Source organism: Diabrotica virgifera, chromosome 4, assembly GCF_917563875.1.
Source record: "Diabrotica virgifera virgifera chromosome 4, PGI_DIABVI_V3a".
NCBI lineage: Eukaryota > Metazoa > Arthropoda > Insecta > Coleoptera > Chrysomelidae > Diabrotica > Diabrotica virgifera.
In genome coordinates this window covers 44,555,181-44,627,269 of record NC_065446.1, presented here as the reverse complement: position 1 = coordinate 44,627,269, position 72,089 = coordinate 44,555,181, and positions in this window count along the sequence as shown.

Below are 72,089 nucleotides of genomic sequence, written 5' to 3'. Positions count from 1 at the left end.
GATAGAAGACTCCTCAGATAATTTTAAGATATTTTAACCCAATTCACCTAGTCCGAAAATTCTTCCTAAGGGAGCTAGAGCTCTTTGAAGATGGCGTCTTTCAATTAGTTTTTCTTAAATAACTCCAAAACGCTTCTATTGAGAAAAACGAAAATTGATACACATATTTATCTTCCAGAGATAAATCGATTCCATGCATTGTGAATTTCTAGTACCGGTCATAGACGTCCGTTTTGAGTAGGGCAACAGCTATTTTATCGCATAACTTATTTATCTTTAATTTTTAAGCATTTTTGACTATGGATTATTAAATTGTGAGGTGTTCTATATAACTAAAAGGTACTCTTGTTTTATGTCGATAGGATACATCGTTTTCTAGAAAAATCGATTTGAAAATTTTTCTTTTTTGAATTTCCAAAAAAAATTTCAGAAAAAAACTATTTAAAAATTTGAAAACTGATACGTTTATTTTTATTTCAGAGATGAATCGACTTCATTAATTGCGAATTTGTCTTACGGGTCATATGCGTCCCTTTTGGGTATGTCAACGGTTACTTTATCGCATAACAATTTTGTTTTTAATTTTTAAGCATTTTTGACTCTAGATGTTATTTACTATTTCAAAGAAGATGTAATCTGCTCCATAAAAGAACCTCATGAAAAAATAAATATACCAAAATACATATGAGTATTAGTGGTGTCCATTACTATCGCACACATCATGTCCATTTCTCATACATATGTGTCCATTACTAATACATTTCTACAATATTTTGCAAAAAGTTAATAAATATTTTAGGTTTTGTATTTATTGATTTTGTACATATTAATAGGAATCTGCATAAAAGTTGCTATTCAAAACTTGGTTCACGCATGCATTTATGATACACGAAATATTTTTATGGACGTTCCAATTTGAAATTTCCTTAAGAGTTTCCATTACTGGATCAGTCACCCTACATAAATATAATATACATAATATACATATCATTGGGTGGACAGCTCCAATAAAAAAAAAAAGAGTAAGCTGCCATTCAACATTACCTACATTAACATTAATAATAGTTATTTTTCTACAACCACTATTCAAAGTGCACTTTTCTGCACGGTTTTATGTTAGCAAACTTGATATTTTCTCACAGTATAAGATATTTGACATTAGTGTGCAGAAAAGTGACGTTTCTGTGCCGCAAAGTGACGTTTCTGTGCCGCAAAGTTCTTTTCTGCACAGTTGACTACTTTATTCTGAGTAACGTTATATTCTGTTTACATCCGTGGACTACCGCATTCTGAGTAACGTTATATTCTGTTTACATCCGTGGTTAAACTTTAGACAAATATATAACCTATAAGACAATTATTATATTTAACTATAGCATAGAAACTAAATTATGGATGTTACAACTGTTTTATTTTACAATTTTATTCTTATTAAACATTTTATAATTATCAAATAACCAATAAGGATTTAGCAACCTGTGCAAGAGACGTCGAATGAAGTAGGTTTTGTGTAAATCCGTGACTGCATAAATATAATGTCAATAATGTGTAATAATTGTTTAAATTTAAACAAATTAAGGCAGTGCATTAATTTTTTAACTGATTTATGTGCAATTTATTTAGGTATAAGGAATTTAAATTGATTAGTAGGTATTAATTAAATACAGTTTAAAATTTATCACATAGGTACCTATTATAATTAATCGTCGTTTGGAAATTGTGATTTTTATTTTTAGGAAAAACTGTGCTTGTAGAAAAAGTATAGTGTGAAACACGTGCAGAAAGGTAATTTCTCACTCGTTTGAATTGCGGCACTCGCTTGTGCTCGTACCGCAACTTTTCTTCAAACTCGTGAGAAATTAGTACCTTTCTGCACTTGTTGCACAATATACTATTTCCTAACAAGTGCAGAAAGTCACACTTTTCCGCTCGCGACTGCAGCTTGCCGAACGACGCGAAGCGGGAGTTCGGAAAGCAGTCGAGTGCGGAAAAGAGACTTTCTGCAAGAGTTAGGAACAATTTTTTTTCTACAAATCAGCACTCTCGAATCATAATTTACAATGTATAAACTTTGGAAATCATGATTTGGGATTTACAATGTATATACATTGTAAATTATGATTCGGGAGTGCTCCTAGTAGCATTTAACGTGTCTTGATTTGTTTATTTCTACTGAGCTTTGTTTTTAAATTTAGTATCGGTACAATAAAACTCTTTGTACTATGAAACAGATATACAATTAATTTTGAGAAAAAAATTAACAAAATAGAAAATTGGCGTAAAAAAAGCTTCGATTGTGTGATTTCCTGGATTGAACTTTTAAACAGTCTCTATTTAAACTTCAGCAAAAATCTGCCAACATATGGGTGTCCCATCTTCCTTCGTAGCGGCCCTCCATGGTTTTTATGTCTTGGTGAAATCTCTCACCTTGTTCCTCACTTGTGTCACTTATGTTTTCAGCGAAACGGTCCAGGTTGCTGTGAAGATAGTGAACTTTCATGCTCATATTACATTCAAATGATTGGAAGCTATTCAGCAAATGGTTTACCAGCTCAGCATAAATTTTACTTTTGTGATTTCCCAGAAAATTTTTCATAATGTCCACAAATGAAAGCCAAGCTTTTTCCTCTACCTCATTCATTGACCCCACAAAAGCCGTGTCCTTTGTAAGAAGTCTGATTTGTGGTATATCAATGATTCCAGCTTTAAGTTTTTCCGTGCTTATCCGGGGCAGCTTCTTTCCTATATAGGCCAAGCATTAGAATCAAGTGCCTTTACGAATTGATTCATTAGACCTAGCTTAACATGAAGGAGTTTTAAAAGTTTAAAAATACTTTCCAAGCTGTTTGATTTCCTTATAAAATAGTAACCGACATTAAAGTATTATTTCTTGCATAAATAAGGCATAATACAGTGAGGATAACAAATATACTGAGGAAGAAGTTTAATTAACAATGTATATTCCTTTGAATGGCATATTTTTCATTATCTCAAATATTAAAACTACTAATTTCGGAATGTGCCATATCCATAAACTAGAGCTGATACAAAAAAAAACGGAATCCATATTTCCATTTATCGTCCTCAATATAGTAAAAATCAGCCTAAATATTCACGGCACCAAAACAAATTTTTTTTCTGTAGGCCTGTTTTTTTATTATCTTGTTCTTTAAAACTAAAGTCAAGTTCACAATAATAATCTTATAATAATGACACCGTCAGTCAATGGAGGTATTATAAATACTTACCAGAGCAGTATTAATTATGATCGTGAATAACCCGTCTTACCTGAAACACAAAAATCAAAGATTAATAAAAATGATAGTTAAGTTTTTTAAATATAAAATAACCTTACATAAATAATAAGAGTAGACAATATAAATATTGAGATTTGTCCGTATGTAACGATAATATACTCGTATCGTCTAGAGTACGTCATTTTATTCAAAAAAACATAATATTCTTATACCCCAGGCTGTGGGTGAAAAAACGTGATATGATTCAGGAATTTTTGAAACTTATCAGGTGTTGCAAAGGACGATGCCAGGAATAACTTCTACTAAAATGTGACCAAAAATATTGTGAGCTTTTTTTTTATTGCGATTTTCATTTGTTAAATTTGCAATTTTTAAAGATTTTTAATTTTGCAGCATAGGATATTGATTTTAGAGAAAAACTTTTTTATAGAAAGTTATAATAAATTAAAAAGCCTACAATTTGAGCTATGGTACGTTTAATTTCGTTTATTGGTTATTGCAAAACAGCCTGCGAAATGTCCAAAATGGCCGTTTTTTTCAATTGCGAAATTTATTGTACAAATATTTTTTTTATTTTTTAAAGCTTTAAAATTAAGATCTTTCAATTACAAATATAAAAAAAATTGCAAGGCCGGATTAACGAATTTGTTGCTTAGATATTATAAATTGTTTATCCCAAAAGGTCAAATGTCGAAGGCTATAACTTTTTGAAAAAAAATCGTAGAGAGTTGGTGAAGCATCCAATCTCCTTCTAAAGAGTTATATTTTCATATTCTGATGTAAATAAATGCGTAAAACATTTTTAAACCTCTAATTTTTGGGTTTGAAAATAAGGGGGCACATTTCATTAAAAATATTTAGAGCTGAAGCGGCCCTGTACATCCTTTGAGTTTTTAACTTACAGATTATTGTTGCTGAAGATAAAACAAAGATTTATAAAAATATAAAAAATTTCTACGACCAACTGAAGCCGAGCTAAATGTTGGGTTTGAAAATAAGGGGGCATATTTCGTTATAAACATTTAGAGCTGAAGCGCCCCTGTATATCCTATGAGTTTCTAACTTACAGATTATTGTTGCTGAAGATGAAACGAAGACTTATAAAAAAATAAAAAAATTTTACAACCAACTGAAGCCGAGATAATTGTTTCTTTTTCTTAAATCGTAGTGCCTTTATTTATAACAATTAAGAAATTATTTTACAGTCATTGACTAAAGAAAAACTTATATTATCTTAAAATAAAAATTATTATAAAATATAGCTACATTTAATTATTAAAAATTATTTTTAAAGTCGGTGCTATTGCGAGCGGCCGAATTTTGCAAATCGCCCGGCTCGCTTCAAATCCGCGCGCTCGGAAAATTTTTACGTAACTTGTATTAAATTTTGACCGAAAACAATTTAATAATATTATAATATACAGTCTGTTTACCACTGTATTTGTTTTTCTTGATAAACTTTTATATATGAAATTTCATTTCTGAAGAAATAATATTACAAAAATGATACATATATATGAAATATATAACTATATTTTTAATTTTTTCATTGTTATATAAATATAATAATAATAATGTTACTTCTTATTATAAAATATAAAACTTTTTCTTCTTGTAGTGACTATCCGTTTTGGATGTTGGCGACCATCATGGCAATCTGTACTTGCACACTATATCGGTATTGCTGCTCTAAAAAGATTTGTAGTTGTTGTGTTGAACGACGCACGTACGTAAATTTTCTAGCAAGGTAATCCTTCGCCTTCCTGTTTCTCAGTTTCCAAATGGGGTTTGCCAAATTGCCATGATGGTTGCCAACATCCAAAACGGATAGTCACTACAAGAAGAAAAAGTTTTATATTGTATAATAAGAAGTAACATTATTATTATTATATTTATATAACAATGAAAAAATTAAAAATATAGTTATATATTTCATATATTATATGTATCATTTTTGTAATATTATTTCTTCAGAAATGAGATTTCACATATAAAAGTTTATCAAGAAAAACAAATACAGTGGTAAATAGACTGTATATTATAATGGTAATATTATTAAATTGTTGTTGGTCAAAATTTAATACAAGTTACGTAAAAAATTTCCGAGCGCGCGGATTTGAAGCGAGCCGGGCGATTTGCAAAATTCGGCCGCTCGCAAAAGCACCGATTTTAAAAATAATTTTTAATAATTAAATGTAACTATATTTTATAATAATTTTTATTTTAAGATAATATAAGTCTTTCTTTAGTCAATGACTGTAAAATAATTTCTTAATTTTTATAAATAAACGCACTACGATTTAAGAAATAAGAAACAATTATCTATGCTTCAGTTGGTTGTAGAAAATTTTTATTTTTTTATAAATCTTCGTTTCGTCTTTAGCAACAATAATCTTTAAGTTAGAAACTCAGGATGTACAGGGCCGCTTCAGCTCTAAATGTTTATAACGAAATTGCCCCCTTATTTTCAAACCCAAAAATGAGGGGTTTAAAAATGTTTTACGCATTTATTTACATCAGAATATGAATATATAACTCCTTAGAAGGAGATTGGATGTTTCACCAACTCTCTACGATTTTTTTTCAAAAAGTTATAGCCTTTGACATTTGACCTCTTGGGATAAACAATTTATAATATCTAAGCAACAAATTCGTTAATCCGGCCTTACAATTTTTTTTATATTTGGAATTGAAAGACCTTCATTTTAAAGCTTTAAAAAAATAAAGAAAATTATTTGTACAATAAATAACGCAATTGTAAAACACGACCATTTTGGACTTTTCGCAGGTTGTTTTGGAATAACCAATAAACGAAATTAAACTTACTATAGCTCAAATTGTAGATTTTTTAATTTACTACAACTTTCTATTAAAAAGTTTTTCTCTAGAATCAATATCCTAAGCTGCAAAATTAAAAATCTTTAAAAATTGCTAATTTAACAAATGAAAGTCGCAATAAAAAAAAGCTCACAATATTTTTGGTCACATTTTAGTATAAGTTATTCCTGGAATCATCCTTTACAACACCTGATAGGTTTCAAAAATTCCTGAATTATATCCTGAAATCGACCTATTTTTAACCCACAGCCTGGAGTATTATACCATCTCTATTAAAGACCAAACGTGTTCCGAAGCCCCTAAACTTGGTGAATTCAGGCCATCATCGGTACATAATTCGCAAATATTTTACGGGTATCCCTACTTTTTCTGTCTTTACACGGCAAGTTACATGTAGTAAAATTCACACTGGTATGAATATGTAAACATTACTATAGTCCTTTTCATGAGCATTTTTCAGTGCGTAACAAATGATAGGAAAAAGGGTAAGTCCGTGATAATACACATTTATGACATTTATTCTAACATGACATTTTAGTTAAATCTGACAGTTGTCACATTTTATTTTCAATTTGGAATAAAAACAATTCAAATGTGTTTCTTGCATTTATAAAATGGTATTTTCTTTGATTTGTATAGTCTTATAAATTATACAGATTATATTTGTAATATTATTATCTAATTAATTTTTTTTTATTATGGCGTAATCTATCGACAACTAGAATAACTAGAATAAATCTTGTAAATGTCTGTAATCACGGACGTGCCTTTTTTCTGTCACATACAATTTAATGCGTTAGAAAGAAATCGAAAAACTGTGACGCACTGAAAGATGATCATGAGAAAAAGAATAGAATGTCATTCTACTTGAAAAGGTCATCATTAATTTAAAGAGATGGCTTTTGAATGTTCTTGGATAACTGTTATTTGTATAATTGCAAATTATTAACACAGTTTTAATAAATGTGATAATTTTTTCACTAACTATGTATTCAGTGATTGTAATAATTTATATGTACAACAAAAACTAATACTCAATCGAGAAAAGAGGAAATAAGTGTTTGAGTGATTTTTTCATAATATATTGTTACTATGGACCGCTTACAATTTTGAACATCTTTAACAACAAAAAACATGGATCACAGAATATATTATCCTGATGTATTCTCCGCTTGAATCTTCCAAAAATAATACACAATAAATAACTTTTTATTAAGTTCACGTCTTAAATCAATTATTTATCAAATACACTATATATCAATATTATTTAATCAAACACTCAAAATATTCCCGACGCCATGTCAAATATTTAAAATTGTCACTGATTGTCATTGTCTGACTGACAGTATGCTGGCAATATTCTATTCGACTAAGTGCGTTGTATGACAAAGATTTTTTTTGTTTTATGGCATAGACTTGGGTGATAATTAGCCAGGCACAACTTTTTGTTTTCTATTCATACATAAAGAAGGCAATGAGGTCCTTAGAGTTCCATAGCAAACTCTTCCACAACTCTCTACTCAGTTCAAAAGCTGCAGCTGGCCGCTATGGACTGTCCAAGTTGCTCACTACATTTTTCCATTATACATCTTCTTCTTCTTCTTATTTTATATGTACACAATATATCAAATTATCAGGATTAAAAGTTTAGAGGTTAATTTTAGTTTCACAGATAAATTTCATTAAACAATCATATATATTTTTGCTATTCAGAGACAATAGATGGGATACATTGAAAGGTGGAAAAACATTACATTTTATTAAATCTTAGATTAAACTATAGGTGTATGGAATGTATTTTGTGCACTCAAAGAAAGTATGATTCAAATCACCCACCTTCTGACATTCAGTACAAAGATTTGAATCAAAAACTTTAATTCTTGATAGATGTAGAGGGAAACAAGCATATCCAAACTTCATTCTAATGACAAAGATAGATTGGAGTGACAAAGATAGATATGACAAAGATAGATTTGGAAATATTACCACGGACATTGTGTTCATTTTTTTCGAATCCTGAAAAAAACCAATAAATATTTTTAAAAAATTTAAACGCAGAATGAAAGACTATATTATTACCGAGGGCCGAAAGTCTCTTAGAATAAATAAAAAGTTTATTTTGAATAAGATATTTTATTTTAACTGTAACTTATTAAAATAAACATTGTAGAAGTTCTCAGGGACTTTCGGCCCTCGCCAATAACGAGTTTAACGCCAATAACGAGTTCTGCGTTTAAATTTTTCAAAAATACTTATTAGTTTTCTCAGGATTCGAAAAAATGAATCCCCATTTGAATAGCATTGCAGCCGAAAGTACGTACCCATCCTCTTAAACGAAATCGATAAATTCCTATCCTACCCAACTAGTGGAGTCATTGAAGATTTTCACCTCCGATTTCGTTGAACCTTCATCGATTTTCATGAAAATTAGTGAGGAGTTAGAAGATACTTCAAGCAACAAAGGTGACATGATGCCAACTCGCGCTTTTACCCTGGGGGTAGATGCCACCCATTCTCATGGGCGAAATTTTTTTTATTAAAAATAATACCAGAAATCGATAGAGGGGCAACTTCTAAGCAAAATTTGTTATATAAAGTTATTAAGATAAATCAATACTTTTTGAGTTTTTAAATATCAAAGATTTTATCTTTTCTTAAAAAAATGCATGTTTTAAAGCTGTTTATCACTTATTACTCAAAAACTATAAACTTTTGTAAAAAAGTGTAAAAAAAATTAAAGATAATAAAAAATTTAATGCACTCCTCACTTAAGGAACTCAACTAATGTTATTTCAAAGTGAGTTATGGGTAATTGAATGTAGATTTTTTTCGACGAGTACTCAAATCTAAGTTTTCAAGCTTACATAACAGGAAAACGATGCATTTTATAGAATATACTTGTTAATAACTTGTACTTCAGAATACCTATCAAATGAGCTCCAGTATAATAGCATCAAAATTAAGCAAGTTATGATGAAAATAAGAGAACCCTTTCGATTTTTTTAGGAAAAAGTGAAAAATAAAACATACGACATTTCCACAAAAATTAAAATTTGTAGTAATCCTCGCAAGAATTTCTTTAGGTTAACATAGTTAATGATATTAACAATTTTGACCAGTTTAGAATGCATATTCTTGAAAAAAAGGTGTAATTTAAAGAAATCAGAGTTCTTAAAATTATCGTACTTCTCATTTTCTTTTTATAACTCCAAAAATACTGAAGATACGTAAAAAATTACATACTTATAACTAAATTTTAGTTTTTTCTGCTCCAAATACTTTATCCGTTTTACTATTTCCGTAGAGTAAAAAATAACCGAGATAGAAACGTTTTATATATTTTTAAAAAAGTAAGAAGTTTAAAAGACTAAATTCGACGTTTTTTAATATCTCTTGGAATCAACTATTAATTAGTTTTTATTTGAACCTGATATCTTGAAAACTAACGGAGTTATTTACAGAAAAACAATAACATTTTTTGAAAAAATTTTTAAAAGATAAATTTTGACAAATTTTTGCTGCATAAATTTTTATGCTATCAACTTGTTCGAGAACTTATTTGATAGATATTTCTAAGAACTTTCACAAATATTTAATAAGTTTATGTTTAGAATGCTTTATTTTCCCGGTATTTAAGCTTGAATACTTAGATTTGGGTACTCGACGAAAGAAATATAAATTCAATTATATATAGCTCACTTTTAGTTAACATTGAAAGGTTTTTTTAGTAAGGAGTTTATTTGATTTTTTATTGGCCTCAATTTTGATAATAATAACCTTTTTGTAAAAACTTATTATTTATGAAAAATCGGTTAAAAACATGCATTTTTCTCACGAAAAATTAAAATTTTTGATCTTTAATAACTCAAAAAGTTTTGCTTTATTTTAATACCTTTATATAACAAATTTTGCTTATAATTTGTCCCTCTATCGAATTGTGGGGTTATTTCTAACAAAATAATTTTCACTCCCGAGGAGGGGATCCACCCGCAGGGTTAAAGCGCAGGTTAACACCATATCCCCTTTGTTCCTTGAGATATCCTCTAACCACTCACCAATTTTCATGCAAATCGATGGCGGGTTAACGAAATCGGAGGTAATAGCTCATATCCACCTTCAGTGACTGCACTGAACGATTTTATTTTCAAAACTGTCCATACTTGCCGGAATATGATCTGGATTAAATGCTACCAATCTCTTTTATTTTTTTTTCTTTATGGTGATTGAGCAACTTACTCTCTATTACTCTAATAAACCGTATTTTTCCGATTATAGCGCTATATATCAACAATTCCAAAAAATGTTTCGAATAAATGTAACTTAGTTTTTTATAAGGAATCCAAATCTGCAATAAAAAACGGGCGTTTTTTATTGCACCCCACCCCACCTACAGGGTGTGGAGTGTGGAGTAGGGGGTCGTGTTTGCTGTTATTTAATAGGTTTTTGAAAAATATTAACATGTGTTTTTTAGTTTTTCATTTGGAAGTGTATTTCTCGGGATATTAGAACGTTTCTATAACTTACCTATGATATCACGATAAATTATTTTTTCCGATTATAGCGCCATCTGTCCACAATTTGAAAAATGTCTCGAATAAAAGTTGCTTACTTTTACGTACCAAATCTGCAATAAAAACTGGGGTTTCTATTTAGGATTTTAAAGTTACCCCTTACCCCACCTCCAGGGGGTAAAGTATGGGTAGAGTGGGGGTCGTGTTTGATGTCATTCGATAGATTTTTGAAAATTATTGAACAAGTATTTTACAGTTTTTCGATCCGATGTTCATTTCGCGAAATATTCTACCATTCCGAGTCTTTTGGGACATCCTCTATATATGTATATAATGTAATATATGCATATTTATAAAGGCACCTATATTTTGACCGGCGTGAAGAAAACCTCAGAGGCGTCTAATTTGACGGCGGTTCTGTCAGCTCATGTTATCATTTTTCATCAGCGTTTTATCTAACCGGAAAGTATGATAACATCGCTGGTGTCGCTTGGGGAGAAATTAGAGAAAAAGGGCTGAGAAATTAGAAATTGTGTGAAAATATTTATCAGCTTTTATGTATTATTGCAATAAAAACCAGATAAATAAAGGATTGTACTAATGGTTCTTCTTCTTCTTCTTCAAGTGCCGTCTCCTAATCAGAGGTTGGATATCATCATCACTATCTTTACTCTATCCACTGCTGCTCTAGAGAGTTGCTGCTCAAGAGTTCTATATTCTAACTGCATCTAAACCAGTCCCTTAAATGATTTAACCATGACACTCTCCTTCTTCCTATACTCCTCCCGCCTCTTATCTTTCCCTGTATTATCAGTCTTAGCATTTCATATCGCGGTCCCCTCATTACGTGTCCCAGATATTGTAACTTTCTTATTTTTATGGTGTTTATTATTTCGTATTCTTTACCCATTTCTCGCAATACTTCCGTGTTCGTTTTCCTCTGTGTCCATGCTATTCTAAGCATCCTTCCGTAACACCACATTTCAAATGACTGTAGCTTATTTATGTGTTCTTGCTTTAATGTCCAGCTTTCAAGTCCATATTGTAGTATCGAGAACACGTAGCATCTCAAAGCTCTTACTCTCAGTTCTAAGCTAAGGTCTTTGTTGCAGAGAACTGTTTTCATTTTTACAAACGCATTTCTGGCTATTTCTATCCTGGTTCTTATTTTTGTCGTTTGATCATTTATCTCTGAAATCCGGGTTCCTAGGTATTTGTATTTATCAACCCTTTCTATCGGTACATTTCCCAAATGTATGCTTGTTTGTATGTTTGTTTTCTTAGTTATTATCATGTATTTGGTCTTTTTTATATTCATTTTTAGTCCATATTCTTCACAAAAATTATTTGTTTTGTTTAGTAGTAGTTGGAGCTGTTCAGCAGAGCTTGCCATAGTCACTGCATATCTAATGTTGTTAATAGATCTTCCGTTAATTATTATTCCTTCATTTTGAGATAGCAATGCTTCTTCAAAAATAGCTTCACTATATGCATTAAAGAGTAATGGAGACAATACATCCCTGCTGAACTCCTCTCCTGATTTCAATATCTGGGCTGGGTTCGTTATCTATTACAATTTGTGCTCTTTGATTCCAGTAAAGGTTTGTTATTATTCGTAAGTCCCTTTTGTCTATGTTTTTTGCCTTTAGAATTTGGACTAATTGTTCATGTCTTACTTTGTCAAAAGCTTTCTCAAAATCAACGTAGTAAATTAAAAGCAAATAACGCCTCTTTGGTTCCTAGTCCGTTTCTGAACCCAAACTGACTATCATCTATTCCCCCTTCTAGTTTTTTGTTTATACGACCATGTATTATTTTCAAGAATAATTTGAGAATGTGACTTATTAATGATATTGTTCTGTATTCACTGCAATTTTTAGAGTTTGTATTTTTAGGGATAGCACAAAAGATTGAGAGTAACCATTGTTTTGGTATGTTTCCTGTTTTGTACACTGTGTACTAATGGTAGTGTCTCATAATTTGGTCTAAAATAATCTCCCAAATCAACTGACTTAAAATGGCATATTATTTTAACCCTATTTATAATGAGACTGTTTTATAATATTTACTTTAGAAATGTTGAATGGGTTGCATATGTAAGTTCATTTTAAGTGAAGTAAAGAGACACAGACTTACTCACAATCATTTAATAATACTTCGACGACCGGTTTCGATCTCTACAATATCCAGATCATCTTCAGGTCGGCGTTACAAGTAGTTAAATGATGCCATTGCATAGGATGCTTTATAAGTTCATCGATCACATGTTTAAACGTCCAGATTATTCTAATAGGCTACCTATTACCTCACCTAGCTATCCTATTAGCATAATCTGGACGTTTAAACATGTCATCGATGAACTTACAAAGCATCCCTTGTAACAGCATCATTTAACTACTTGTAACGCCGACCTGAAGATGATCTGAATATTGTAGAGATCGAAACCGGTCGTCGAAGTTTTATTAAATGATTGTGAGTAAGTCTGTGTTTCTTTACTTCATTTACTTTTGAGTTTCACTAGAATATTTCTGTCACACGATTTACTATATTTTTCCTCCTGTCACTTCATTCTTTCCTCTTTACTGCATACAACTATATATTTCCACTATTTATCGAAACTAGCTCTGAAAAATGTGAAAAATCTTCTATAATATTCATAGATATCAAGGATGCCTATGGGACTGTCTGGATAGAAATCATTATTTACAAGTTGATGGAAATCATACCCTGCATCAAAACTTCTAACTCACAGACTGTTTTAGGGATATATGAATAATGCATTTATTCTAAAATCCAGCCTCGGAACACTGACGGAAAAAAACGAAGACGACGTAGCAAACGAACAAGGACCCTGAATATAAACACATGGAATATCCAAGGGTGGAGAACTAAGTCAGACGAAGTCATGGCAGAAGTAAAGAAAATAAAATCAGATATCACAGTTCTCACCGAAACAAAGAAAATAGGCCAAGGAAGTGAAGATATAGGAGGTTTTATCCATATTTATAGTGGAGTAGAAAAAGACAAGAGAGCACAAGCAGGGGTATCAATATTGATAAAAAAAGACTTAAAAGGAAACGTAAAAAGCTGGGAACAGATCAATGAGAGAATTATTAGAGTATCTATTACGTGGAAAGGGCACGATCTCGAAATCATTGGAATATATGCTCCGTCAGAAAATGCATCAAAAACAGCTAAACAAATATTCTACGAGACCTTATCAGAACTCATAGAAAATATAAATAGCCGCAAAGAAATTGTGCTGTTGGGAGATTTTAATGCTTGGACAGGAAAAAAAAATAAATGACAAAGTTTTGGGAAAATACGGTGATGCTAAAACCAATAAAAATAGGGAACATTTAATCGAATTCTGCGAACAGCTCTCTCTGAAAATTCTAAACGGATTCTACCAACATAAAAACATACATAAGTATACCTGGGTCCAACCAACGAGAAATACCAAGTCAATTATAGATTATGTTATCACCAAAGAAGAAACACACATACAAGTTGAAGACGTAAGAGTATTAAGAGGACCGGAGTGTGGAACTGACCACTATATGGTAAGATCAAAATGTTTTCTACAGTACCGACCGCGACTACTACATCAAAATGACAACCAACCAGCTCAATCAAAATCACTCGAGACGGATCTACCTATATACAATATTGATGCACTGCAAAACGACTCAACATCATTTTTATTTAAGGTGCGGCTTAGCCAAAAATTGTCGAACCTGATCTACTCCTCAGCCCAGAATACCTCTAACGAGATATTAAATAAAATCAATGAAGCAGCTTATGAGGCGCTCGGCACAATCCAAAGGAACAAAAAGAATATTCCATTGTGGTGGACAGATGACATTGCTAATGCAGTACATAACAAGAAACAAGCGTATCAAAAATGGCTGCAAACAAATGACCCATATGATAGACGAACGTATGCAAGATCAAATAGAGAAGTAAAAAATCTAGTAACGAAAGCAAAAAATATTTCCTGGGAAAGTAAATGCGAAGAGCTCAACAAATATATAGGGTCAACAAGATCAAGAGAAGCATGGAAAAATATAAAAAATCTGAGAACAAACAGAAAAGAGACTAGTAGAATAGATTTAATAGAAGAAAGATCTTCGATTTGACATTACTCGCAACTTTTGACTGAAACAAGACCGCAATTCACGAACATCAGTACAACAACATATGAAGTAGAATACGATGAAGACGATGAAATAACACTACAGGAAGTCGAGATTGCAATACGAACTCTAAAAAATCGAAAGTCGTGCGGACCACAAGGAATACCGAACGAATTACTAAAACACAGCCCACAAGTATTACGAGAATTACTTGCGTATGTTTTCACCTGATTTTATAAAGGTCATGATTTACCACCTGAGTGGACAAAAGCACATATTACCAACATATACAAAAAAGGAGATAGAAAAAATTGTTCAAACTACAGGGGACTTAGTGTCATAAACTCACTCTCAAGACTCTTTGGAAAAATAATAAAAAATAAAATTGAAAAAGAGATGACAGATGTAGAAGAACAAAATGGCTTTCGTGCAGGCAGATCTTGTATGGACAGCATATTTTCTCGAAAGCAGGTTACTGAGAAAAGATTAGCCCACAACCTTTCCACCCATATAGTTTTTATGGATCTGACAAAGGCATACGATAGTGTACCACTTTCAATGCTCTGGATAGCAATGGAAAAACAAGGAATAAGCAAAAAAATATACAAGCAGTACAACAGCCTTACAAAAATATAACGGAAAACATTAAAACTGGAAACAAATTAACGAGAGAAATTCCTATTAGTAAGGGCCTAAAGCAAGGCTGCTGCATAGCACCTACACTCTTTAAAATATATTAAAATGAGGCACTCTCACTGTGGAGAAGAAAATGCTGCAATATGGGCATCCCAATCCATGACGATAGATTGTACACAATACACTTCGTTGACGACCAAGTCATTCTAGCTGAAGACGAGAGTGATATAGACTATAAGCTCAGAAAACTGGAAGAGGAGTACACTAAGTGGAGCCTTACAATTAATATAAAAAAACCGAGTACTTAGTTGTAGGAGAAACACCAGAACGCCTACAAATTGAAATGGGAACTATAAACCCAACAGAAGTCTTCAAATACTTAGGAGTCCAAATAACTTCAAAAGCAGGGAGTGACGATGAAATACATTCCAGGATTGGCCAAGCAAGATCAGCCACCAGACAGCTACATGGACTCTTGTGAATTAATAAAATAACAAAAGAAAATAAAAGAAGATTGTATAAAACAATAATAGAAAGTATTGGGTTGTACGGCGCTGAACTCTGGGAAATCAACCAAAGAAACAAGTCAAAAATTAAGGCCATGGAAATGAACTATTGGAGATGATGTTGCCGACTCACTAGACTTGATAGGGTGAGAAACGAAGATATTAGGAGACAAATGGAAATTGATCTAGATATAATAGGCACAATCGAAGCCAAAAGACTTAACTGGTATGGATACCTTCAGAAAATGCCCGAAAATAGATGGCCGAAAAAAATAGAAAAATGGACTCCACCCACTATAAGAAAAGGTAGACCAAAACGATCCTGGAGAGATGTCGAGGATGCAATGACCGCCAGAGACCTAAAAACTGAAGATTGCTTCGACAGAAAACGCTGGAAATTAGAATGCGAGAAGCGGCGACAGCTGTAGAAGACTCGCTTATTATATTATATATATGAATGATGCACGGAGTAACAGTAGAAAACTTAACAACGGCTTACCTCACGACTCAGTGATAGCTCCAATATTGTTTGACTTTTATGCATCCGATATACCTGAAACAAAATCGAGAAAATTCGCTTTTGCTGACGACCTGGTCATTGGCTTCCAAGATAATAGTAAAGAAGCAGGAGAACGAGTTCTAAACGAAGATCTAACTATTTATAACGGGCAATCCGAGTATATTTACCGACCATCCCAATATTTTTTTCAATCTATTTCGAATAGAAAAAAATCTGAAAGTAAATTGTAAATAAGTCATTCACTAATCTGATTTACACAAACATAATAACAGAGATAGATTTGCTGGTTAACTTACACCAACTATCTCATCACCCTCAAGAACTCCTAAGTCCCATAGATTTGTTTACCTTTGCTGCATCGTCCGTCTATTCCACCATATCCCGTTAACATAACTTTAAAAGAAACATCATGATAATGAAAACTGAGTTGATAGCACCTTGTATCCGAATGTAAGTACGACACGTTATGATTGCATGATTATATATAGCATACTTCTGCGCATGTTGTTGCGTTTGAGGGAAGTTTTGTACCACCACCCCCATGAATGCTTGCATGTGCATTGGTATGCTATTTCGCTACTTTTATGTATGTTATTCAACATTGGCTTGATCATATGGATCTTTAGCATCTTTTACAACCAGACAATATGCTAATTCTGGTTTTTATTTGTAGCATTTTGTAACTTGTTACCTTTGACCTGAAGATGCTCTACAAATTTTAAAGAGCGAAACCGGTCGTCGGAAGTTATAATAAAGATTGAGAGTAAGTCTGACTTTTACTTCATTTAAAATGAACTCTCACATGCAACCCATTCAAGATTTAGAAAAAAATCTAGTGTACATTCGATGGACACTAGATCATTTGGGAGATAATGCGACAAAGGCGACCATTGAACATTTGAAGGCGAACTTTGAAAAATTCCTGATGTACAAGAATAAAAAACCGCTAAACGCCGTAAAAATGAGTGGCGCATACAATATTCTAGCTACAAAAGATCTGATATGAATATTACGTGGCGCGAAAATGTATTTTCATTTTGATGCAAAACAAAATTCTAGTTTTATTTTAAAAGATTTTTCCATAATATTTGTTAAATTTGAAATAAACGCGCCACAAAAGAATTTCAAAATTCAAACTGTATCAAAGTTACTCTTTTATGGCGCGTTTACTTCAAATTTAGCAAATATAATGGAAAAATCTTTAAAAAAAAACTAGAATTTTGTTTTGCATCAAAATGAAAATACATTTTCGCGCCACGTAATATTCATAGAAATTCATAAAAATCATAACTTGCTTAAAAATAGTTGTACGACCTTAGACAATAATATTTTACATAATTAGGATGTAAGGGATAGTGATGCGCAATACATAGCCTCTCCTATTCAAATGTCAACCTCACCTGCCCGTGAGATGAACTCGATCATGATCATCCGGTACATCCTGCTAGATAACAAACGAGGCGCTGACGTCCGAGTGATTGCCGGTATAAGCAATCCCCCACTTACTGACCAACAGCTTCGGGTGGAAGAGTCGGTAAGTGGAAGGGCACCTTCTTGTCCTAGAAATGAGAAATCATTTCTAAAGGCGGACGAACCAGGCATGGTCAACGGCGTGGAGATGCATAAGGCAACGGGAAACCAATGCATTAAAGGCTCATAGAGCATCCCTAGTTAATCATCATGACTAACAACATAACCAAACACTCTACTGATCATGGAACTCGGAAAACAAGATCCGGCAGAGGAGGAAACTCACAAGACTGCAAGGCCTCCCCGGTCGTCAACATGCGAAAACCTTGCAAAGTAGCGACGTGGAATGTTAGAAGTCTACATCAAGCTGGAAAAGTACATAATGCCGTTAATGAAATGGAAAGGCTGAATGTAGACATTTTAGGAATCAGCGATGTCCAATGGCCCGACTCAGGAAAGATGAAAATCAACAATAAAACAATATACTATTCAGGAAGTCAAGACGGTTCACACAGATATGGTGTCGGGATAATACTAAACAAACACATGGATAAAGCTGTAGTAAATTTCATTCCATACTCCAACAGAATTATCCTCTTACAATTAAATCAGAATAAACCCAAATTAAACATAATACAAGTTTATGCTCCGACTGCGGACAAACCAGAGAGCGATATTGAAACTTTCTACGAAGACCTAGACAATATTTTAAAATCCATTAAAACGCAGGATGTTACAATTATAATGGGAGATTTTAACGCAAAGGTTGGAGACGAAAAAGTAGAAGAATGTACAGGAGGATATGGTCTGGGCAACAGAAACGAAAGAGGTGACAGGCTTATCGAATTTTGCCAAAACAATAATTTTGTCATAACTAATACATTGTTTAAAATGCCAAAGAGAAGACTATATACCTGGAAGTCACCAGCAGATCAAGAAGGGAGAATTGTAAGAAACCAAATAGATTATGTATTGATTAGACAAAGATACAAGAACGCAATTATATCTTCAAAAACCTATCCAGGTGCCGACATAGGATCAGATCACAATCCAGTAGTGACCAAAATTAGGCTCAAAATGAAAATAATAAAACGCAGAACAACAGATGTAAAAATCGATACAAGTAAACTAAGAAACCCACTCATAAAACAACGCCTGACAGATGAAATTAATAACCGTTTAATGAATGTTAAAGAACAAATCCAGCAAAATACTGAAACAGAGACAAAATGGTTATTAATAAAGACAGAAATAGATAAATGTCAAAAAGAAATTCTTACACCAACCAGATACAAAAAGAAACAATGGATGACGGAGGAAATCTTAGATTTAATGGAAGAAAGACGTCAGCATAAAAACAAAGATAATCAGATGTACAAAAATGTGGATAAACAAATAAAATCCAAAATTAAACAGGCTAAAGAACAGTGGTTAAAAGAACAATGCGCAGAAATAGAAGAACACCAGAAAAGACATGATAATTTTAACACACATAAAAAAATTAAGGAATTAACGCAGATCAACAGAAAAAGAAAACCGGGAATACTAAAAGATACAGATGGGAAACTTGTGTTGAGTACTAACGAAAAATTAAAGAGATGGACAGAATACATAAATGAATTGTTCAAAGACAATAGAACAGAGCAGATGGAAGTCGAAGTAGAAGATGATACGGTTTTGAAGATATTAAAAGAAGAAATTAAATCGGCATTAAAAAACAGCAAAAATGGTAAAGCAGTAGGTCCAGACCAAATCCCAGTAGAAAGCTTAAAATGTATAAATGATGAAACCTTAGACATTATCGTAGACTTGTTTAACACAGTGTACAAAACAGGAAACATACCAAAACAATGGTTACTCTCAACCTTTTGTGCTATCCCTAAAAATACAAACGCTAAAGATTGCAGTGAATACAGAACAATATCATTAATAAGTCACATTCTCAAATTATTCTTGAAAATAATACATGGTCGTATAAACAAAAAACTAGAAGAAGGAATAGATGATAGTCAGTTTGGGTTCAGAAACGGACTAGGAACCAGAGAGGCGTTATTTGCTTTTAATGTGTTAGCTCAAAGATGCATGGACATGAATGTTGATGTGCATGTTTGTTACGTTGATTTTGAGAAGGCTTTTGACAAAGTAAGACATGAAAAATTAGTCCAAATTCTAAAGACAAAAAACATAGACAAAAGGGACTTACGAATAATTACAAACCTTTACTGGAATCAAAGAGCACAAATTGTAATAGATAACGAACCCAGTCCAGAAATTGAAATCAGGAGAGGAGTTCGGCAGGGATGTATTATGTCTCCATTACTCTTTAATGCATATAGTGAAGCCATTTTTGAAGAAGCATTGCTATCACAAAGTGAAGGAATAATAATTAACGGAAGATCTATTAACAACATAAGATATGCAGATGACACCGTGATTATAGCAAGCTCTGCTGAACAACTCCAACTACTACTGAACAAAACAAACAATTTCTGTAAAGAATATGGACTAAAAATGAATATAAAAAAGACCAAATACATGATAATAACTAAGAAAACAAACATACAAACAAGCATACATTTGGGAAATGTACCGATAGAAAGGGTTGATAAATACAAATACCTAGGAACCTGGATTTCAGAGAAAAATGATCAAACAACAGAAATAAGGACCAGGATAGAAATAGCAAGAAATGCGCTTGTAAAAATGAAAACAGTTCTCTGCAACAAAGACCTTAGCTTAGAACTGAGAGCAAGAGCTTTGAGATGCTACGTGTTCTCGATACTACAATATGGACTTGAAAGCTGGACATTAAAGCAAGAACACATAAATAAGCTACAGTCATTTGAAATGTGGTGTTACAGAAGAATGCTTAGAATAGCATGGACACAGAGGAAAACGAACACGGAAGTACTGCGAGAAATGGGTAAAGAATGCGAAATAATAAACACAATAAAAATAAGAAAGTTACAATATCTGGGACACGTAATGAGGGGACCGCGATATGAAATGCTAAGACTGATAATACAGGGAAAGATAAGAGGCGGAAGGAGTATAGGAAGAAGGAGAGTGTCATGGTTAAAGAATTTAAGGGACTGGTTTAGATGCAGTTCTATAGAACTCTTTAGAGCAGCGGTGGATAGAGTAAAGATAGTGATGATGATATCCAACCTCCGATTAGGAGACGGCACTTGAAGAAGAAGAAGACAATAATAGACCATTTTAATGTTAATTAATTTCTCTTCATATTATATGTACCATTGTATATACCCCGAAATGCGCAGAAAAAAGGTACAGAACAATGTTTGCGAAATACTGGGGAAAATGGCATAAAAATGCTGTGAGCGGCGAACTTTGAAAAATCATATTTCGGAAACTATAGATTCTACAGACTTCTACCAAACGCCATTTTAAAGAGGAAGAATAGAAGTTCTTTTTTTGTGAAGCAATGGCTATACCTATATCCCCGTGGAAAAAAGTTACGGGACAAAAAACAAAATTGCGTTCTTTCGTGTTTTTTTGCTGTTTTTTTTAATATATTTAAAAAATATATATATTTTTGACTTTACAAAGGTTATATTTCGATAGTGAATTTAATCTGGAACAGTTTTTCTATAGACGTGTTTGCATCAAAACTGCATAGAACTTAATTCACCCTGTCTAATTCACCCCTTTCTCAAAAACACACCCCTCTAAATGGTAGCACTCCGCGGTTTTTTCATATTTAAAGGTCCATTGATCATATGAGACAATTAAATTGCGTTGACGTTGTAGTTCCTTTTAGCTCTCTTATTTTGAACAAAATCAATAGCCTACTAGGTATATCTGGTTTCAAACTCTATAATTTGTTTTTTTTTTTGTTTTAACGGAACCAATATCACGGTTTTATTTTTCTTCTCACTTCAATATACAGTATAAGTAACATACCGAATGGTGATCCGAATTACCAATATCATTAAAATTTAAAAAATCTTACGATAATTGTATATTATCAAAACATTTTTATACATTACACAAATAATATTTTCAGTATTATACTTCTTGTATATTATATAAATACATTTCCACCCATCAGAATTTTTTAATAAAACCCGTGACGATATGTTATCCCGACTAAACTTTCCACAGGTTTTTCACTGGATGAATCTGAAATTCTAACGGAAAATGGTAATCCGTGAAACCACTAACTTCTGACATGCATCCAGTTCCATATTTCAAACACACAAAGAAATTCTGGATTTACTTTGACATCTTGTGGAAAAAAACTTTCTTTTTCTTTCGTTCCGTATCAAATAACCTGATGTTGGCAAGCCAGCTTAGTTTTTGTAAACCTGTAGAATATAAATGAAATGCAGCTTCTGTCATGATCAATTACGAATCATTTATTTTCTTACTAATGAAAAAGCTTTGTTTGCTAGATACTGCAAAAAAATATTGTATAAAATTATTTTTTTTAAAGAGTTATTAGTTTTTATAAGAGCTCTAATAGTACGTTCTTTAACGGTAAAATATTGCAAAACCTCTAAATTTTAAAGAACCGCTTGGATTGACATGAAATTTGGCATACACATAGCTAATAAGTCAAAGAAAACAAGTGATATTGTGCCGATGTGTGCTTTTGCCCCAGGGGTTAGTTTCATCCCCTCTCGGGGGTGAAAAAATATATGTCCAGAATAATTCCGGAAATGGATAAACTGACTAGTTCTAAGCAACTTTTGTTCTATAGAGTTTTTTCAAAAAGTCAATACTTTTTGAGTTATTTTGCGAGTGAACATGTTCATTTTTTAACAAAGTAACCACGTTTTTAGACGGTTTTCGCAAATAACTCAAAAAGTAATTATTTTGTCGAAAGAAACATTCTTGGCAAAAATATAGCCTGTAAAAAAGTTAGAAGGATGGTGTATATATTAGATCTCTATACGTAGAAGAAGCAGAGTTACTAGCTAATGAAAATATGTTCATATTCGTCAAATTCCAAATCGATAATTTTAACGTGATATAACCAAAAAATTAAGCACTTTTTAGGGAAAACTCAGGGAAAACTTACAACTTTTTTAAAGTGTTAAAAAAGTTGTAATAAGCACTTTGAATTAATAAAACCTACAGATCATATAAACATAACATAAGCAAAGGAACTTGTGAAGCGGTAACGATTAATTTCATTTAAGTTGCTAATTAGGGGGTGATCTTTACGATTTTTTTTTTTTCAAAACAAAAGGACCAACTTGTAACTTGCTTACATTTGATGCTAGAAACTTTTTTTTTATAAAAATAGAAATATAGTTATTTTCCTAACTAGTGCGGAAAGTGACACTTTCCCGCACTAGACTGCAGTTGACCCGAACGACGCGATAGCGGAGTTTATATAGCTTAGAGTGAATAAAGCTTTATTTTTGTTTTGTAAAAAAAATTCGAGCATCAAAAGTAAGCAAGTTACGCTGAAAATTAAGTTGGTCCCTTGTTCTTTGGTACAAAAATAGGGAAAATCACCCCATAATTAGCATCTCAAATGACCTTAATCGTTACCACTTCATAAGATGCTTTACTCAGTATATATTGTTTATATGATCTGTAAGTTTAATCGATTCAAAGTCCTTATTTTTGAAAGTCTGTAGTTAAAAGGGCTTGAACGGGTCACTAATCACGAGTGTTTGCAAATTTAGAAACACTAAATCTTAACCAATTTTTACCTTACAGTCAACATTTTATTTCACAAAAAAAATAGTTTAAATATAGAAAAATACGAAGAGATTTTAAGGCGACAGCCGAAGTGTGACGTCACGACTGTCATCATCACTTTGTAAACAAGTGTTGAAAAGCCAGGATTTGCCCAATTTGAAGCTTTTTTAATTCCTATAAAGTTAAAATTTTGCTTCCTCTGCTGCTTTTTCTGCTTATATATATATATATATATATATATATATATATATATATATATATATATATATATATATATATATATATATATATAAAAACATGAGATGTAGATCCTTGAAACACACTCAGTGATCAAAAGATCCAAGGTTAATGGTTTGACGACCACTCGTACGAAATCAAACAGATGAAATAGAGAATGTGGAAAAATCCCCTTACGAACAATTCACACAATTCTATTCAAAAAATTTTTCCCAACCCGAAATGGTGGATGTGTGAATTGTTCGTAAGGGGATTTTTCCACATTCTCTATTTCATCTGTTTTATATATATATATATATATATATATATATATATAGTGTTTTAAGATAATACCACAATAATTCGGTCTTAAATTTATATGAAATATAGGTTTTAGTAATATTTACCAAGCAAAATTTAGGAACTTTTGTGAACCATTGTATTTTGTGTAATATAAATGGTAATGTGCTTTGCCCCGGATTGTGAACACTATAGTGAAAGAGAGAGAGTTTCCTAAGGATCTGGTTGAAAAAGAAGAGGTGAATTTCATTACTAAGGTACGAAAATATAGTAAAGAAAAATAAATGAATTTATGATCCATAGGGGATGGCTTACAAACTATGCAACCATGAAAAGCACTGTTAACATGTCATATCCCCTCCATGTCAAACCTCCCAGCGGATATTAGCTCGGATCTCATTTGCTACTATTCATTTTTATTTAAAATTTTCTTTATTTATCTATTTTCTTCAATTTCTGTTGTGTTAAATGTAAAGAAAACCCACTAAATAGTTTTGCAGCCAGATTTAAGAAAAAACTTACTTGCGTGTAAAAATTCAAATGTAGAATAGACAAATAAATCACGCATTGTCAATGGGAAGTAGAAATTGGAAAAGGGTATTGCCTGTGTGTTTGTGTGTAGATGAATTATTAAGGCAAGGTGTATAAGACGGTGGTCAGACATGCCATGCTTTATGGAGCGAAACCGTGCCACGCGTCAATAAAGCCCAGACGAGAAGGATATAGATGTTTAAGCAATGAGGGGAAATGTAGGCTTGTATGGCGGAAATAATTGATCGTGTTTGTTTTGATACGGAAATTACACTGTACAATTTACTTTGTTTACGCACAAAAAGTTATTTGTATGTTACAATATGTACTTGTACTCGTCCATAATTATTTTTTTAATACAGTGCTCTTTAGATAAAACTATCCACCTTAAATAACTTTTGAACCGCTGATTTTTAGAAAAAACACAAAACACAAGGGTACAAGGGAATACATTATGCCATATTTAAGCTTGCCGGAAAAGGCAAGCCCTTGGATTCTTCATATCCCATTTTGGTGTCTCTCCCCCCCGTATCATCCCTTATTTTTTTTTAAATACTACCCCTTTTTTATTTTATGTTTGGATTTTCCTCCTTGCTGATTTAAAAATGTATAACACTTGATGTTTAAACTAATTATTTTATGAGAAAAATAAATACAAAAGCAACAAAACTGGATTGAAAAAAATTATTTTCTAACAATTTTATTCAATGCCACGCAAAACGTCAAACTGGCAGTGCCCATTAAAATCTACTCTTAATAAAGCTAATAAGTTAACTATTTAGCGAGTTAATTAGTAGAAAAAAGGACACTTGGTGTGATGTAAAAAGTGATATTGATTGAGTGCAGTAAACAGTGCTATAAGCGGCCTCCCAATGGGGGAAGCTTTTTCCCCAGGGACACCATTAGGTGAAAACTTTTCAAGTGCTAGTGAGAATAGTGAAATGGATATTATTGAATCAAGTTTATTCGAAAATTTGGATAATTCTACTGCGAAACTTCCAACTAAAACCAGAGAGTTTATTAAAGTGTCGACACAACAAATCCCACCTCCGCAAAAAGTTGTAGAGAAAAAATTGTGTTCAACGTTGCATCAGATATGTACAATTTTAATAACGTTTATGTATATATAGAAAAATCAAACAATCAGGATATTGGCCGTTTACATCCACTTACTCTTGCAGACTTATTGCATGAAAAATTGAACATTCCTAATATTATTGAAATTAAAGCCATTGGAAAAAACAGAATTAAAGTTTTGTTAAGGTCAATCGTAGATGCAGATAATTTGGTTAAAAATATAAAATTAAAAGACCAAAACTTAGTAGCGTATGTCCCTAACTATTTACTGGAAATTAGAGGCCTAATAAAAGATATTGATACTCAATACGATGAAAAGTATTTGTTAGATAGTAGTAAATCTCCCTCCCCCATAATAGCCTTTAAAAGAACTTACAGAAAAGTTGATACCGGTGAAAAAACTAACTTTGTACCCAAAAAGACAATGATAGTCACCTTCGAAGGAAATATTCTCCCTAGCTACATTTCAATAAATAGTGTATTTTTCCCGTGGAAACCTACATTGGCAAAGTAACACAATGTTACAATTGCTTAAGATTTGGACATATTTCCAAGGAGTGTCGCAGTTCACAAGCACATTGCATAAAATGTGAAAAAATCAAAAATGAAGATCATACATGTCAAGTTATTGATGTTCAATGCATACATTGTAATAGTAAAGATCATGTTTCCATATCCAAGTAGTGTCCAAAATACGAACATCAAAAGAAGATAAAGAACGTAATGATTGAGCAAAAAATTTCCTTTATCGAGGCAAAAAATTACTGTGAATCATCCTTATCGGGATTGTTCATTCAGAATAGATATTCCAAACTAGACAATATCGAAGAGAGTTTTCCTCCCCTCCCAACATTTTCAAAAAAATCAACCTCTTCTACTACTACACATAAAAATCTAAACATATCATCAAATAGTACATCCCAATCCCAACCCTCCTCAAGCCACTATAATATAGCTAAAAAACGAAAAATATCACCAAACCAATCATAAAAAATTCACCCATGTTCCCTTTTAATTTTTGGGCCCTTCAAATCCCTTCCTGCTAGTTTAAAAACCCCAATTTTTCAAAACAAATCAGATCAGAGAGTATTGGAAACACTCATTTCCAATTATATTTTTAATTTAATCACAAATATTCAAACTGTAGATGATAAAAACTATGAGTCAAGATAGTATTTACCATGGTATACAAACGATTTTAGAGGATATCACTAATAAATAACATGTACCCAGAACTTAAATCATTAAAAATTTTGCAACGGAACGGTAGACTATTTGATGTTTCATTTATATTCTATCGGAACTCTCCCAGACACGTTCGAGTGCACCGTTAACAAAAACCAAACTGTCCCATTGGGTCCAATAGCATAATATTTATTAACGCGTCATTTTGAGAGGATACAACTTTTCATTCTAGCTGACGTAAATATTATACATTTTTGAGTCTACTGATTCTCAAAATAAATTCTTCATATCCCATTTTAGTGTTTTGGCCAACATCCTAACCATATGTATGGTACTCCATAAAATCCATTCCCAATATAACACGATCTGCTATATTTACTACAAAAACTGTATATAGATCAATCAAGTTAGTAAAAAATAAGCCGTTTTTCGACATAATTGGAAAGACGAGGTTTGACAATTGAAATGTGTAGTATGAGATATTACAAAAAGGCTACCATCTTGGGATTCATCAATTTTTTAGTGGAACAATTTTTAAACAAATAATCAAAACGTGAAACTTAGTTTTGTGCTCATAACTTAAAAAATTGTTTATTTAGAGATTTGACGTCCACAGGTAACTTTTTTAGAACAAAAAGATACATCGAATGAGATACGCTAAATGAGAATCGGTTAATAAACAAAAAAGTTATTGCAAAACGGATGACAACATCAGTTTTTGAATATTGTTTATAACAATTTTACTGTTTATTAAAATATGTTTAAATATACCTAAGCTTGAGGACATTATGGTGTTTGAATGGTGTGCAAAAAATTGTCCAGATCTGTTAAATAGTTTTCGCAAAATTGAATTTGTTTATAAAGTTTTTTGAAAAACGAGCTTAGTTCTGAAGCTGGTCCAGTTAATATGGCTGAATGTATCTCAATAATCCGGGGCTCATTTCCTTCGATAAGATGTATATGCCTATGAAAAAAAAAAGTAAAAAAATTACATGTACGTGCACAAAATTATTTGTTAAAAAATAGCAGTTTTTAAGCTTATAAACAATTACAATAATTTCGTAGAAATTAGATCAAATTAAATGGCAATAAAAAATACGAAAAGCTGGTTAAAATACACAACTTCTAAAAAAAATTTTAGGTCCTACGACCCTTGGGGTCTGAGATAGTCCCTTTTTTTTTGAAAAAATCACTGTTACGTTAATTAACAAAACTAAGATCTAAACTTAACCAATCTTTTATAAGAAAAGTCAAAATTTTTGAACAAAGTTTTTAGCAAGAAAAAATGTTAAAAATTGTTTAAACAGTAGTGTTATAAACAAAGAGTATTTTGCGTTGCGACTAAAGTAAAAAAAAAATAATGGGCGTAGCCGAATGAGAATAAATTCGCGGACTACCATTCGCTAGCCCTAAACCGTTGCAACTCATTTTTAACATTGACAGTATACCGGATTTTAAGCTTAATATTATATTTATATATTTTGGTAGAAAGTTGAATTTTATATTATTATGTTGCACTTTTATTTAGTAAAATTATAATTTAAATAAATAAATTTAAAAATAATAATAAGAAGGCCACTTCAAAAAAGGTTTATACATCCCATTAGCTGCTTTGTTTTGGATAATTTTGCAATGAAAGTAAGATAAACGTTATTATTTTAATGTGGTACCATAGGTAAAAAAAAATAGTAAACTTGGTACAGTAGAACCCGATTGGTAGGTATAGGCCATTTTTTCTTCTCTATTTTGAATCCGTGTGTAGTCCTGTATCGTCGACCCCGTTAGGTAAATTATTCCGATTCGTATTTTTTGCACAAACTTAAACTTAAACTCAAAAAAAATTCTTATAACAAATACGGAGGGTACCAAGAGCTACCGCGGCCGGAAAATTGTTTAAACAAATTTTTTTATTAGTTTTATGTTTACTTATAAAAGTTGGGTGACAAACTACTTAGTTTATAATTTTAATCAACGCAGCATTAAAACATAGGTCCTGAAGAAGTTTTCTCAAAAATTTCAAGTCAAAATATGCAACAGAAAAAAAGTTACTCGACCTTATAGACTAGTGGTACTCCCGCCAAAAAAACGCTCATTTCTCGAGATATCAACCACGGTGTGGTGAATGGCTAATTTTGGTCTTACTTTATGTTTTTGATGGTGCTGAAAACGAAAATGAGTTTTATTTTAAATTTTAGATGGTGAAACATTGTCAAAATCGCAATTTTACCCTAAAAATAAAAAAAAATAAAATCACGTTTTTCTTAAAATTAAAAGTTGCACCACTTTTTTGCTATAAAACATTTTGTTCTTTGTACTCTAGATTTTAACATAAAATTAATTAAACAGCTAAATTTCAAATTTTGTCACTCAACTTTTGCGATTAAACTTTGCAATTCAAGAATCTGCACCTTTTACTTCAAACAATTTATAACTTTCTTTATAGCAAGACAGAAATATTGAAGCAGGTCCCATTGTCTTCAGAAAGGTGTGAAATATATACTATAAAAATTCCAGAAAAAAATATTACAATGGAACAGAGTTGTAGCAAGTTAAACGCAAAAAACGTTGTTTTTTATTATTTTTAGGGTAAAGTTGCGATTTTGATAATGTTCCCCCACGTAAAATTCAAAACAACCCTAATTTTCGTTTTCAGCACCATCAAAAATATAAAGTAACACCAAAATTAGTATCAGTATCTCGAGAAATAAGCTTGTTTTGGGGTGTGCCGCTCGTCTATAAAGTCACATAACGTTTTTCCTATTGCATATTTTAAATTAAATTTTTTTGGAAAACTTCTTCATGAATTGTATTTTACTTCTGTGTTAGTTAAAATTATAAACTAAAAAGTTTGTCACTCAACTTTTTTAAATAAACATGAAACTAACGAAATCTGACGACAAAATGTTAATAAATTAACAACTTCTCTTACAACTCTTGAGTTTAATCATTTTGGACAAATCTCATTATTATCTAAATGCTTCAAAGATAACACAGTAAACTTTTCAAAAGGAAATATTTACAGCGACCAAAAATACAGTGAGTTAAAATTGAAAAATCATCAAAATTTATTTTTCGCATTTTTGCATAAAATTTTATTTTTGAACATATTCCGCTAATTCTAGAAAAAAATAAACTCCATATTCGGATTCAGAGAGCTCGAAAACATAAGGAATGACGAAAATTTGTCATTCACCTTAAAGTTGATTTTTGTGGTCGGTATAACGTAATTTTAGGAGATGCTGCCGGTCGCCAACCGCGCCCACTATTCAGTCAGTCGACTACGCCCGCTATTTTTTACTTTAGTCGGAACGCAAAAGACTCTTTGTTTATAACACTACTGTTTAAACAATTTTTAACATTTTTTCTTGCTAAAAACTTTGTTAAAAACTTTGACTTTTCTTATAAAAGATTGGTTAATTTTAGATCTTAGTGTTGTTAATTAACGTAACAGTGATTTTTTCAAAAAAGGGGCTATCTCAGACCCCAAGGGTCGTAGGACCTAAAATTTTTTTTAGAAGTTATGTATTTTAACCAAATTTCCGTATTTTTTATTGCCATTTAATTTGATCTAATTTCTACGCAATTATTGTAATTGTTTATAAGCTTAAAAACTGCTATTTATTAACAAATAATTTTGTGTACGTATATGTAATTTTTTTTACTTTTTTTTTCTTCATAGGCTATTAGTATACATCCTAACGAAGGAAATGAGCCCCGGATTATTGAGATACATTCAGCCACATTAACTGGACCAACCTCAGAAGTTAGCTCGTTTTTATAAACTTTTTTTATAACTTTATAAATTTTTGTTGAAGTAGATTAAATTACACTTGATATTATAAAAAACTATCCAACCGAATTTTGTGTTGTAATTTAAAGCAACACTGAAATAAACACAAAAAAGTGATATTATGGACAGAGTAGAAGAGTCATAAAATTATCACCGATAAAACGAAACTTTCTAGCAAGCAATTTTACGCGCAAATGAATCATTGTCTTGAATCTACGACTCTATTTTGACTTGAATCGCGGCCAGTATCAGGTTATTTTTTTATGGGACTCGTTGTTTTTCTAATTTTGGTGTCTTAATTGGCACCTTAATTACATTTCTCTCTCTCTCTCTCTCTCACTCTCTCTCTCTCTCTTTCTCTCTCTCTCTCTCTCTCTCTCTCTCTCTCTCTCTCTCTCTCTCGAAAAAAAAGTATGTCTAGTACATAAATTATTTTTAAAATTTTTTTAAACTAGTTTGATCAACAGTTTGAATTTTCAAACCGCGTGAAAACAAGTTTGAGAACAAAAATTGGAGCATTATTTTCTATGGATGCATTTTATGCACTTTAAAATGCAATTATTTATTTCCACCCATTTTTCTCTAGTAGACTTTTTCCTGGCATAATTTTGAACACAATGCAAAAAGTTGTAAGTCTCTAGGTGCTGTACAGCTGTGCAAGGCATTTAGCACAAAATAAATCGATTTTTAAACTCATATTGGCAAGTCTTCTACTTTAAAATGTATAATATATGTTTGAATTGCCGATATAAATGAGTGAGATTAAATAAATTATTAGAAGAATTTTTTTACTAAGCACCAACATTTTTGTTTAATTCATTAATATTTTTTGTACACATTTTGAAAACGACAGCCGATTTGGGCGTCGAAACGTTAATAAAATCATTTTTTAGTAAAGTTGTGGCTTATTTCCCATCAAAACTAGTTAATTTCAAAAATTATAATTATATTTTTTTTTATCTTATACTCTAAAGCAACATAGTTTATCTAAGCTGACTTCAGCAGAAGCGCGTATTCAATTTTGAAAAATGGAAGCTTTTAGCAACAGCCTCTGCAAGTTATTTCCTACATCCGTCGAGATGTTTTATTATAAAAACTATTACTGGTGGAAAAAGGGCGCCAAAGCATATTTTTCACATCATAAAATGCTTTATAAATGCATAATGCTTAGACTGGTTCTGTTTTGAGGTGAATATCTGATTGTTGCAAAACAAGTTGTATAATAACTTCAATAATAATAATTTATACTAGGGGAGGAAAGTATGCTAAATGTGCAGTCACTCACTATGCAAATTTTAAAGTTACCCCCACCCCACATTCGTGGGGTCGTGTTTGGTGCCATTCGATAGATTTTTCAAACATACTGAATAAGTGTATTTTTCAGTTTTTCGATCTGATGTTCATTTCGCGAAATATCGCGGGATTCGTATTTAAAATTTTAAATTTACCCCCCACCCCTCTCCGTGGGCAGTGGTGTTTGATGTCATTCGATAGGTTTTTGACAAATATTGAGCACGTATTTTGTAGTTTTTAGATCTATCGTTCATTTCGCGAAATATTCGCTTTTTTCTTGTGAAACTTTGTGACTCACCCATTTCCTTACACCCCACCCAAATCGTCAGATTTTTGAAATACACACTATTTTGCATGTACTTAACTTACCTTATCTTAATCTGACGATTTCGAGTTTTTCTAAGGATAGATTTTTTTTCGGCCCCTCTTAACGAACTCCCCTGCAATATATGGTAGAGCTACATTTTCAGGGTACAAGGTTTCTCCCCATGTAATAATCTGACGCGCTCGAGTTACTGAAAAATCCCCGCTTGGGCTCCCCTACCATTATTTTCCCTTCCTGTCAAATAGGTCAGGTATATTAATAAAAAGTCAAAATGTTGAAAAATTACTAAAAATATCGTTTTTTTTTACTTTCCTGACTTAAAAATTTTTAAAATGATTCATTTTGGAGCCTAGTCGTGATGAAATAAATAGCGATAATTGAATTTTCAGTAGTAATTACACGAGAGCTCTAAAATTATCGATTTATATCCCGAGTGACACTTTGACAGTTTTAATTTCACGACCCGAAGGGAGTGAAATTATGTCAAAGTGTCAGGAGGGCAAAACAAATCGGTAAATTTTAAGAGCTTGAGTGTAATTCGGTAAGATTATTTCATAAATATCTGTCTTTTTAAATCATTTTAACTAATATTTTATTGATATTTTCGCCTGAATATTTGCTAAACCTGTTCATGGCGCTCTTTGACAAGTTGTAAAACACTAATTGTCGTTAATGTCATCGAATGTTCAATTTTGCGTAGCAACGAAAGGAATCTGACGTAATACTTGATGAAGGGAAATTATCGAAAAAAATTCTCGCGGTTAATATCACTAGAGAGTGAGAATAAATTGACAATAATGCGACACTTTCTCGAAAACTTGTTGCCTGGCAATAGACACGAGAGCCCTTAATTGCATTTTAAAGTGTATAAAGTCCATCCAAAAGTTCATTAACATGGCAAAATAAGTGTATCAAGGGCCAGATTTTGACACTCGGGGTTTCTGGGATCTCTAAAGACAAATACACCATCAGAACGGACCACCGGAGCACCTAATACACAGGTTCACTGCTAAGGCACGTCATCTGGAGTTTCGAAGGTTTTTGGCACTAAATTGATGCAAACAGATTACTCGGGGGGTTTTTGGGGTTGCTAAACAAGAATATATCAGATCCAACACCGATCCGACCCTGGTGCCGAAAAAGCCTCCTCCAAGCTCCAGAAGGTAACATGCCTTATCAGTGACCTTGGAGACGAAGTGGTGTAGGATCAGTTCTGACACCGTATTCGTATTCAGCGACCTCAAAAACCGCCTAATAATCTATTTGCATGCATTCATGAAACTCTTCGAAGCCTTCGAAACTCCAGAAGATGATGTCACCCTAGACACCAGGTGCACCGGGTGTCCTTATGATGGCATATTAGTTTTCAGCAACACCAAAAATCCTCCTAGAAATCTGTTTGAAACAATTTAATTCCCAAATACTCTCCAAAAACCAGAGGATGACATGCTTTAGCAGTGACACTGAGCATCAGGTGTTCCTGTGGTAGATTCTGGTAGCGTATACGCCTTTAGCGACTCCAAGAACCTCCAAGTAATCTGTTTGCATCAATTTAGTGCCGATAACCCTCGAACCTTCAGATGATGGCCTTAGCAGTGACCCTGGGTACCAGGTGCACCGTGGGTCGGTTCTGATGGCATACTCGTCTTGAGAGACCCCAGAAACCCCCGAATAAAAAGAACGTTGCAAATGCAATTATTCATTTCCACCCATTTTTCTATAGTAGACTTTTTCCTGACATCCTCCTGAACACAATGGAAAAAGTTGCAAGCCTCTAGGTGTTGTATTTAAAAATCAATTTATTCGTATGTTTTTAGTGCTAAATTCTCTGGTCTATTAGGTAATACGCAAAACGAAATAAACAAAGTAGTAAAATGATAATGGATAACAAATCGGTACTAAGTTTTACCCCATATTCAGAACGAATCATAGCAATCCAACTAAAGTCGAACAAAGGAAAAATTAACATTATTCAAGTCTATGCACCGACAGCAGAGAAAGGGGATGAGGAAATAGAAGAATTCTACAAGCAACTAGAATACATTCTGGAATCGACCAAGAAAGAAGAGGTCACCGTAATCATAAGCGATTTCAACGCTAAAGTTGGTAAGGTAAAAACTGACGGAATCACTGGTGAATTTGGACTTAGACAACGAAACGACCGAGGTGAACGTCTAGTACAATTTTGCCAAGAAAAAGAATTTGTAGTAATGAACACAATGTTCAGATTACCAAACCGTAGATTGTACACGTGGACATCACCAAGGGATAACGCAGACAACATCGTCAGGGATCAAATCGATTATGTACTAATTAGAAGCCGGTTTAAAAACTCCATCACGTCTACAAAAACCTATCCAGGCACTGATATAGAATCGGATCAATCGGATCACAATCCGGTGGTGGCTGTAGTAAATGTAAGATTCAAGAAACTACAGAAAAATGCAGCTAAACAAAAGATAGACGTTAAGCAACTGAAAGACGCAATTATACTGGAAAGGACAAGAGAACAGGTAAACAACAATCTTAGAAACCTCGCTGCAAAAAAATAGAAACACAGGCAATGTAGAGGACAAATGGATGGAGATAGAGAAGGCCCTTATGACAGCTGGTGAAGGCTCCTTAGCTCCAAGCAAAATTAAGAAAAAGGAATGGATGACAAACGAAATTTTGTACCTCATGAAGAAAAGGCGAAGAAATAAAACCAACAAGACAAAATACAAAAAAGTGAACCGTGAGATTAAGAGAAAAATTAGAGAAGCCAAAGAGACGTGGGTTCTGGAAAACTGCAAGGAAATAGAAGAATATGAAAGAAAGTACGATAGCTTTAACATGCAACAAAAGATCAAGGAAATAACAGGTAAAAACTGAAACAAGCATCCATCGTAAAGGACAAAAAAGGTAAAATAATTACAGATTTAAATGAAAAACTGGCAAGATGGACAGAATACATTGAAGAACTTTTTGCAGACCAAAGACCAGAAATACAGAAACAGGCAGAACCTACAGACGACAAAACAGGGCCTGAAATCCTAAAAAGCGAGATAGAATATGCTGTAAGGAACACAAAAGGGGGTAAAGCTGCAGGAACAGATGAAATTCCTGTAGAATTGTTGAAACTTATAGACGACGACACACTTGAAATAATGGTGAACCTTTTTAACACAATTTATAGAACAGGCATCATACCAAAGAAATGGTTCTCCTCTACTTTTGTCACAATCCCGAAGACGAATAACGCCAGAGAGTGTTCAGACCACAGAACTATAGCATTGATGAGCCACACACTAAAAGTATTTTTAAAAATAATTCACAAAAGAATATTTAATAAACTAGAAGAGGACATAAGCGCCACACAGTTTGGATTCAGAAGTGGACTGGGAACACGGGAAGCTTTGTTTGGTCTGAGTGTGCTAATGCAAAGATGTTTGGATGTAAACCAAGACCTCTACGTAGGTTTCATAGATTTTGATAAGACCTTCGATAAAGTCAGACACCAAAAGCTGTATGAAATCTTAAGAAGGAAAAACATCGACAGTCGCAACATTAACATTATATCCAGGTTGTACTGGGGACAAACAGCAAAAATCAAGGTTGATAATGAGTTAACCGAAGAAATTGAGATTCGTCGAGGTGTGCGTCAGGGTTGTGTGCTTTCTCCACTACTATTCAATATATATATATATATATATATATATATATATATATATATATATATATATATATATATATATATATATATATATATATATATATATATATATATATATATATAGCGAAACAATATGTCAAGAAGCGCTCCTAGAGCAAAACATTGGTATGAACATTAACGGAGAGTTAATTAACAATATACGATACGCTGATGACACGCTAATAGTAACAGATAACCTAGCAAATTTACAGTATGTACTTGATGGTCCCCAAATATATATATATATATATATATATATATATATATATATATATATATATATATATATCTGGGTCACGAAATTAAGATAGGTAAGGACAATCAAACAACAGAAGTATCCAGAAGAATAATACAAGGATGGGCAGCATACGGAGCTCTTAGGGACATTTTTAAGAGTGACATTCCAACTAACATGAAGAAAAAAGTTTTCGACCAATGCGTGCTACCGGTGATGACCTATGGTGCAGAAACATTATCGCTCACAAAGAAAAACGCACAAAAACTAAGAGTAACGCAGAGAAGAATGGAGCGATCAATGATAGGGGCCACTCTGCGAGACAGGATTAAAAATGAAGATCTACGAGCTAAGACCAAAGTCATAGACGTCATTGAAAGAAGCTGTAGCTTAAAATGGAAATGGGCTGGACACGTTGCCAGAATGAAGGACGGAAGATGGACTCGCAAACTAGTTGAATCGAAACCAAGAGCCGATAAACGTAGCAGAGGAAGACCACCAATACGATGGCAAGACGACTTACGAAAGACAACAAAAAACTGGATACAAAAAGCACAAGATAGAACACTTTGGAGACAAACAGGGAAGGCCTATGTCCAGCAGTGGATTGCGAGAGGCTGATGATGATGACTTGATGGAAAACATAACACTCATACCAATAAGTATGATCTAAAACTGAACATCAAAAAGACTAAATTCATGATTGTAACAAAGAAGCTATACGCCAATGTGAATTTAACCATAAGTAATCAGCCAGTTGAAAGAGTTACGTCCTACAAATACTTAGGGGTTTGCTTCACTGATATTAATGACCAGACAATAGAAATCAAAAGGTGAATTGAGATAGCGAGACAATCGTTTGTCAAAATGAAAAAGTTCCTATACTGCCGGGACATAAATATAAACTTAAGAACGAGAATGTTAAGGTGCTACGTTTTCTCCGTTCTGCTGTACGGCATGGAAGCTTGGACACTGAAAAAGATAAACATCAAAAACATTGAGGCATTCGAGATGTGGTGTTACAGGAGAATGTGGAAAATACCATGGACAGAAAGAGTAACAAATCAAGATGTTTTGCTGAAGATGGGGAAGGAATGCGCAGTCATAAAAATCATACAAACGAAAAAACTGGACTATCTAGGCCACATAATGAGAGGAGAAGAGTACTCTCTGCTAAGACTCATAATCCAAGGAAAAATCTCGGGAAAGAGAAATGTGGGACGTAGGAGGATTTTCTGGTTGCGAAATTTAAGGGAGTGGTATGGGTGCAGTTCAATACAGTTGTCTAGAGCTGCAGCCAACAAAGTTAAGATTGCTGTGATGGTAGCCAACCTCCGATAGGAGACGGTACTGCAAGAAGAAGAAACAAACATACATCGAAATATTGTTTAGTATTGTTTTTGTTTCTGTTTATTTAACAGTAAAAATACTCATTCTACTGTCTATTCCTTTTTTTGAATGTTACGCTATTCTCTCCATTGATACATGTATTTAGACTAAGATATTATAAAACATTATCCTCTTCGAAGTTAGTCGCTTAGAGAGAATGCACTACATTTATTTTATCTGCTTCCAATCCACTTAAACTACATCTTATCCAGGCAACTTAGTTGAACAATGTTTGTCTCTACAAAACTTTGAGTAGATGGAAGCTAATCATTTGCTAATCTGATCGAAATAGCTATAAAAGCAATAGGATAAAATACCGAATTTAATACATTTATAGAATAATTGGTTGTTAAAAAGTATATATGATAAAGCTATTTGTTGCTGGCTTGTTATAAAGCGCATATTATATAAATGATAAACTAATAGTAAGGTACAGCCCATGAGCTGGATATTAGAATAATTATGGCATTATTCACGAATTTTTGAAGTTATACTTCTTTACGCGCGATATGATGGTGCATTATAACTTTGTTCTGATTGGATGTTCAAATGACATGTCAAAAATTATCCAATATGGCAGCTGTAGCGCAGCTGTGGTTTGGACGGTTGACGGTTTGGTTATGTATGGTTGTTGCGTTTTAAAATTTGTGGGAAGAAAAACAACAAAGGTTAGTTAATAGTTATACTGCCTTTTTAAATAGTTTTCATATTATATTTTTGAAGTTATACTTCAAAATGTTTTAATTTATGTATGTAGCAGTCCAGAAAAGGTGTGGAAAGAATATATTAGTGTTTTTAAATATATTTTTCTACAAACGTGTTAAAAATGCAATTTTTAGGACTCCATAGGAGCGTTAAAAATGCTACTTTAAGCACTAGTGCTTAAAAAATTTTAAGGCGCTGCAGTTAAAAGTGAATTGTCAAATTGTGAAACGTTAAAATATTTATATTTCATTTATTAACATTAATATTAATAATACAACTTGCGCAATTTGAAAAAGGTGGTATAAAAGGTTTTTTATTATAATTTTGTGTCTTTGGATTTGTCTTCCTTGGGCGTAAAATAATAAAACATCTATTTTTATATTTCACTTGTCACCGTGATGTATAATTATGTATATCTGAAAGGTAAGTAGCATGCGGCTTGATGGCCTTGTTGGTAGAGCATTGGACCAGAGATAAAAAAATCGAGAGATTGCGGGTTCAAATCCCGGACGATTCATATTTTTTTTAATATTTGGCATTGTTTTGTCAGTTTTGGTTCATTTTTGGTAATTATTGTTAATTTTTTTTATTGTAACTGTTAAGTAGGTATATTTATTTCGTTGAAATTATACAGGGTAGCGAGAATGTATGGAAACACGGCAATTTCTCGGAAACCGCTTGGCCGATTTTTATAAATTTTGGTGGGTAGAGGTTTTCTAATGCGGCCGATATTACAGTGGTAATTACATTGTTGTCAAATCTTCCATTTTTCTGCAAATCTAATGAAGTTTCTTATTTTAAATGGAATACTCTGTATATTTTTTGCGTTTTGAAGTCCTTAATAAATACTGATTATTTTTTATATTGTATTCCCTATACCTAAATGCCACAATTTCGGAGTTATTGCTCCATTTATTAAAAAAAAATTTAACAAATTATAAAAATAAATTTTATCAAATTATAAAAATCAATTTTATCGGCCCGGGTTGACATTCTTTTAGGTTCTTTGGATCATTAGGAACAAAAAAGGTCTGTAATTTTCCTCAAAAGTTAATCGTTTCCGAGTTATAAACAATTAAAAACTGAAAAAAATCGAAAAATGACGATTTTCTAGGTTCAAAAACACATGTAAAAAATAATATTTTTGAAATTACAAAGTGCGTAAATTCAAGTTCAAACCTTATTGTATCAGATACCGATAAGTGATTTGGTCTTATTTTATTTTAAAATAATATTTTTTAGTTGTTAATGCCCGATCGCCCGTCCTCTCGTATGAGCTTCATTAAAAATTAAAAAACAAAACAATATTATGGAATAAAACATGCCAAAAGTTCTTATAGGGATCTGAATAGAATAGAATAGAATAGAATATAATTTATTTCATCAAATATACAAAATTTCTTTTGTTTTTGACAAGTCAAAAGAGTACGTACCTACATTATAAAATTTTGACAAAATTTAAAAGATAAATATTATAAATTATAATGAACAGATATACAAACAGGTACTAACAAATTTAAACAATTTAACACACTATGTAAAAACGTAAAAACATGAAATAAACTTAAAAACATGAAATATCGTAATAATCGGCAAAAAAAACCCTGACCAAACTAGTGTACTTATTATAATGTATTATAAGCGGTACCTAAGTACTCTGTCTTTGTGTAAAAACAATGTTTTAAAAAGTGTGATTTTATTTTATTTTTAAACGACTGTAAATGAAGATTTTTTACTTCGTCTGGCAAAAAATTGTACAAACTAACATCAGTTGAGTTTTTTATACTTTTCGTCAACCTAAAACGTTGTGCTCTAATAGCATCGCTCGATCTTGTATGGTGATCATGGAAGTTGGAGTTTATGTTAAACCTACTTTTGTTGGAATGAATTTCAATCAGCGTCTCATATATATATAGAGTGAAGGTAGTGACATAATACCTAACTTCTGAAACAAAGGTTTACAGTGTTCCCTATACTCTGCTCCTGCAAGTATCCTCACTACTTTCTTTTGTAACTTAAAAATTCTGTCTGCGTGACAAGAGCCACCCCAAACAGTTATTCCGTACTTTAAATGGCTATGGAACAGTGCAAAGTAGATCATTTTAAGGGTACTTTTGAGGATCATAAAAACTAAGTTGCGTATCAAAAATATAGTTGTAGCAAGTTTAGAACTTAAGTAGTTTGTATGAGCACTCCAGTCCAAATTATCATCTAGGAAAATTCCTAAGAGTTTAACACTATTTCCTAAGACATACTTCCGGTCAGAACTAAACATCAAATTCTGATTTTTGTCTTCATTTAGCTTCAGACCATTATGCAAAAACCAGTTTTTTGCTTTCTGAGTATCACTATCTATTTTAATTTTCAAATTATGATGATTAATATCAGTATTTATGAGAGTGGTATCATCTGCAAAGCACACACATTTTATGGGAAAAGTGTAGTGAAATAGATCGTTCAGATAAATAAGAAACAAAGTGGGTCCTAGTATTGAACCTTGAGGAACCCCGTATTCGACCGTGTTCAAATCAGAATAGCTATTATTAAGAAAAACTGCCTGTTTTCTATTTGTTAAATAAGATCTAAATAGATTGAGAGTGGTTCCCCTTATACCATATTTATGCATTTTTTCCAACATTAATTTATGCGAAACACAGTCAAAAGCTTTGGATAAATCACACAATGTCAAAGACACGAAATGACCTTCCTCCATGCAGTCGACTATATCTCTCACAATTTTCTGTATAGCTTGTGTAGTGCTGCACTTTTTTCTAAAGCCATATTGGTTACAGTGAAGTATTTTGTGTTTATCTAGATATTCTATCAAACGAGTATTAAGAATGCTTTCAAAAATTTTACCGAAAATGGGAATGATAGAGATGGGACGGTAATTTCCAATTTCATCTAAAGACCCTTTTTTGAATAGTGGCAACACTTTTGTTACTTTTAGTACATCAGGGAAAGTCCCCTCAGTAAGGCAATTATTATAAAGTAAAACTAATTTGTCAATAACAATATCAATAGTTTCGACAATTATTTTTTTGTTTAAAAAATAAAAATCTGTACAATGTGAATTTTTCAAGCCACGCAAAACATTTCTGATTTCAATATCAGTAACAGGTAGTAAAAATAAAGAGTGGCAAGGAGAGTGTACATCTTTCAAAATATCTATAGCTACATTTTCATTTGTAGAACTGAAAGAACCTCTAATATTTTTAGCTACTGAAGTAAAGTAATTATTGAAATCGTTTGATGAGATCGTACTAGGACTAACTTTTTTATTTTGACCTTTATTTCTGTGATAGTTTATAACTTTCCAACTGTCACGAGATATATTTTCAGAATTTGAAAAGAAATAACCATAAGCTAGTTTTTTCTTTAATGATATTGTTGATCTTTAATGCTTCTTAAACTTATTATATTCACTATAATTTTTTGTAACGTCAGCAATTACCTTGACTGTGGAAAGATTTTCTCGCATAAGTTTTAATTCATCATCAAACCAAGAAATTGGAGCTTTATTCTGACTTTGCAATTTTTTTAATGGAAAATTGATTTCAGTTAACTTTTGATACATTTCAGTAATAAATTGAGCTAATTCTGTTGCTGTTTTGAGAGAAATAGCTAAAGACCAATCAACGTTATTTAACGAATGTTTCAACTTCAGTATGCCATTACTCGTTATACGTCTTGTGTATGTATTTGCACTATGATTTTTTTCAGATTTTATTTTTAAGTTAATAAATTGAGCAAGATGATCAGAGATACATGGGTCCACAATTCCACAACCAACTATCCCACTGTTTATGTTTGTTAAGATGTTATCTAAACAAGTTGCTGATCTAGTTGTTATTCTAGTATATTCATTAATATTTATTGTTAAGCCAAAAGTAGAAATTAGATCACGGAAAATTCTGAGTTCATTAGAAGATTTTTTAAAATCAATGTTGAAATCCCCAATTATTATTATTTCCAAAAAATTAGCAGAGCAAAACACCAATAACTTTTCAAAAAGGTCTAGAAATATTTTAAAATTCCCATTTCCGGTTCTATACACTGTTACTAGACTATTTCTTGCGCCGACGAATATCTCCAACTCAGTAATCCACGAATTGTTCTATATTAAGATCCAATATATGGTAGTGGTACATTTACAGAGTACAAGGTTTCTCCCGATGTCATTTTCTTTCGCGATCGAGTAACCACAAAAATCCCCGCTTGGGCTCCCCTACAAGTATTTTAAACAAATTGGTGCTATTTAAATTGATTTTTAAGCTGTGTAATAATATAATCGCTTGCACTTGCCCATTTTGTATTATAAATATTGTTCTGGCCTGTCCAAATTTCGACTTTCCCTAAATATATGCTTCTGAAATTATTGCATAAATTTTCTAAAAAAAAAACCGTCTACCAACTGTCTGTCAACCGTGGTAGATATTAGAGGGTAGTCAACATTTGCTGCATTGGTAAATATTATCTGCTCTATGTTGATTTATTATTTTTTCACCTCTGGGCCTGGATCCCGCGTACCAAGAAAGTTGACTAATAGCAAGCTGAAAATTTGTTAATAGCTTAACGGTGTCTAGTCGGACAAACTTTGATGTATGGGAACAGGAGAAGTTTTATTGTGGAACGGGTCATGCTGACAAGTTTACGAGTGTAAAATCTAGCAGGTTGTTTTTAAGATTATTTAATAGCTTATTATAATAATATATTATAATAATATATTATATTAATTATAATAATATATTATATGAAAAAATGTTTGTCTGACAATATGTTGGGCATTTAATAAGTCCGACACGTAGAACATGTCAAATGACAGGAATTATGTTGTAATTAAGATCAGTCTGATTTTTGCATGAGAGTTTAATGAAAGGGTAACAAATCAATTGGAAGTTCTGTTCGACAAAGTACATGGGACGTTTTCGTAGTCTGACGTTCGAAACTCGTATCCTGTTCCACAATTAAAACTTCCCCTATTTCAGTGTTCCCGTAAATCAAAGTTTGTCCGACTAGACACCGTTAAGCTATTAACAAATTTTCAGCTTGCTATTAACAAATTTTTTTGATACGCGAGATTCAGGCCTACTCGGCATATTAGATTTAACAAATTTCAAAAATAGTTTTGAATCAAATATTTCACTTTATTATATTCACAACAGACATTATGATATTCTATACATGACATCCAATAGAATCAATGAAACAGCAAAAACGAGCTCAGTGTAGGCAGATATAATTTCATACATTCATTTTTGAATATATAAACGTTCCCCCCATTTCAATATTTATTATCAACGACGAAAAAACGAGGAGTTTCAGATCAGAAAGTCATATAACCCCAATATCTCAAGGCAGGTGTAACCGGGATCTAGGATGCTGTGTGCCGTCGTCGGATTATGCTTCCCCCTCTGCTCCACCCTCCAGCCCCTTTATCGATCTTACCCACATCAGTAGATGTTGTTAGCTTTGGTATCACAAAAGGGCGACGCTGTACGAATTCACGAATGGAAGTTGCTTGTTTTCCAGTTTTTTGCTAGATTTGTTTGTAGATTGATGAAATTATTTTGATATAGACGGTAAGAAATTGTAAAATGCAAATAGTAGCTCTCACCAGTTTTGTCAAATGTAAAAATGGAAAAAATATTTTTTTCAAAGTAACGTCTCGTTGTTCGATTGACAACAAAATATTTTAATCACATAATAGCAGCACTATTATACTACATAGTAACATGAGAGCTGTTAGACATTTTTGGGTAGGTATTTTAGGCAATCTGAAAATGTTTCAGGTAACCATGATAGCCTAATACAAAAATTCCGGTCTGGCTGGAGGGTAGTCGTCATTTTCCCAAAAATCCCCCCAAAATTAAAAACAGAGTAAAAATTGATATTACAAAAAATATCTTCGAGGTGACTTTATAGTAAATTTAAATATTTAAATACATATATAGAAAATAAACAAGCCAGGAGACTTGCGAGGGAATTTTTTTCAGAGGGTGCATCTGAATTTCAGGGGATTAAATCTGAATATATACATACTATTAACCAGTATAAAATATACAACTGTACATGTATAGCTATGTACTTTTTTCAGGCAGGGGCGCAATTGCTATTTTGACGAAATATTCTAAAATAGGCACGTTTTTTTTTTTCACCGCATCAACTCATGTTTTTCATTTATTAGTATGTGATCAAAGTAGACCATTTTTCTTTCCTTCATAGTGTTGAGTATTTCTTTTTCCTTTTTCATCTCTCTTAATGTTTCCGTGTTTGTTTTGTGTTGCGTCCTTAATATTTTTTACATTCTTCGACAATACCACATCTCAAAAATGCCAAGTCTTTTTTCAGTTGGGTCCGTGATTGTGCGGAGTGAGAGTCCGCGCGCGAGCTCTGGAAGTTTAAAGAAGAATAACTTGCCATTTAGGATCAAGTCATCAGAAGCCATTGATCTTACCGAAGGCTACCAGGTATTGGTTGCAACTGAATATAAGGAACGACATGACTCAGGAAAGGTACTGTATTAAAAATAGTCAACACACCGTGGCTTCCTCAAATCAACTATACCAACCAAGCCTGCTAATAAAGGCTTTTACTTCAATAAATAGGAAATTCATTTATATAAATGAAATTTCAAGTTGCGTAAGTTCCGAAAATATTGTCCGTATTTTCTGGCCAAACACCATCAGAAACGAAGATCTGCTAAACCTGACCCAAAAAAAGAGGGTAGAAAATGAAATAAAGTCCAGAAAGTGGGGGTGGATAGGTCACACACTCCATAAAGATAGTTCCAGTATTGCAAAAACTGCCCTAGAGTGGAATCCCCAAGGAAAAAGAAAAAGAGGTCGCCCAGCACAAACTTTGAGAAGATCCATCATGGAGATAAGAAGTCAAGGAAAGTCTTGGAATGAGGTGAAGGCCCTAGCGCAAAATAGAAGCCGATGGCGCGTTTTGACTGAAGCTCTATGCTCCACTTAGGAGTTCAAGAACATTATAATATAATATATAATACATATATTATATAAGTTCCGAAAATATATTATTCCCTATCTCTAAAGTATTTTTGAAGTTATACTACTTTAGGCGCGATTGGGAGTAAATGGGAATGTGCGCGAATTCATCAAAAATTGTTAGTGCTACACGCAGATACGTTTTACGTTTGCTCTGATTGGGCATTCCAATGACCTGTCAAAAATTATTCGATATGGCGGATGTGGGTTAACAAAAGAAATGTTGTATTATTTTTTATTGTTGGGAGAACAGAGACAAAATATTGTAGTGACTTTTAAATAGTTTTTAAAAGCAACAGGTAATATAAACTCTAAATGTTTTGGTATTGTAATAAAAAATTACATACCTATTTGGAAAATGTCAAATATAATATGTAGTATTTTGATTTACACAATTTGATTTCCAAAAAAATGTCTACCAGTCTTCATCTAAAATATTGTTTTCTTACTTTATATTTTCTTGTATTTTAATACAAGAATAAAAAACCGCTAAACGCCGTAAAAATGAGTGGTGCATACAATATTCCAGCTACAAAAGATCTGATATGAATATTACGTGGCGCAAAAATGTATTTTCATTTAGATGCAAAACAAAATTCTAGTTTTATTTTAAAAGATTTTTTCATAATATTTGCTAAATTTGAAGTAAAACGCGCCACAAAAGAGTAACTTTGATACAGTTTGAATTTTGAAACTCTTTTGTGGCGCGTTTACTTCAAATTTAGCAAATATGATAAAATCTTTTAAAATAAAACTGGAATTTTGTTTTGCATCAAAATGAAAATACATTTTCGCGCCACGTAATATTCATATCAGATCTTTTGTAGCTGGAATATTGTATGCGCCAGTCATTTTTACGGCGTTTAGCGGTTTTATATTCTTGTATCAGGAATTTTTGAAAGTTATTTATAAATTAAATGTATAAAGTTGAATGAAATGTTTCTCGATTACACGTTAAGCTTTATAGATGGTCGCCTTTGTCGCATTTTCTCCCAAATTATCTAGTGTCCATCGAATGTACACTAGATTTTTTTTTCTATTTAAAATAGATTGAAAAAAATATTGGGATGGCCGGTAAATGAACTCGAATTGCCCGTTGCCAGATCAAATTAGCGTCGTAACCACTACAACTACATAAACCATTTAGGGAATAATCGTTAATTAGATTATACTTTTGTAGCTTAATAACTTCTAAACGGCTTAACCGATTTTGTTCACTAAACATGAGTTTGAAACGTATTGAGAAGTAGTATTTTATGCATCTAAGGTCAAGTATGATAACTGAAGCTATTACAGGAATAATTGAGCTGTGAAAACCGTTTTTCCCATAAGAAATAGATTTGATCATACTTATGAAGCCTACAACTTAAAAATTCGAATTTTCCCGGTCTAGAGTCCTTCTACAAACACTTAGTTATTGGCGTAATTCGTAGGTTGAAATTTTGAGTAATTGTCGAAAAACCAACATTTTCAAAGTTTAGTTTTTCAGTTTTTCGGCTATACTAAGCCGTGTGTATGTCTGATCCTGACAGCTTAGACACCATTTGAAAGCTTAACTCAACGCTATTGATTTGGTGTAAAGATTTGGTGTAAAATGCGTTGGAAAGGTAATGATCGCTTCTATTAGAAGCCGCAAAGGTCGGAGTTAAATTTTCGAAGTTTTTGGGAGTTTTGGGGACGAGAACGAAAAACAGACCCTAAATAGGAAGGGCCGTAAAATCCACATCCTTGGACCAAAATGGATGGTTGACATATGAATGGGTGAGTCTTTTCCTGAACTTAAAGATGGGAGTTGGTCCAATTTTCAATTCAGTCAAAATTTCGTGTATATATAGTGTCGCGTGTAGGGGTGTAGGTGTGCGCCACTGGCGAGAACTGCCGGTCTCTAGTAATTTTAATTCCACAAAAATTAAACTATACAAAATTTACAATAAAAATGGAGTAGAAATAGACAAACCAAGACACGTTAAATGCTAGGAGCACTCCCAAATAATAATTTACAATGTATATACATTGTAAGTCCCAAATCATGATTTCCAAAGTTTATACATTGTAAATTATGATTCGGGAGTGCTCCTACTAGCATTTAACTTGAGTCGGTTTGTTTATTTCTACTGCATCTTGATTGTAAATTTAGTATAATTTCATTAATTCACACAATAAACAAATATAATCAACTGTCAAAGAGTTTAAAACATTCAATTGGCGTGTCTAATTTGGTACTTTTTAACGTGTTTGATTCACAACCTAATGACCTAATATACACAAATTTTTATTTTTTATTTTTTTTATACATTTTATGATTATTTTTTTTTATATTATATCAGTTTTTTTACAGAAAACACGTATTTATTTAAATATGTTGCCAACAATTGTTCAGAAATAATTTCTTTGTGGCATTTTTCAAAGTGTTTATGTGTGTCTTATTCTTTTATTTTTTTTATTTTTGGTATTGTTTTAATAAACATTTTGAAAAGTAGTAAGTATTAAAATTAGTTTAATATTTAAATAAAATATAAATAAACTGTTTAAAGTATATTGATTTCGTTGAAATCATAATAATATAAGTATAACTTCTTACGTGCGTACAAGGCCTGCATATAAAAGTTTTCGTTCCATAAACGTTATTTTTATAATAAGCGGGTACTCATCTCTTTACATAAAAACATAAAAAGACAATTCGTCTTAGAATAAAAGTAAAGTGTTTTCAATTGCGTAAAACGATAATCAGTACTTTACATTTTTCAATTTCTTATAGCATAAAGCGACATAGATTTCCTTTGTTGTGAAATGACAATGCCCATTGTTTGAAGTAAAAGAAGATGGTAATAAAAACTGGATTGTGCCTTTCATACTTGCTGCACATTTTTAGCCAGTTCTTTTGTCAGTTAAAATTTGACGGTAACGCAATATTTACTATGCCTCTCTCTAGAATGAAAATGTATACTTTTCTTTTATAGACCCGTGTTGAGCTGGCCCCCCCACTTGCAAAAATTAAAAAACAAATAGCCCTGATTTATGAGCTATTTATGAGCTCTCATATTCCGCAAACTAAAAATTTTGAGCTCGTTCCCCTGAGCAGGAATTTAATACCCTAGTGGGGGGGGGCTGAGTCAGCCCCCCCCCACTACTTAAAAATAGGAATATTGAATCGGTTTTTGCGGCAGAATTACTAGCTATTTATGAGCTCTTGAAATTATATAGTTTCGATTTTTGAGCTCATCCCCTTCACCGCCAAACAACCTTTTAATTGATTTAACTTAAGAGAAAGATGCTGAGAAAACTTAAAATATATCGTATTGCGGATATAATTCATATAGCTTATATACTCTAAGAATAAACTATTAAATCAAGAGCATTTCGATTATTGAGCTACAACCCCTTCGCAAGAAAACCACCCTATCTTCCCGGCTTAAGAGAAAGTTGTACTTAAAATGCATTAAACTAATTATTTGGCGACTACATATCATTTAATAATTTATAAGCTTCCAAATTACGCGCATTTAGATCAGTAAATTGCAATTTATTTTGTATAGTGCAGTCACTGAAGGTAAAAATCAACGATTACCTTCAATTTCGGTTAACCTTCATCGATTTTCACGAAAATTGGTCAGTAGTTAGAGGATACGTCAAGAAACAAAGGTGACATGGTACCACCTTGCGCCTTTACCCTGAGGGTGGATACCGCCCCTTCTCGGGGGTGAAAATTATTTTATAAAAAATAAATGCACAAATCAATAAAAGAACAAATTAAAAGCAAAATTTATTATATAAAGTTAATAAAATAAGTCAATACTTTTTAAGTTATTAAAGATCAAAGATTTTAATTATTTGTGAAAAAAATGCATGTTTTGAAAAGGTTTTTTGTAAATCACTGAAAAATTTTAAGTTTTTACAAAAAAGTTAATAGTAGTTTAATTCGTATAGCTTATATTCTAAGAATAAACTCTTAAATCACGCGTCTTTCGATTATAGAGCTACAACCCCTTCTCAAGAAAGCGACCCCATATTCCCGGCTTAAGAGAGAGTTGGTCTTAAAATAATTTAAATTAATTATTTGGCGACTACATATCGTGTAATAATTTATGAGCTTACAAAATATACGCATCTCAATTATTGAATTGCCATTTTCTTTCTATAGTGCAGTCACTGAAGGTAAAAATCAACTAGTACCTTCGATTTCGGTAAATCTCCATTTATTTTCACGAATTGACAATAACAACTTGGGGTTTTAGCCTGGGGTATATGTCACCCGTTCTCGGGAGTGAAAATTACTTTATTAAAAATAACCCCACAAATCGAGAGAGGGACAAATTGTAAGCAAAATTTGTTATATAATGTGATTAAAATAAATCAATACTTTTTGAGTTATTAAAGATCAAATATTTTAATTTTTGGAAAGAAAATGCATGCTTTAGAGCGATTTTTCATAAATGACTCAAAAACTATAAGTTTTTACAAAAAAGTTTTCATCACTAAAATTGAAGCTAATAAAAAATATAATAAATTGCTTACTTGAAAAACCCTTTAATGTTAATTTAAAGTAAGTTATTGGTAATTAAATGTATATTTTTTTCCGCGACTGTTAAAATCTAAGGGTTCAAGCTTAAATAACGGGAAAGAGATGCATTTTATAACACTTAGGTACTAAATACTTGTCAAAGTACTTAGAAATACCTATGAAAAATAAGATGCAGAAAAAGTTGATAGTATCAAAATCCGCTCACCAATTTTCGTGAAAATGAATGGAGATTTACCGAAATCGAAGGTACTAGTTGATTTTTACCTTCAGTGACTGCACTATAGAAAGAAAATGGCAATTCAATAATTGAGATGCGTATATTTTACAAGCTCATAAATTATTAAACGATATGTAGTCGCCAAATAATTAATTTAAATTATTTTAAGAACAACTCTCTCTTAAGCCGGGAATATGGGGTCGTTTCTTGCGAAGGGGTTGTAGCTCTATAATCGAAAGACGCGTGATTTAAGAGTTTATTCTTAGAATATAAGCTATACGAATTAAACTACTATTAACTTTTTTGTAAAAACTTAAAAATTTTTCAGTGATTTACAAAAAACCTTTTCAAAACATGCATTTTTTTTCAGAAATAATTAAAATCTTTGATCTTTAATAACTTAAAAAGTATTGACTTATTTTATTAACTTTATATAATAAATTTTGCTTTTAATTTGTTCTTTTATTGATTTGTGCATTTATTTTTTATAAAATAATTTTCACCCCCGAGAAGGGGCGGTATCCACCCTCAGGGTAAAGGCGCAAGGTGGTACCATGTCACCTTTGTTTCTTGACGTATCCACTAACCACTGACCAATTTTCGTGAAAATCGATGAAGGTTCACCGAAATTGAAGGTAATCGTTGATTTTTACCTTCAGTGACTGCACTATACAAAATAAATTGCAATTTACTGATCTAAATGCGCGTAATTTGGAAGCTTATAAATTATTAAATGATATGTAGTCGCCAAATAATTAGTTTAACGCATTTTAAATACAACTTTCTCTTAAGCCGGGAAGATAGGGTGGTTTTCTGGCGAAGGGGTTGTAGCTCAATAATCAAAATGCTCTTGATTTAATAGTTTATTCTTAGAGTATATAAGCTATAGGAATTATATTCGCAATACGATATATTTTAAGTTTTCTCAGCATCTTTCTCTTAAGTTAAATCAATTAAAGGGTTGTTTGGGGGTGAAGGGGATGAGCTCAAAAATCGAAACTATATAATTTCAAGAGCTCATAAATAGCTCGTAATTCTGCCGCAAAAACCGATTCAATATTCCTATTTTTAAGTAGTGGGGGGGGCTGACTCAGCCCCCCCCCACTAGGGTATTAAATTCCTGCTCAGTGGAACGAGCTCAAAATTTTTAGTTTGCGGAATATGAGAGCTCATAAATAGCTCATAAATCAGGGCTATTTGTTTTTTAATTTTTGCAAGTGGGGGGGGGCCAGCTCAACACGGGTCTTTTATAGACATTTCGCAATAAATTATTATATAACATTTATTATTATAAAACAGGGAACTTAAGCATTTTTTATTACATAAGAATGTTCAGTCTCGTTTAAAATTAAGGTTTCCAAAATTTCACGCCTTAAAACCTCATAATAACTTAGAAGTACAATAATTTTAAAATGTTTTATGTATTTAAATAATTTCAAACGATCAAAAACACTTGTGACGTCACATCATTGTATTTTCACTGACGTTTATAATGTCTAATTTAAAATTATATACAATTTGGTTTACTTTGTTGGTGCGGAGTATAAACATATAATCATAATATGACGTCACGACTCGTTTTGGGCTAGCTGCTATAATTTGAATTTAGAATCGTCTTTAGGTTTTAGGTCTAGGTGCTAAACGAAAGACAAAAACAACTTCTTTTTCCTATATTTTAAATTATGTTCTGTTGTGATTTATAACATTTTTTCGAATTTAAAATTTTATGCAAGTTCCATATTATACAGTGCGTCCATAAAATAGGGCAATAAATTCATTATTTCGTAAACCGGCGATTTTAAGGAAAAATCCCGAAACAGCTCGATTTTTATATTTCAATCTCAATTTTTTATCATATATATCATACTAGTGACGTCCTCCATCTGGACGTGATGACGTAATCGATGATTTTTTTAATGAGAATATGGGCATGTGATAGCTCATTTGAAAGGGTTTTCAATTCTCTGTCTACTACTGTAAACACTAACATAATTATTTATACACGATGTTCAAAAAAACATTTGTTTAATTAAAATAATTGAGACAAAAAGAAGAATGTATGTAATTTATTTAATTCAAAATACCTTTTACTGTTGTCAGAAAACAGGAAAAAATGTTTATTTGGCAAGTAAATATTGTTTTTCGCTTAAATTCAATGTTAAAGCTGCCACCCACCTACCTCTTGGCAGTTTGAACATTTCGTTTTAGCGAAAATCAATGTTTATTTGTCAAATAAATTTTTTTTCTGTTTTCTGACAGTAGTAAAATGTATTTAGAATTAAATAAATTACGTACATTCTTCTGTTTGTCGCAATTATTTTAATTAAAAAAATGTTTTTTTGAACATCCTGTATAAATAATTATGTTAATGTTAATGTTTATATTAGTGAATAGAGAATTTAATACCCTTTCAAATGTTGTTTTTGAGCTTTGAAATGGTCATTTTTCGCTCTTTTTTCAGTTTTAAATTGTTTATAACTCGAAAACGATCCACTTAGAGAGATAGAGAGATAAATTACAAAAGACCTTTTCTGTGTCGAATGATCCAAAAAAGCAACAATAATATCTGCCCGGGCCGAAAAAATTGAGTAGATTATTTTTAATGGTAGCGGGGTCCAAGCGGGGATTTTTGGGGAGAAACCTTGTACCCTGTAAATGTACCTCTACCATTAATTGGCTCTTAATACAGGGGAGTTTGTTAAGGCGGGCCCGAAAAAGAAATCTATCCTTAGAAAAACTCGAAATCGTCAGATTAAGTTAAGGTAAGTTAAGTATATGCAAAATAATGTATACAGTGATGAGCGTGCTAATAACCCGCAAAATAGCACAAACGATGGAAAACGTATTAAGTTGTGAGATAAAAAGAAATGAAACTAGTAGAGCTGGGAAATTTAGCGATATTAACCTAAAAATTTACGTTATATTAATTGATTCCCACCTTTAGACGTATCGGACGAGTTTAGCAACCACCACTGTCACAGTGACAGTTTTAGTTGACATAACCCTCTGATACATGTAAAGGTGGGAAACAATCAATATAATGTGAATTAATATGTTAATATCGCTAAATTTCCCAGCTCAACTAGTTTCATTTTCTTTTATCTCACAACTTAATACGGTTTCCATCTTTTGCGCTATTTTGCCAGTTATTAGCATGCTCATCACTGTATTTCAAAAATCTGACGAATTGAGTAAATTGAGTAAGGAAATGGGTGAGTCACAAAGTTTCACAAAAAAAGTGAATATTTCGCGAAATAAACATCAGATCGAAAAACTAAAAAATACGTGTTCAATATTTTTCAAAAATCTATCGAATGATACCAAACACGACCCCCCATGGAGAGGGTGGGGGGTAAATTTTAAATTTTAAATTCAAACCCCGCAATATTTCGCGAAATAAACATCAGATCGAAAAACTGCAAAATACACGTATAGTATTTTTACTACAAAAGCGATATTACGTAGGTCAAAATTTTTGACGTAAGAGAACTGTCAAAACATTAGAATGTGACTTTTCATTATTGCCATGTTTATTATAAACATGGCAATAATGAAAAGTCACGTTCTAATGTTTTGACAGTTCTCTTACGTCAAAGAACTGTCAAAACATTAGAATGTGACTTTTCATTATTGCCATGTTTATTATAAACATGGCAATAATGAAAAGTCACATTCTAATGTTTTGACAGTTCTCTTACGTCAAAAATTTTGACCTACGTAATATCGCTTTTGTAGTGAAAATACTATATTCAATATTTTTGAAAAGTCTATAGAATGGCACCAAACACGACCCTCCACGGAAGTGAAATGGGGGGTTACTTTAAAATCTTAAATAGGGTCCCCCAATTTTTATTGTAATTTGGTTTTTTACGTAAAAATAAGCAAATTTATTCGAGATATTTTTTCGGATTATGGATAGATGGTGCTATAATCGGAAAAAACGATTGCTGGAAATGGAAAATTAAATTAAAAGATTGAAAGTCCCCCCCTTTATGGAAAACTTAACTTAACTTTTTTGGTTTTAGGACCTGCTCTTCACAACCCAATAGGTCCCCATAACGCTCGAGTAACTGCAAATTTAGCATACTTTCCTCCTCTACTGTAAAAATAGTAATTTTTTAATTAATAATTAATTATAGTCTGGACAAATTTATATCGGGCACGCCTTGTTTTTGATAATTTTTAACACACTAAATTATATATCAAATAATTTTTATCCGATCGGTGAAGGTCGTTCTTATATCCGATCCCCTACTAATACTTCTTATACCAAATATACTGATTTTGGACAGTATTCAATAAGAAAACTATACAAATAAGTAGTTTTATTATAAGTAAATAACATGAAACTGTCGCCAAGAAATGTCATTCGACTCATTTCTCACTGCTCGCCCTTTTTATTTCTTTATTTGCCACTTTTCTCTTTGATATTGCGTTATAAGGACCTAGGTCCCCAATTCAAATAAATCTTTCTGATTCAGTTCACTTACTATTATGTGCTCATTTAATCGTAAACTGGTCTTTTGGGCACATTTCCAACAGCTCTGATATTTATTTCCAGAATTGTCTTCTTAAAATCATATTTACCCATTTCAGAAAGCTTTTTATTCACTCTAAATTATCACGCTTACAATAAATACTTTATGTTCGCGACATACAAGGTGAGCCAGATAAACGGCCAATTTTAATATCTCGAGATCTAAAGGTAACTGGATCCTGAAAAATTTAATGAAGAGGATTTGAATAATGAAGTTTTGAAAATATTTTCATCTATTCTATATATTATTATATCGGTTTTATAGCGTTCTACGCCTTTCCGTTCCTAATCGCCACTCCTTTCTATTGTGGCAGTCTTCCTCTCTTAGATTTCTTTCAGACATCGCCTTGGAGATGCCCTTTATCCATGTAGTTGCTGGTGTTCCTCGTTTTTGTTTTTCTGTGGGGGTCCATTCTAATACTTTTTTGGGGATTCTCCTTTCGTCCATTCGTCTTACGTGTCCGTACCAAACTAGCTGTTGTCTTTCAAAGTCATCTATGTTTGTTCTTTCTATTTCCATTTGTTGCCTAATGTCGTCGTTTCCTATGTGTTCTAGTCTAGATCTTCTTGCTGACCTTCTCCAAAAATCCATCTCAGTGCAGTGCCAGATTAACCATTAGGCGGACTAGGCGGCCGCCTAGGGCCCGGGCACTTGATGGGGCCCGTATCCCACACAAATGCATTAATTAATATTTAATTATTTAAGCAGTTATTTAAAAAAAAATTAAAATGTTAAAAAAATCAAATAGGGCTAACTGAGACAAAAAAAAAAGAAAATGGTTAATTTATGATTTTCAATCAAACTCAGTTTTTTGCTTAGTCTTTTGTCAAATATCAAAAAAATACAACCGACTTCAAGACAAATTAAGCAATTACCTTCAAAGGTATTTTTATATTCCATGTTCTAATCAATCCCTCAATTTGGTAATCAATGTTGCAAGCAAATTTTGATAAAAGCTGGTAATTATTTTGGTGTGGTACTTTTTAATATCTACCCACCGATGGGCCTTATAGTCCATTCACTCACGGTAAAATATTGCAAAACCTCCGGATTGTAAAGAACCTTTGGATTTGAAACAAGAGCTTGGATTCACATGAAATTTCGTATAAGCATAGCTAACATGTCAAATAAAAAAGTGACATTATGCCAATGTGTGTTTTTGCTCTACGGTTGAGTCCACTCCTTCTCGGAGGTGAAAAAATATACCGTCAAAATACGTCCGGAAGTGGATAAACATCAAGTCAATACATTTCGAGTTATTTGCAAGTGAATATCTTCATCTTTCAACAAAAAATAACACGTTTTTAGACGGTTTTTCGCAAATAACTCAAAAAGTAAGTATTTTATCGAAAACATATTCTGAGCAAAAATATAGCTTTTAAATAATTGAAAATTTTACAGCTTTTAATTTGAAAAATACATACACCATTTTAAAAATGGTGTATGTGTGCAGTCTGTAGACCCAGTAGAAGCAGAGTAGTAGCTAATGAAAAGTAGGTTCTTATTCGTCAAATTCCAAATCGAATACGTCCACTTGAAATAATCAAAAAACTAAGCACTTTTCATAAAAAACTCATCACAACTTGTTTAAATGTTTCAAAAAAGCATTATTTTTGTTTTTTACACAAATTTCTATCATAAAAAGTAAGCAAGATACGCTCAGAATAAAGTTGATCTCATTTTTTGGGTAAAAAAACTGGTGAAAACAACCCCTAATTAGCATCCCAAATGAAATTAATCCTTACCGCTTCACAAGCTACTTTACTTATGTATTGTTTATATGCTCTGTAAGTTTTATTGGTATAAAGTGCTTATTTATAAAAGGGCTGTAGTTGAAAGGGCTTGAACAAGTCACTAATCACGAGTGTATGCAATTTTTACATTTGGCTTATAATGCCTCGATAACTAATGGTCTTTGGCATGGTACAGTGGATTTTTCCAATCAGGTACCTAGTGTAGTGGGTAGTATGTGTGTTGAGTAAATGTCTTGTTACTTAGCAAAGTCGTCATTGTTTTTGAAAAGAGACGCTAATTATATCCGAACATATGCGGTCCCTCCGGTGAGTGCCGATCCCACAAGGATAGAAACTATTTTAATTTATTAATTTTTAATAAATCAAAAATTCTCTACCCAGGGTATGCAAATTTTGAACAGTCATATCTTAACCAATTTTATCTTCCAAAAAAGCAAAAATCTAAAATATCCAGAAAATGAAAACCTATATTTTTTTCTCTTTAAGATTTTTGGTACCACTAATAATAAATTTTAAGTTATTTTGAAAAAAAAAGACATTTTTTTTCAAATTTGAAAAAAAATGTTTTACTTTAAATCCCAATGTTAAATCCCAAAGCATTATTTTAAGCTTTACTTGCTTAATTTTGATACTTGAAACTTGTTTAAAAAAAAACAAACAAAAATTTTTAACACTTTAAAAAAGTTGTGATGATTTTTCACCGAAAAGTGCTTCATTTTTTGGTAATTTACGCTGAAATATTTGAATTGGAATTTGTCGAATAAGAATCTACTTTTCATTAGCTCCAGTTCTGCTTATACTGGGTCTACATACTTCATACATACACCATTTTTTAAAATTTTATATACGCTATATTTTTCCTAAGAATATTTTTTCGATAAAATACTTAATTTTGGAGTTATTTTCTAAAAATGGTCTAAAAAGGTGTTTTTTTTTTTTGTTGAAAAATGAACATATTCACTCGGAAATAACTCAAAAAGTATTGATTTAGTGAAAAAACTCGATAGAAAAAAGTTACTTGTAATTAATCAGTTATCCATTATTTTGAATGTATGTTTTTTCACCCCCGAAGGGGTGGCACTCATACCCAGGGCAAAATCACATATCCACACAATATCCCTTTTTTTCTTTGGCATATTAGCTATGGAATATTAATGAGAAGTTGTTGCGAAATATAAAAAAAAAGAAAAATGATCTTTTTTACATTGTCGTAATTTAATTTTTGAGTAACTACTTCCCAAAACAACATAAATATCTGTAAATTTGTGTTAAGTAAATGGTCGATATAAAGGGGCCTACTTCTTATGGCCGCCTAGGGCCCCATGATGCATTAAACCGTCACTGTCTCAGTGGCTAGTAATTTATCTTTGTACTTGTTGGTTAATTGCCAGACTTCAGCTCCATAAGTTAACAGTGGTTTTAATATTGTGTTGTAAATTCGTTTTTTATTTTCTCTTCTTATATTTTGTTGCCACAGTACCGAATTCAGGGCTCCTATTACCTGTTTTCCCTTTACTATCCTTTCTTTAATATTTTCTTCGTTTCGTCCTGTACTAGTTAGTTTTATCCCCCATATATGTATTCATTGCAGCTTGTAATTGTCTCCTGTTCCAGGTTCAGGTTCCCTTTTCTTCCCGTCCTACGCATAGATATTGTGATTTTTTTTGGTGTTCACCTCCAGGCCCCATTTTCTATATTCCTCTATTAGTTTCCTTGCCATATATTCCAGATCTTCCTTATCCTGTGCAATTACAATTTGGTCATCTGCATAGTGCAACGTGTAGAGTATCGCATCTCCTATCGGCAGTCCCATTCCATTGCACTTCTTCTTCCATTGTCTAAGGGCTTCATCAATTATATATTGAATAATACTGGCGATATACAGCATCCTTGCCTTAGACCTTCAGTGGCCAGGAAACCTTTTGATATTCTATTTCCGCTTTTAATTTTGGATGTCGAGTTTCTATACATATAGTTCTTTGAGTGCCTGTATAATAGATACATTTATGCTGGTCTTTTCTAGTACTTCCCAAAGTCTATTAATGGGGACCGTGTCATATGCCTTCGTTAGATCTACCATGAGTAAATGCAACTCTTGGCCTCTTAACATCCTTTTTTCTATTACTTGAGTTATAGAGAAAATGTGGTCTATTGTGGATCTACCTGCCCTAAAGCCGCTTTGTTCCTCTGATTCATATGGATGGTACTCTTCACATATTAGATCTTTTAGAATTCTTCCGTACAATCGACTTAGTGTATTAGTTACGGTAATACCTCTGTAGTTATTTGGATCTTGTTTACTATCTTTCTTATGTATAGATGTTATCCATCCTTTTTTCCATGTCTGTGGTACCGGTTCTCCATTTAAAAATCTATTCATTAATGTTGTTATTATTTTAGCTAATTTGTAGGTACCATTTTTAAGTAGTTCTGGAGGTATTCCTTCCTGCTCTGGAGCGCGGCCGTTTTTTAATAAGGATATTGCTTTTTTGGTCTGTTCTTCGTTTATATGAATTGGCTGTCCTGTGACCTCGATTATATTGTGTGATGTGGTCCTGTATTCTGGTGTTTTCTACCAATAGTGATTTGTAATGTTCTTCCCATTTCGTTGTTGTTATAGGGTTTATCACAGTTTCTTCTATTTTGTTGTTTCTTACTTTCTTTATAAATCTCCAGGCTTCTCTAGATTTTCTCCCTCCGATGTATGTGTCCAACTCCTGACATTTTTCTTCCCATTTTTTATTTTTGGCGTTTATGACTTCGGTTTTGAATTTGTCAGGTGCTTGCCGATATTCACTTATTTTATTCTCGTTTTCTCTGTCATTTAGCCATTTATGGTATACTTCCTCTTTATGTTTTTTCATTTCTTCTAGCTGATCATTCCACCAGTAATTTTTAACTTCTGGCTTTTTCCTTGTGATAACTATTCTATATTTGTTATTTTCGGTTATACTGGAAGTTGCTTATAAACTTTGTTTTTTTATTAGGATACCATGTATATATTTTTACATTTTTTTATTCTCCTCGATATCTTGTTTAAAATATGAAATTTTGTAATGTTATACGGGGTATTTTAAAAAATAATTACGTTTTTTTATTAATTTCGTAGCAATATTCACAATCTGTAGAATTGTAGTATTTTTACATCAAAAACTCTACTTTTGTTCTAATGATTTTTAATATAGTCTACCAAGGTTAAAAATTATTACTATAGCTAAATGTTTAAATCTAGTGTACAGTGTTAGTTGAAACTCGGAATGAGTATTTTCTAAGTTTTCTTAGATGGAACACCGTGTATTTTAGTATTGTAATAAACTGATATTTCATGGTGCTTTTTTATTTCTGAAGCATTACCTATACCTAACTGCTTTAATTTGTGAGTTATTCGTGATTCTTTAAGCCAAACATTAATTTCAACAAAAATTACGTGAAATTTTATTAGGTTGGCGATAAAAATATTCAATCACAAATAATTTTTCGAAAATAGATATATAATAATCGAGACTGATCCTTAATTCATGAACATAGACGAAGCAACGAAGCATTAAACCTAGGATTTTTGTGCAGTAAGATGAATCATCATGCAACTTTTTGCATTCGATTAGAGAGAGTGTCAGGCAAATTTGTGAACTAAATTCACCTAGGGCAAAAATTTTTGTGCATAAGAAAATGCATTTTAAAAGTGCATTTCGAAGAGGTGAAAATGAAAAATTTAGAACTCGGGCAATATTGATGGAACTCGTGGCCTGGAGTTTTATGTTATAATCATTCAAAATCAGTCAATAACCATTACCCTGAGGATTTTGGGGGTCGCTGAACAATAATTTCATGTGTTCGATGGTCTCCAAGGTACCTAGTGCCCAAAGTGGAACTCGTAGTCAAGAGTTTTATGTTATAATTATTACAAATCATTTAAAACCGCTATTCGGGGAGTTTTGGGGGTTGCTGAACATGAATTTCATGACGGCGATGGTCTCCAAGGTACCTGGTGCCCAGGGTGGAACTCGTAGTCTGGAGTTTTATGGTATAATCATACAAAATCAGTCAATAACCATTACTATGAAGGTTTTAGGGATCGTTAGGCATCAATTTCATGTTGGCGATGGTCTTCAAGGTAGGTATACAATAATCTAAAAAATACGTGTAAAATTAAATGTTGGTGCACGTATTCATAATCAATTTATTTGTATAATATAGTGAAAAAATTAATAAAAAGTAAAATAAAATAAAAAAAATTATTTACTTACTTGAAGTTACACAAATTTCTCTCTTCCGCAATTTCGAAAACCAAAATTATAAAACAGCGCAGCTATAGACTGTAAATAATGAAAATTCCTTTAATACCAATCTTAAACAGCTTGATATTATAATATTATTATTTATTCTGTAATTTACAAAACTGATAAGTATAAAATATTTGACTTTTTCAAAACACCAACATTAAAAACTTACTTTGGTTTAAATACGGTATTACTTTTTAGATGTTTTTTTATAATTAATTAAAAATTTTTAAAAGAACAGAACTACATAAAAGTGTAGTTTGGAGGTATTCACATGTATACTATGCTTTGTTTTTAAACCAGGAGCAGTAAAATAAAAAGATAGATTCACACCCAAGAAAGTCAATAGAAAAATCACCATATACATCTTCTTTTTTGATTCATCATATCGGCCTTCGACGGTAATCCATCAACATTATATTATACTAATACGTCGCTAAAAAGTTCTAAAAACCACTGTTTTTTTATATAAAAGCAGACTAGAAATCTAAAAATTAAAATAATACCGCAGAAAACACAAAAAATCGATGATATAAATTAATTACCATTGAAATGCCAATTATGTTAACATTTCATAAATGCCATTAGTGTCAAAATTTAACGACAGTAAAAAATATATTTAGCGACCCTCAAAACACCGAAGTAATGGATATTGACTGATTTTGAATGAATATAACATAAAACTGCAGGCGACGAGTCCCACCCTAGGCACCAAGTACTTTGGAGACCATCGCCGATATGAAATTCGCACTTAGAGACCCCAAAAACCCCCCGAGTAATGGTTATTGACTGATTTTGAATGGTTACAACATAAAACTCCAGGCGACGAGTTTCACCCTGGGCACCCGGTAACTTAGAGACCATCGTCGACATGAAATTCGTACTAAGCGACTCCCAAAACCCCTAGATTAATGGTTTTTCACTGATTTTGAATAATTATGACATAAAACTCCAGGCGACGAGTTGCACCCTGGGAACCAGGTACCTTGGAGACCACCGAAAACATTAAATTGTGTTTAGCGACTCCAAAAACCCCCGAGTAATGGTTATTGACGGATTTTGAATGGTTATAACATAAAACGCTAGGCAACGAGTTCCAACCCTTGGCACCAAGTACCTTGGGCACCATCGCCGACATGAAATTCGTACTCAGGTACCCTCAAAACCACCAGAGTAATAGTTTTTGACTAATTTTGAATAATTATAACTGAAAACTCCTGGCGACGAGTTATACTTTAGGCACCAGGTATCTTGGAGAGCACCGCCGACATTAAATTCGTGGTCAGCGACCCCAAAACCGACGTGAAATGGATGTTGACTGATATTTAATTATTATAACATAAAACTCCAGGCGACGAGTTCCACACTGGGCACCAGGTACCTTGGAGACCATCGCCGACATGAAATTCGTACTCAGCGACCACCAAAACCCCCAGGGTAATAGTTTTTGGCTGATTTTTTATAATTATAAATAAAAACTCTAGGCGACGAGTTCCACCCTGGACACCAGGTACCTTGGATGCCATCGCCAACATTAAATTCGTGGCTGGCGACCCCAAAAACCCCCCGACTAATGGATATTGACTGATTTTTAATGATTATAACATAAAACTCTAGGTGACGAGTTCCACCGTGGGCACCAGGTACCTTGGAGACCATCGCCGATAGGAAATTCGTGCTCAGCGATCCCCAAAACCCCCGAGTATAAAAATTCAACTCATTTCCTTCAGTATTTCCCAAGTTCTAAATTTTTCATTTTCACTTCTTCGAGATGCACTTTTAAAATGCATTTTCTTATGCACAAAAATTTTTGCCCTAGATGAATTTAGTTCACAAAGTTGCCTGACACTCTCTCTAATCGAATGCAAAAAGTTCCATGACGATTCATCTTACTGCACAAAATTTCTAGGTTTTGGGCTTTTTAGTGCTTCGTTGCTTCGTCTAACATGAAACATTTCCCATACTATTTTTATATTTCCAGTTGTTTTGTTACGATTACTAATACGAATTTTTCTATTGAGTGCTTCCAAAAGTGATGTCTCTTTTAAGATTGTAATCGCCCCCGTGCGAGTGGCCATAGTTGACGAGCACGTTAATATAAATTAAAAAATACATAATTTTATTTAACAATACTTTTTGTTTAAGCTTTCAACTATTATTTAATTGTCAAAATATAAAATATTTTATTTTTAATTAATAGTCCATTAAAATGTTACATTTAGGTTGCATTTCTTAGAGGAGTCAATTTTATTTTTTTAATGTGTAGAGGGGTTCAGCAGAAGCTTAAGTTCAAGTTTTTAGGGTCGCCACCCTTGTCCCCCAGCCGTCATATTGGAAAAAGGGGTGCAAAGAGTTTTTGCACTGTATCTTCTAAACTAGCAAGTTTACAGAAAATTTTAATTTCACATAAAATGTAGCAAATTAAATTTTCTACAATTTTATATCTATTACTTTTTATCGTCAAGTAAGTGACCAACAAAAAAGTTATAAATAAAAATATGAGAAAATTTTGTAAAAAGTTTCCTTTTGGCGGTTATAACTTTTTTCCGTTCATTTCACAATAAAATAACATTAGGGCGATTTTGTAGAGGATTTTTCAATGAATAATTTTCGCTATAAAATTGTTTTATTTTATTTATTATCTAGGTTTTACAGCGCTCCAATCTTGACCAGATTCTCGAATTCTCATAGGAATACAATAAAAAAAAATACTTTTCTATAGGTATCTACATATATATTAGTCGAACGGCAGCAATCTTTATGCCGACCACGAAAATCAAATTTAAGGTGAATACCAATTTTGGTCTATTTTTGTGTTTTCGAGGTCGCTGAATCCGAATATGAAGTTTATTTTTATCTAGATTTGGTGGAACATGTTAAAAAATCAAATTTTATACAAAAATGCCGAAAATCAATTTTGATGATTTTTCAAATTTACCTCGCTGTATCTTTGGTCGCTGTAAATATTTTCTTTTGAAAATTTTACTGTTTAATCTCTGAAGTATGTAGATAACAAAGGGATTTGTCCTAAATACTTAACCCGGCACCTGCCACGTGGGGTGCTACCAACACCCCATAACACATTTTTATCAAATATTTGGCATTTCAAGTTTGGTAACCGAGCTGTGCGTCATGGGTATAATATTATATAGCATAGATGTGTTAGTGTTTGAAGTGGTTATTTAGTGTCATTCTGAACTTGTAGCTCTACAGTCGAATTGGGGTGTCATCATCTGGTACTTTAAGTTTTAAATTTTTTTTGTATTTTTGATAAACAGGTCACATTTACATTTTTCTCTATACTCTATACTCACTAAATCTTATTTTTTTTTTTAGATATTTTACTTGACTTCATTAATTATGGCTTGGGACTTGCTAATTTGGTTAGAACACCTTTTTCATTTTGTTTTTTAACTTTTGTAACATATTAATGGTTAATAAGTTAATAAAAATGTTTTTTTATATTCTTGTGTTACTCAACACATTATTTTGTTTTTTAAACAAGTAGATCACAGAAAATTTTTAAGGGGTCCAATGAGCACCCCACGTGGCAGTTGGCGCCTTGCAAAGCCACGTGGCAGGTGTCGGGTTAAACACATTAAAAAAGGAGTTGTTAGTTTTTAAACATTTTGTCATCACATTTCGTTAGTTTCACGTTTACTTAAAAAAGTTGACTGACAAACTTTTTAGTTTATAATTTTAACCAACACAACAATAAAATATAATTCATGAAGAAGTCTTTTGGAAAATTTTAAGTCAGAATATACAATAGGAAAAAAGTTATGTTACTTCATAAACAAGCGGCACACCCCAAAAAACGCTTATATCTCGAGATTCTGACCACGGTGTGGTGAATGGCTAATTTTGATCATACTTTATGATTTTGATAACAAAAATTCGTTTTTTGCTCTTCTTTGGCAAAAAGAATTTTGCAATATACGGGCGTCATTCTGCTTCTGAACCGGCGAATTTGTCCTCAAACAACTTCTTGGGCCGTTTCTATATATGCTTCTGGTTATAAGTTTTTCATTTTATTTTTTTTTTTAACTTTTATAACGTATTAGTGGTTAATCACTGACGAGGAAAAAGCAAATACCTTCCGACAATATCTGGAGGAAGTCTTTCAACCTCTTCCATCGCAAAATACGCCTGAAATAGAAGCTAGGGTCAAAGAAACTCTTGAAGCTCCATATCAAATATCCCAAATTCCAAAACTCTTCAAAGTCAAAGAGGTATATGAGACAATCAGAAGAAACTTAAATCCAGATAAGGCTCGAGGGTTTGATCTGATCAAAGGCCGTCTTATTAAAAAACTCCCAAGAAAAGGGATTGTGCTAGTAACAACAATATTCAACGCGGTGCTACGATTAGGACACTTCCCTGCCCAATGGAATGTGGCCGAGCTTATACTTATTCCAAAACCTGGAAAACCAATAAATGAAGTAACATCATACAGACCAATCAGCTTGCTGCAAGTCCTTGGTAAACTCCTAGAAAAGCTACTCATAACCCGACTGACTCCCATAATAGAAGAAAACCACCTGATTCCTGAACACCAATTCGGATTCAGAAAGGATCATAGCACAATTTAACAGATCCACAGAGTATTGGACGAAATAAATGAAGCTTTTGAGCAAAAAAGTTACTGCACAACTGCTTTATTAGATGTGAGTCAAGCTTTTGATAAGGTTTGGCATAATGGACTACTATTTAAATTAAAAAAATCACTCTCCCACACACTGTACATTATTATGGAATCCTACCTAAAAGAAAGATATTTTACTGTAAGGTATAGACAGACAACATCAGAAATCATATTGACAAAGGCAGGGGTACCACAGGGCAGTGTTCTTGGTCCACTTCTCTATCTTATGTACACAACTGATCTTCCAGTAAGCAACCAAACAATCACAGCTTCCTTTGCAGATGATAAAGCGATAATGGTCAAACACAAAGACCCAGTCATAGCCGCAACAATTCTCCAACAACATCTAGTGAAAATACAGGACTGGACAAGAAACTGGAGAATCAAAGTCAATGAAGTAAAATCAGTGCAGGTTACATTTACCAAATGCAGAGGTACAGTGCCACCTGTTACACTAAATGGACAAGATCTGCCTCAATCTGACAGCGTTAAGTATTTAGGGATGCACTTGGATAAAGGACTGACCTGGAGAAAGCACATTTTTAACAAACGAAAACAACTTGGCTTAAAACTCAGCAAATACTACTGGCTATTGGGAAGACAGTTAATGCTTAGTTTAAAAAACAAATTATTTGTGTATAAAGTAGCATTAAAACCAATATGGGCATATGGTGTACAACTATGGGGTACGGCTGCAAACTCAAATATAGAGATATTGGAACGCTTTCAGTCGAAGGTACTACGGACCATAACAAATGCACCTTGGTTTATACCTAACAGAGAAATCAGAGACGATCTTCAAGTAGCCACAGTAAAGGAGACAGTGAGTGAATACAGCAGCCGCTATTTGGTAAAATTAGAAAACTACCCTAATAATCTTGCACTAAACCTGCTGGATAATAGTGAGCAGACTCGGAGACTGAGGAGGCACAAACCACTGGAGCTACCACATAGGTTCTAAGCAGCAGTGAAGTGAAGTGTCGTGCAGTGCAGTGCAGTGAACTACTTACCCTTTCAGGGCACAGTTCAATAATTTTAGAGGCTAGTGGAATCTTTGTTATCATTGGATAACAAATGCTTATAATTCTTTTGTTTATTGATTGCATGTAGTGAATAACCTATAATAAAAAAAAATTAATGGTTAATAAGTTAATAAATATGTTTTTTTATATTCTTGTGTTACTCAACATATTATTTTGTTTTTTAAACAAGTACATCACAGAAAATTTTTAAGGGGTGCTGTGAGCACCCCACGTGGCAGTTGGCGCCTTGCAAAACCACGTGGCAGGTGCCGGGTTAAACACATTAAAAAAGGAGTTGTTAGTTTTTAAATATTCTGTCATCATATTTCGTTAGTTTCACGTTTACTTAAAAAAGTTGACTGACAAACTTTTTAGTTTATAATTTTAACCAACACAACAATAAAATATAATTCATGAAGAAGTTTTTTGGAAAATTTTAAGTCAGAATATACAATAGGAAAAAAGTTATGTTACTTCATAAACAAGCGGCACACCCCAAAAAATGCTTATATCTCGAGATTCTGACCACGGTGTGGTGAATGGCTAATTTTGATCATACTTTATGATTTTGATAATAAAAATTCGTTTTTTGCTCTTCTTAAGAATGTTGCAATATGCGGTTGCGTCATTCTTCTTCTGAACCGGCGAATTTGTCCTCAAACAACTTCTTTTAGCCGTTTCTATATATGCTTTTGGTTATAAGTTTTATAGTGGGAAGAAAGGTCAAAAACAGATTAATAATAGCATAGGAATGTTAAAATCATAATAAATTGTATGAATAAAATTTATATATAGATAAAAAAGTAAGCCTAACTTTTGTTTTTATTATATCCCTATGAGCATTCGAGAATCTGGTCGAGTTTGGAGCGCTGTAACACCTATATAAATAAATAAAATTAAACAAATTTATAGTGGAAATTGTTCGCTGAAAAACACTCTACAAAATTGCTATAACGTTATTTTATTTTAAAATGAACTGAAAAAAAGTTATAACCTTCAAAATGAATATTGTTAAAAAAATTTTACATATTTTTGTTTATATTTTTTTGTTGGTCACTTGATAATAAAAACTAATAGAAATAAAATTATACAAAATTTAATTTGCTACATTTTATGTTAAATTAGATTTTCCATAGGGTTGGTAGTTTACGAGATATAGCGCGAAACCCCTTTGCACACCATTTCCAAGATGACGGCTGGGGGACAAGGGTGGCGACCCCAGAAACTTGAACTTAAGCTTCTACTGATCCCCCTACACATTAAAGAAATAAAATTGACTCCTCTAACAAATGCAAGGTACGGCTTAAAAAATGTAACATTTTAATGGAGTATAAAGCAATTTACGTAACTTTTATTAGAAAATTTCACATTTCATTATTAGACACAAAATAAAAAAGTTACTTTAATCAAAGTAAAACAGAAACCTCAAGCATTCGCTAACAGTGCCTTTTCTCTCGAATATACTTTCAAGTGAAAATTAAATTTTGTAAGGTAATGCCACTATTAATGAACTTCCCTTTTCGAAATCACCCCAAAAGCTAATTGTAATGCTGCATGAAATAGGTGTGGTGGAAAATGAAATCTTCGAAAGGCGAGAGAACTAATGGTAAAGTACACTAACGACCAGCTAGAAAATGTTTTAATTACCAAAGAAGGGAGTGAATGAGGAAGTCGGTATAGGTAAAACTCTGATATAATTGCATTTTTAAGTAGGGTGAACATATTATCCTAAGAGCTGGAAGCGGATTTTGTGCGTGATAAGTAATATGGAAAAACTATAGGGGGATATGTTGAATTAGTTGTGTACATGACTTTCCCCAACGGGCGGAAACCAGAGTGGGGGACGGGGGTAGTTTTACGGGATCAAATTAGCGGTTTTTATTATTTTTTTTGTGACGCTCCTGATCGAGATAGGGCACCAACATTTGGTGATAAGTAGGACATGACGTAACTAAGTAAAATCTCCAAGGGCGGAACGCAGCGTGGCCGACAAAGGGGTGGGTAAGAGTTGAATATAAAAACTCTAAGGTGTTTTTTGTGACGTTCGTGATTGAAATAGTGCACCAAAATTTGAGATTAAGTTGACCATGACATAAAAAAGTAAAATTCCCAGAGCCAGAAACCAGAGTAGGGGATGAGGGTAGTTATAAGGGGTAAAAGTGGCGGCTTTTATTATTTTTTTGTGACGCTCATAATGGAGATAGTGCACCAAAATTTGGGAATAAGTAGGTCATGACGTAACCAAGTAAAATCTCCAGAGGCGGAACGCTACGTGGCCGACAAAGGGGGGGGGCAGGGGTGAATATAAAAAATATAAGGGTTTTTTTGTGACGCACGTGATTGAGATAGTGCACCAAAATTTGGGAATAAGTAGACCTTGATATATTCTTCTTCTTCTTCAGGTGCCATCTCCGCTACGGAGGTTGGCAATCATCATAGCTATTTTAATTTTTGAGGCAGTAGCTCTAAATAGTTGTTTCGAGCTGCATCCAAACCACTCTCTCAGGTTCTTCAACCATGAAATTCGTCTTCTTCCGATGCTTCTTCTGCCATCTACCTTTCCCTGCATTATGAGTCGTAGGATACCATACTTCTCGCCCCGCATCACATGTCCGAGATACTGTAGCTTCTTTTCTTTAATTGTAAGTTCAACTTCCTTTTCTTTGCCTATTCTTCTCAGTACTTCATTGTTTGTAACTCTATCTACCCAGGAAACCCTCATAATTTTTCTATAGGTCCACATTTCAAAGGCGTTAAGTCGTCTCATTGTCTCTACATTTAACGTCCATGATTCCACTCCATAGTATAGAACACTGTAGACGTAACATTTTGTTAGGCGTACTTTAAGAGCTAATGTTAAATCTTTGCTACATAGGACCTTTTTCATTTTTATAAAATTAAAACGTGCTTTTTCGATTCTGACTTTTATTTCTGCAGTGTAGTCATTATTTTCTGTTATAAGTGTTCCTAGGTAAGTGTACTTTTTTACTCTTTCGATCTGCTGGCCCTCTACTATCAAGATTTCGTTAGTATTATGGTTGTTTTTACTAATTTTCATAAACTTCGTCTTTTTGATATTGAGAGAGAGTCCGTACTCCCTACTACACCTTACTATTTTACTCATGAGTCTTTGCAGGTCTTGTAAACTATCGGCTATTATTACTATATCATCTGCATATCTGATGTTGTTAACTAAGACTCCATTTACTCTTATGCCGACTGTTTCATCTTCCAGAGTTTCTCGCATTACCTCTTCAGAATAAGCGTTAAATAATAGAGGTGATAGTATGCAGCCTTGCCTGACTCCTCTCTTTATTTCCATTTCTTCAGATGTTTCTTTTTCAATTCTTACTATTGCTCGCTGATTGTAATAGAGGTGTGTTATTAGTCTTAAATCTCTTTCATCTAGGTTTTTATTTTTTAGGATTTCCATGAGTCGATCATGTTTTACTTTATCAAACGCCTTATTGTAGTCTATAAAACAGACGTAAAGAGGATGGTTAACATCCAAACATCTCTGTGTCAGCACGTTGAAGGAGAATAATGCCTCTCTGGTACCCATACCATTGCGGAACCCATATTGAGTGTCACTAATATCCAGCTCCAGTTTAGAGTGTATTCTGGCGTGGATAATTTTCAATAGAGGATTATATATTATAACTAAGTAAAATCCCCAGAAGCGGTAACCAGAGTGGGGGACGAGGGTAGTTATAAGGGGTAAAAGTCGCGGGATTTATTATTTATTTTGTGATGCTCATAATGGAGATAGTGCACCAAAATTTGGGAATAAGTAGGTCATGACGTAACAAAGTAAAATCTTCAGGGGCTCAACGCTGCTTGGGATACAAAGGGGTGGTAGGCAGGGGTGAGTATAAAACTATAAGGGATTTTTTTGCTGTTCGTGATCGAGATAGTGGACCAAAATTTGGGAATAAGTAGATCATGACGTGACTAAGTAAAATTTCCAGGGGCGAAATGCTGCGTGGGGGACAAATGTTTTGCTGCGTCACAAAAAAATAATACAAATTGCGACTTTGACCCCTTAAAACTACCTTCATCCCCAAGTCTGGTTTCCGCCCCTCGAGATTTTGCTAAGTTACTTCATGATCTACTTACTCCCAAATTTTCGTTCACTATCTCGATCAAGATCGTCACTAAAGATCGTTTATAATTTTTATATTCACGCCTGCCCCCACCCCTTTGTCGGCCACGCAGCATTCCGCCCTTACAGATTTTACTTCGTTATGTCACGACCCACTTATTCTCAAATTTTGGTGCACAATCTCGATCATGAGCGTCACAAAAAAATAATAAAAACCGCGACTTTGACCCCTTATAACTACCCTCTCCCTCACTCTGGTTTCCGGCTCTGGGGATTTTACTTACTTATGTCACAAATTTTGGTGCACCATCTCCATCATGAGCGTCATAAAAAAATAATAAAAATTAAAAAAAATAATAAAAAATAAAAAAAGTGAACTAATGGTAAAGTACACTAACGACCAGCTATAAATTGTTTTAATTACCGAAGAGGGGAGTAAATGTGGAAGTCGGTATATATAAAATTAAACCGAAATTGGAATAGACGTGAACATTAGTGTTGCCCAAAATCGGCATTGGTCTTGCAGTCTTTGTCGTGTTTTTGCGTTTTCGTCAGACCAAGACCAAAACCAAGACCGCCTAATTTTAGCAAGACCAAAACCAAGACTGACCATGCAAGATTTGAAGAAGAACAAGATTGAACAAGAACAATTATGTTGACACACGAAATGTAGATTTAGCTTTTAATTTTATTCAAAAATTGACTGATGAGTTCTTTAAAATATGTTCCGTAGAAGAGTAGAAATGATTGTAGACAAAGTCAAATTATTGAGGATGATTTCATTTCAAAGGAGCGATTATTTGATCTTTCTTTCTCTTGTCGTTTCCTCATTACTGAGGATCGTGATTTCTTCCAATATTCCTAACAATGTTTCTCCATTGGTCTCTATTTTCAGCTGCTCTAAGAGCTTCGCAGAATGAGTTTCCAGCTGAATTCTTTATTCAGTCGGACCATCCAGTTGGTGATCGTCCTCTTGATCTTATCCCCGGAACGTTTCCGGAAACAATTAATCTCTCCAAACTATCGTCAGAAGAAGGCATTTGACAGGGTCAAATTAAAGGACGTTATCCATTTATTGTACGCAAGAGAGGTACCTCTAGGAATAATTAAAATGATGGAAAATATCTACCAGAACAACACAATAAAAGTAAAAGTAGATGAAGAACTAACTGACCCAATTGAAGCTGGCAATGGGATAAGACAGGGAGATTCCCTGAGTCCTCTGTTATTCAACCTGATCATGGACGAAATAATAAAAAAAGTAGGAACAAAAATAGGATTCCAAATGGGAGAAAAACAACTTAAAATAATCTGCTATGCAGACGACGCAATACTAATCTCTCAAAGTGAATAAGTGAATAATATAGAAAATTTAAGCAAATAATTTCCCCAAAAAAGACTACATGCATGGTTATAACAACAGATCTAATAAGGTGTCAATTAGAGCTGGTGGGTCAAATAATAGAAAAAGTCATGGAGTTTAAATATCTAGGCACCACACTACGCAGCTACGGAAAGCTCGAAACAGAAGTGGAAGATCAGGTGAATAAAGCAAACAGAGCCGCAGGTTGCCTGAATGAAACAATATGGAGAAATAAAAACATCGGGAAAGAAGTGAAAGGCAGAATTTACAAAACAGTCATCAGACTAATAATGATATACGCGGCAGAAACACGACCTGATACAGAAAGGACAAAAAGAATGCTAGAAAC